Source organism: Chiloscyllium punctatum, chromosome 43 (assembly GCF_047496795.1).
Source record: "Chiloscyllium punctatum isolate Juve2018m chromosome 43, sChiPun1.3, whole genome shotgun sequence".
NCBI classification, from domain to species: domain Eukaryota; kingdom Metazoa; phylum Chordata; class Chondrichthyes; order Orectolobiformes; family Hemiscylliidae; genus Chiloscyllium; species Chiloscyllium punctatum.
The window spans coordinates 18,330,693-18,402,781 of record NC_092781.1 but is presented as its reverse complement, the minus strand read 5'-3'; positions in this window follow the sequence as shown (position 1 = coordinate 18,402,781).

The window sequence follows — 72,089 nt, the reverse complement described above, 5'->3', positions numbered from 1 at the left end:
TTTAAAGTTACTTCAACATTTCAGCGTAGTTATGTCCCTCGGCAGTTAATTCAGAATCACAGGCAAGTCAACTAAAGATCGGGTTTCAAATCCAACCACAGCTGAGTGTAGAATATAAAGTAAAATGATAAAATGCAAGCGGATTTCACGATTAACAGCCATATCGCTTGCAGCATTATGTCTGAAAACCTAACTGCTTCACTGACATCCTTTGCTGAAAAGAATCCAACATTATTACCGGGTCTGGAATAAGAGTGACTTCAGGCCCGCAAGTATGTGCTTGGCTCTGTACTGCCTTTTGGATTGGCCTCACAGACAAGGACAATTGCTACTGGTCATGAAATTTTGCACTCGGCAGCGATGAATTAACAAAATCATTGGTTAAATCAAACAAAGAAAGATGCTGGCGATATGAAATGAAAAGCAATCAAGTGTTAGGAAATCTGAACGCAGACGAGAGAAAAAAACATTTTGATACCTCTCTCCACATATCAGTCTTGACAGCAGCTAGTAAATATTCCGACTGATGCTGATGACAGGAGTAATTGTTGTGAAGGGGAGAAAGAGTGAGTTGAATAGATGGAACAAGAAAGAGAGTGAGAAAAAGAAGAAGACAAAGCGATTATTAACAACCATCTGGATGAAAGTAATGTGTGACATTAACCTCTTTTCCTTTTTCCCTTTTCCCATTTCCTTGAACATACTGTCCATGAAGATGTGTATCCTTGACTATACATGCCAAGACACTGTTTAAACTGTGTTATGTCTCCTCAGTCTCTGTACACTGAGTGTGGCCATCTTCGTTTATTTATTAATGTACTTGAATCTCAATGTGGGACTCAGTATTTATTTCCATTTCCACGTTGCCTTTGAGAAGGTAATGGTGAGCTGCAACTGTTAACCACAGCAGCACACATGCTGTAAATTGCCGGTGCCGATGTCTATCCATTTTAATTTCTTTAAACTTTTATAGCTGTTAACATCACTAAATGGCTAGTTATTTCAAAAGGCAGTTGAGAATCAACCACATTGGTGTGGGTCTGGAATTTCATGCAGGCCTTACCAGGTGAAGATAGCTGGTTTCTTTCCCGACAAGATATTAATGACTGAGACATGTTTTTTTTTTTCCCCCGACATGGTGGTTCCAATATTTCTTTAGATTCTTAATTGAAGATACTTTAACAAATTCTAAATATACCATCAGCCACAGCGAGATTCAAATGCGAGGTCTGCGTCATGACCTGGATACGTGTATCAATATCCAAGAGATAATACTGCTGAGTAATCACCTCCCCAGAATCCACTATCACCTCCACCGGCAATAGTGTTGTGGCTGTTATTGTGACTGACATACAGAAAATTGTGCAGTTAAATTGTTAACTCCTTCTGTGGAGAACGGAACTGCTAATATTTCAGGTGACTGCGGCTGTGCATAGTTGTAATGGTACATAAGCCAGCAGCAGAAATTGAGGAGAGAAAGGCACTGAGTGGGTGAACAATATTTACACAAATTTGACCTGCGTCTGTCATTGGAAATTTGGAGCAGGTGCTGTGGGTTTTCTCGGGTTTGTGTTGTCAGTTGCTGCATTCATGCAGGGAGATCTGAGGGTCTGTTGAGTCCGCTTTTGTTGATGTGTGGGAACTTCATTAACAGTATATGTTGATCTGCAACACTGCTAACAATACAGCAGTCGAGTCTCCACAGAAGGGGGTGCTCTGCAAGTTCCTGTCTTTGGTTTACTCCTGAAGGCAGTGGATGTTGAAAATTTTCTTGATGTTCGGTAGGTTAGGACGACTCCAGCAGAGTTTACCTCAGTGGTGAGGTAAAGCATTGCAGCGAGGGAGGTCGTGAGCCGTGTTGGGGCAATGATAAAGCCCTTGCCTGACACTGAAACTTAGGCGGATTGAGGCGGTGTGGGAAGACATTTACAGTCCCACAACTTCCATGTCATCGTGGGATATTTGAAGGCTGGCGACAAACTTCATGGTGTGGCCAAAGCAGAAAAGGACGCTCTGTAATGCTTCCCTGCTGACAGTGACGAAGGGCATTCTAATGGCAAAGACAGCCCTGTAGAAGGGGCGATTCTGTTATCTGCATTTCTCCTACAGCTCTCCGTTATGCCCCACCGCGGCTGGAAGCCACACTGCATTTGCTGGAGGAGTTCCTCAGCCAGAGGGAGTAGACAGCTGAGGTGGACCTTGGTGACCTTCCAACAGTCAACAGCACGGAGATACCCCTGTAGATACCACAATTTAATATATATATTTTGAAAATGCTGATGACTGTGAAAAATCGGAGCTCTCCCGTGATGGTCTCCTCCTTCCAAATAAGACAAACAAGGGCATATGGCTGCAGCAGGAGCTCAGTGCCTCCGCACTTCAATACCTCAGCCTCAATACCTCAGCCAGGACACCATCTGCTCCAGCTGTTCAAGCTGTAATAAGCAAAAGGTGTGTTCAGACGTGCAATCACAGATAGTGGACACAGCACCATTGCCAACAACTTGACAGAGGCAGGTGAGAGCATAGTTCTCACTCAGACTATCCACAATGAAAAGGCCTTCCACCGACATGATCCGGCATTGTATTGTAAATCCCCAGTGTCGTGTCAACAAAAGCCGATATTGATGAAGAAATCCGGTGCTAGCACCGCCTTCAGCCACCTGAGGGAAGGGCTGTTTGATAACAACAACGTTATATCCAGCACCAAGATCAATGGATATGGAGCTGTAGTAGTTCCCACCCTCCCAAATGTATCTAAGACGTGGACAGCCTACAACATGGACGTCAAGGTACGATAACAGTCTCACAAATGCAAGGTCCTGTGAATATGCTGGGAAAACAGATGCATCAAACCCAGTGTCCCCGATCATTTGATAGGTTGGATACATTCCCAAGAGCGACACGCATTGTCTCAACAGCTGCTCTACTCGCAGCTCCAAAATGGCAGATGAGCCCGTGGTGGAAAGAGAAAGTACTTCAGGGATGCCCTCAGGGCCTCACTGGTGAAGGGCTGCAATGCCACCGACAGCTAAGAATTACTGGGACAAGACTCTTGTTGTGACGATATATGACTCATGTAGCTTTAAGAGAGTTGAAACGCCAAGAAGGACTGAGAGAAGCACAGAGAGTTCGGAATAAGGTAACAATGCAGCATTTCATTGAAACAGGTAGCTACGAGCTATGTTGCCTGGATACAAAAACAGATTCAAATTCGGCAAATCAGTGTAAGTTATGCCTCAAGATGCTAAACTCCCATCAAGTTCCGAGTTCGTTTTTTTGATAATAGAAAAACCAATGAAAAGATCCTGCGTTTTAAGGTACAAATATCAGACAGTTTGAAGAGTTGCAAAGAGCAGCTAGCACCAACAACTGGAGAGACTGCTTGCAGACACATCTGCTCTCTTAAAGGTACGTTTATCTGTCATAGATCTGGAAACCGGAATCCCGAAGAAGAAGAAAAGAAGTCAGAGGAAAATCTGGAGAGACACACGGCAAAGGTTACTTGATTTGAAACTTCATCAACGTTTTTGTAAATTGCATACGGAATTTATTTTTAGAAGACCAATATTGTAGACGGGAGTGCAAACGATAGGTTGAAGAGAAAGGAGTTGCAAATATAGTAGTTACTTGATGTTTTCCGTTAGAATTAAAGAAATAAATTTATTAATTTGTACTTCAAATATTTACCTCTTGGAAAGTTATTTGTCTCTGGAGTTTTAACAGATTACAGCACGGGGCGATTTTTTCTGTGTTGCTCGTTTAAATTAACAGAAGGGTTTACCACGTGTCACAACAGTTTGGGGGCTCGTCGCCATGAATCAGAAAGTTTGAGTCTTGGATTCGTGAAATGTACAGATTTGGACAGGTCCAGTCCGACATTTGGACAGATTTGAACACATTTTGTGTACGAAAAATGCCCAGTGGATACAAACAAATGAAAGTCAGTGTGTTTAATCTTTAACTAAAAGAGAGGTGAGACAATTTGTTTAATCTCTGTGGCTTGTTGTTAGATAAATAGAAAGTGTGAGAAATGACTCTTAAAATTGCTGAAGAGGTTCTGCGGTTTGAAGATAATTCTCAAATTTGCCAAGAGAGGTTAGAAGGAAAGTAAAAGGTCATAATTTTAGAATTAGCAAAGAAACTAGATTGGGTTTAACAAAGGACAAAAGTAAAGCTGAACGTGTATGTGAATTACTGAAACACATAAGTGTGTTGGAGAAACAGACAAGTGCAGACGAGGCACAAAGATTTAAATTGCATTTGAGGAAAACGGAAATTCGAAGATAAAGAAAGGGAGAGAGAGAGAGGAAAGACAGAGAGAAGGGTTTTAGCTGAGTCAAGAGAGAGAAAGAGAATAAGGGAAGAGAGAGAAGAAAGGGAGAGAAAAAGAAAGGGAAAGTGAACGAAAGGAGCAAAAGAGAGGGAAGGCTTTATTTGAGCAAAACAAGGAACTGAATTTGAACTTGAGAATTTGCGACTTAGTCAGCAATGTCAAATTAACAGGATTGAGATTACACAAGAAGGTAATGACATGCGCAAACTTTGTCCAAACCTTGCCACACTTTAATGAAAAAGATGTTGAAAACTTCTGTATTTCATTTGACAAAAGCTCGGCAGATGGAGTGGTCTGATGGTTTGTAGGTAATGCTAGTTCAGACTAACCTGGTAAGAAGAGCTAGTGACATATTTGTCGCGCTGTCAGATGAGGCATCAATAAATTATAAGACCATAAGACATAGGAGTGGAAGTAAGGCCATTCGGCCCATCGAGTCCACTCCGCCATTCAATCATGGCTGATGCGCATTTCAGCTCCACTTGCCAGCGTTCTCCCCGTAGCCCTTAATTCCTCTAGACAACAAGAACCTATCAATCTCGGCCTTGAAGACATTTAGCGTCCCGGCTTCCACTGCACTCCGTGGCAATGAATTCCACAGGCCCACCACTCTCTGGCTGAAGAAATGTCTCCGCATTTCCGTTCTGAAATGACCCCCTCTAATTCTAAGGCTGTGTCCACGGGTCCTAGTCTCCTCGCCTAACAGAAACAATTTTCTAGCATCCACCTTTTCAAAGCCATGTATTATTTTGTACGTCTCTATTAGATCTCCCCTTAATCTTCTAAACTCCAACGAATACAACCCCAGTATCCACAGCCGTTCCTCATATGCTAGACCTGTCATTCCAGGGATCATCCGTGTGAATCTCCGCTGGACATGTTCCAGTGCCAGTATGTCCTTCCTGAGGTGTGGGGACCAAAACTGGACACAGTACTCCAAATGGGGCCTAACCAGAGCTTTATAAAGTCTTAGTAGTACATCTCTGCTTTTATATTCCAACCCTCTTGAGATAAGAGACAACATTGCATTCGCTTTCTTAATCACAGACTCAACCTGCCTGTTTACCTTTAGAGAATCCTCGACTAGCACTCCCAGATCCCTTTGTGCTTTGGCTTTATTAAGTTTCTCACCATTTAGAAAGTAGTCCATTCCTATATTCTTTTTGCCAAAGTGCAAGACCTCGCACTTGCTCACGTTAAATTCCATCAGCCATTTCCTGGACCACTCTCCCAACCTGTCTAGATCCTTCTGTAGCCTCCCCACTTCCTCAGTAATACCTGCCTGTCTACCTAACTTTGTATCATCGGCAAACTTCGCTAGAATGCCCCCGGTTCCCTCATCCAAATCATTAATATATAATGCGAACAGCTGTGGCCCCAGCACCGAACCCTGTGGGACACCGCTCGTCACCGGCTGCCATTCTGAAAAAGAACCTTTTATCCCAACTCTCTGCCTTCTGTGAGATAGCCAATCCTCAATCCATCCCAGCAGCTCACCTCGAACACCATGGGCCCTCACCTTGCTCAGCAGTCTCCCGTGTGGCACCTTATCAAAGGCCTTTTGAAAGTCCAGATAGACCACATCCACTGGGTTCCCCTGGTCTAACCTACTTGTTACCTCTTCAAAAAATTCCAACAGGTTTGTCAGGCATGACCTCCCTTTACTAAATCCATGTTGACTTGTTCTAATCAGACTCTGCTCTTCCAAGAATTTAGAAACCTCATCCTTAATGATGGATTCTAGAATTTTACCAACAACCGAGGTTAAGCTGATTGGCCTATAATTTTCCATCTTTTGGCTTGATCCTTTCTTGAACAAGGGGGTTACTACAGCCATCTTCCAATCGTCCGGGACCTTTCCTGACTCCAGTGACTCTTGAAAGATCTCAACCAATGCCTCTGCTATTTCCTCAGCAACCTCTCTCAGAACTCTAGGGTGTATCCCATCGGGGCCAGGAGATTTATCAATTTTAAGACTTTTTAACTTTTCTAGCACTATCTCTTTCGTAATGGCAACCATACTCAACTCAGCCCGGTGACACCCTTTAATTTTTGGGATATTACTCCTGTCTTCCACTGTGAAAACTGACGCAAAGTACTTGTTAAGTTCTCCTGCTATTTCCTTATCTCCCATCACTAGGCTCCCTGCATCAGTTTGAAGTGGCCCAATGTCTACTTTTGCCTGTCGTTTGTTTCTTATGTACTGAAAGAAACTTTTACTATTATTTCTAATATTACTGGCTAGCATACCTTCATATTTGATCCTCTCATTTCTTATTACACTCTTTGTTATCCTCTGTTTGCTTTTGTATCCTTCCCAATCTTCTGATTTCCCACTGTTCTTAGCCACTTTATAGGATCTCTCTTTTTCTTTAATACATTTCCTGACTTCCTTTGTCAGCCAAGGTTGTCTAATCCCTCCCCGGTTAATCTTTCTTTTCTTGGGAATGAACCTCTGTACAGTGTCCTCAATTATACCTACAAACTCCTGCCATTTTTGCTCTAGTGTCTTCCCGGTTAGCCTCTGCTTCCAGTCTATTTTAGTCAGTTCCTCTCTCATGCCCTCATAATTACCTTTATTCAACTGTAACACCATTACATCAGATTTCGCCTTCTCCCTTTCAAACTCCAGACTGAACTCTACCATATTATGGTCGCTACTTCCTAAGGGTTCCCTTACTTTAAGATCTTTTATAGATTGGCTATCTGGTTCATTGCAAAGCACTAGGTCCAGAATAGCCTGCTCTCTTGTGGGCTCCATGACTAGCTGTTCCAAAAAGCCATCCTGTAAGCATTCCATGAATTCCCTTTCTTTAGATCCACTAGCAACATTATTTACCCAGTCCACCTGCATATTGAAGTCACCCATGATCAATGTAACCTTGCCTTTCTGACATGCCTTCTCTATTTCCCGGTACATGTTGCATCCCTGGTCCTGACCACTGTTAGGAGGTCTGTACACAACTCCAGTTATGGTTTTTTTGCCTTTGTGGTTCCTCAATTCCACCCACACAGACTCCACATCATCCGACGCTATGTCATTCAATACCATAGATTTAATTTTGTTCTTAACTAACAAGGCAACTCCACCCCCTCTGCCCACCTCTGTCTTTTCGATAAGTCGAAAAACCATGGAGGTTTAACTGCCAGTCCTGACCCCCCTGTAACCAAGTCTCTGTGATGCCTACTACATCATAATCATTCACTATTATCTGTGCCATTAATTCATCGGCTTTGTTATGAATGCTACGAGCATTCAGGTAAAGTGCCTTAATGCTAACTTCCTTATTAGAGATGTTGTAAGTCATATGTCCTAAGTTATCCTTGCTTTTTTCTGCATTCTCAGTCTGCCTCAATTTTAAATCCGCCTGGAAACATGCTATCCTGCTGCTTATCTTTCCATTTACCTCCATACTCCCTGTTGCTTTCACTTTCCCTTCCCCCCAACTCAGAAGTTTAAAGTCCTACTGACCACCCTATTTATCCTCTTCACCAGAACATCGGTACCTGATCGGTTCAGGTGGAGACCGTCCCAACGGTACAGATCCCCCCTGTTCCAAAACTGATGCCAGTGCCCCATGAAGTGGAATCCTCTTTCCCACACCAATCCCTTAGCCACGTGTTTACTTGCCTAATTTTCTTGTCCCTATGCCAATTGGCACGTGGCTCGGGCAGTAATCCGGAGATTATGACCCTTGAGGACCTGTGCTTCAATTTCCTGCCTAGTGCTTCGTAATGCCCAAACAGGTCCTCCACCCTAGTCTTGCCTATGTTGTTGGTACCAACGTGGACCACAACAACTGGATCCTCCCCCTCCCGCTCCAATATCCTTTCAAGCCGGTCAGAGATGTCTCGCACCCTGGCACCGGGCAGGCAACACACCATGCGAGACTCCCGATCCGGCTTGCAAAGGATACTATCTGTCCCCCTAACTATAGAATCCCCTATAACCACTACCTGTCTATTAGCTCCCCCCTCTTGAATGGCCTTCTGCACCATGGTGCCTTGGTCAGTTGGCTCATCCTGTCCAGAGCCCTTTTCCTCATCCGAACAGGGAGCAAGAATCTCGTACCTGTTGGACAAGGTCAAGGGCTGAGGCTCCTCCACTCCTGAACTCTGGGTCCCCCTACCTGCCTCACTTACAGTCACACTCTTTTGTGCCTGATCACTAGCTGAGTGGGAATTAATTAATCTCCCAGGTGTGACTGCCTCCTGAAACAAAGCGTCCAGGTAACTCTCCCCCTCCCGGATATGCCGCAGTGTTTGAAGCTCAGATTCCAGATCATCAACTCTGATCCGGAGTTCTTCCAGCAACCAACACTTGCTGCAGATGTGGTCACTGCCGTTCACAATGGGATCAGCCAGCTCCCACATCATACAGCAACAGCACATCACCTGCCCAGCCATCTCTGCTTAGTTAGTTAATTACTTACTTAGTACAAGTATGAGTTAGAATACCTTCTGATACCTCTCTGCTATAGTTTTTTTTACCCTACGTAAGGACTTGATGTATACACACAAAAAAAAACACGAAGTAAATTTTTTAACTAGTCCCCAGTAAAGAAATAAAAATCCTTACCTTAAAAGAAAAAGCAGAGTAGTTAAGAAGGTTAGAGGAGGGGGGCGGGTGGGAGATACTACAGGTGCAGAATCTCGGGTTTAGCCGCCTTCCGGACTTATATACTCACTTTTCCGTCCCGGCTGCCCCTCTGCTCGCCGTCACTTCCTCTGCAGCTCCCACTCTTTCTGTGGAGAGAGGGGGAAAAAAAAAACACCGCAGCCCGCTACAGGTAAGCAATTTTAAAACAAACTGTATTACCTTTGCTGTAGTCTCCCGGGTTCTCTTTTACTTCGACGCTGCTCCCGCTCAAATGACCGTTGGTGTCCGCCTTCCGGACTTATATACTCACTTTTCCGTCCCGGCTGCCCCTCTGCTCGCCGTCACTTCCTCTGCAGCTCCCACTCTTTCTGTGGAGAGAGGGGGAAAAAAAAACACCGCTGCCCGCTACAGGTAAGCAATTTTAAAACAAACTGTATTACCTTTGCTGTAGTCTCCCGGGTTCTCTTTTACTTCGACGCTGCTCCCGCTCAAATGACCGTTGGTGTCCGCCTTCCGGACTTATATACTCACTTTTCCGTCCCGGCTGCCCCTCTGCTCGCCGTCACTTCCTCTGCAGCTCCCGCTCTTTCTGTGGAGAGAGGGGGAAAAAAAAAACACCGCTGCCCGCTACAGGTAAGCAATTTTAAAACAAACTGTATTACCTTTGCTGTAGTCTCCCGGGTTCTCTTTTAATTCGACGCTGCTCCCGCTCAAAAAAAAATCGAAGTGGTGTCGGACGGGCTATATTAACGGCTTATGGATTTGTACAAGGGCGAAGGACAAGATGTTATAATTTTGAGAGATACAGGATCTAACAGTCGCTGAAAGTAAGATACGTCGAAAGAAAGATATTAGCGAATTTCCACTCTTTCTGACCTGCGACCTGAGAGTGTGAAAATGTGTGCGATAGATGGATAGAAATTTAACGTTTCCCGATGTTAGATCAGGTTGGATTGGTCAACTCAAGTCTGGAAGGTTACTGTGGGAGAGATTTTCAGTTCCAGGAATTCATTTTGTTCTTGCGAATGATTTAGTGGGTTACATGGTGGGAGTGATACTCCTTGTTGTGGAGAACTCCAGGAACACCAAGCAACTGAGGAGTTCAAACAGAAATACCCTGGTATTTTCCCAGACTGTGTAGTAAACAGATCACATGATCATGAGTCGCAGTACGAAACAAAAACTAAGAAGAGACATTAAGGAGTTGAGGTTCAAACAGCGGACATCCTGTTTGACGTTGTGGTGCAGGGAAAACCTGAACAGGCAGAGGTTTAAACAGAAACGTTCAGTTCTGAAAGGCTAAATGATGTGCAATAGCAGGATAAGATGATGAGATATACAATGTGGATGTGTACGCTAAAACTGAGGCAGATAATCTTCCTGAGGTTTATTATCTGAAAGATAGAATCCTAAGTCGAAATTGGAGTCCTCGGCAGGTCCTTCTTGAGGAGAAATGGGCCAAAGTACACCAGATTGATTCGCCGGTAGCATCCAGGGTGGAGGTGATATCGGTAGCACATGAACTACCTGTAGGAGGTCACCTTGGGGTATGAAAGACTCAGGCTAAGGTACAAAAGCACGTTTCTTGTTCTGGAATGCACAATGACGTGGTTAACCTTTGCCATACGTGTCATAAATGTCAAATAGTATGAAGGCTGCAGGCGGCAATAAAACCAGCATTTTTGTTACCAATTCCTCCATTTGAAGAACCTTTCACGATGGTTATACTTGTTCGTGTAAGTCCCCTCCCAAGAAGTAAAAGTGGGAAGCAGTACTTGTTAAGAATTATGGTTGTGTGTCCCAAACATCTGGAGGGAATTCCATTATGGCGCATCAAGGCAAAAAAGCTGGCAGAGGAGTTAGTACCTTTCTTCAAATAATATGGGCTACATAAAAATATCATTCTGACCAAGTGCCAAAATGTACTCTTCGGTGTTTAAGGAGATTTTGGATAGCTTTGGTATACAACACATTAAAAACAGAGCGTATCATCCTGAATCCCAGAGAGTCATAGAAAGGTAACATCAGACCTTGAAGAACGTTTTTAGAGCATTTTGTCGGGATTATGCTAAATGATTGGGATAAAGGAATCTCATCGTATTGTTTGTCACGAGAAATGAACCAAACGAATCCACTCAGTTCATGGTCTTCGAATTAATATTTGCAATGAAGCGGTCCTTTGAAATTAGTTAAAGAAAATCTAACGGGAGCACAGTTGGAGGTCTCGCACTTTGATTATGCAACGGAGGAGAGGGAAAGATTAAATCGAGTAAGTGAGTGAGCGAAACAATACCGAAAGGGGACAGCACAGATGAAGCAGATGGCAGATAAATACTGTGAGCCTCGGACGTTTCCTGGGCGGGTTGATGTGTTAGTACTGTTACCAATGCTAGGAGATCTCTTAAAAACGAGGCCGAGACCAAAGAACAAAGGAAATTTACAGCCCAGGAACAGTCCCTTTGGATCTTCAAGCCTGGGCCGATCCAAATGTACGGTCTAAACATGTCAGTCAATTCCTAAGCATTTGTAATCCTCTGCTCCCCACCTACTCATGTATCTGTCCATACACAACTTAAATGAATCTACCGTGCCTGTCTCTCCCATCTCTGCTGGCAATGCGTTCCAAACGCGCACCACCCTCTGTGTGAAGGACTTGCCGCGTGTATCCCCCTTAAACTTTCAACCTATCACCTTGAAAGCATGAACTCTGGTTCCTGAATCCTTCACCTTGGGAAAAAGCTTGTCTTTATCCACCCTGTCTATACCCTTCATGATTTTGTAAACCTCAATCAGGTTCCACCCACATCTCCTTTTTTCTAGTGAAATTAAATCTAACCTACCCAACCTCTCTTCATAGCTAGCACCTTCCATATCAGACAACATCCTCGTAAACCTTCTCTGCACCATCTCCAAGGCGTCCACATCCTTTCGGTTACGTGGCGACCAGAACTGTACACAACATTCTAAATGCGACCGAACCAATGTCTTGTACAATTTTTACATGACTTGCCAGTTCCTATACTTGATTCCCCGTCCAATGAAGGCAAGCATGTTTTATGCCTTCTTGACCAATCTAATCACCTATGCAGCAACCTTCAGGGTACAATGGACCTGCACTCCCAGATCTCTCTGCCCATCAACCTTTCCCAAGAGTCTTCCGTTCATTGTATATTTCGCTCTAGAATGAGACTTGCCGAAATGCATCACCTCACATTTATCGGGATTGAAAGCCATCTGCCACTTTTTCTCTAAACTCTCCAGTCTATATATATCCTCTTGTATTGTCTGACTGTCCCTTATGCTTTCTGCTACTCCACCAGTCTTTGTGTCATCTGCAAACTTGCTGATCATACCAACAGTGCTCTCTTCTATATCAATTATGTATATTACAAACAACAGTGGCCTCAATACTGACCACTGTGGAACACCACTGGTCACCTTTCTCCATTTCTAGAAACTCCCTTCAACTACTACTCTCTGTCTCCTGTTGCTCAACCAGTTCTTAATCCACCTAGCTGGAACACACTGCACACCATGTGTCTTCACTTTCTCTTTTAGTCTACAATGGGGAACCTTATCAAACGCCTCACTGAAGTCCATGTGTATGAGATCAATAGCCCTTCCTTCATCTAACAACTTCATCACTTCCGCGAAGAAGTCTATCAAGTTGGTAAGGCACGATCTCCCCTGCACAAAACCGTCTTGCCTATCACTGATATGTTCATTCCTTTTCAAATATAAAGAGTTCATATCTCTCAGTACCCTCTCTCCCAACTTCCCCACCACCGATGTCAGGCTCACTGTTCTGTAGTATTCCGTAATATCCTTACTACCCTTCTTGTACAGGGGGAACAACATAAGCTACCCTCAAGTCCTCCGGCACCTCACCTGTATATAAGAATGCCACAAAGATATCTGTCAGGGCCCCAACTATTTCGTCTCTCACCTCCCTCAGCAAACTGGGATAGATCCCATCAGGTCCTGGAGATTTGTCCACCTTAATAACCTCTGGCATACCCAACACAACTTCGCTACTTTTGCCGATGTGATGCAGACTAATCTTACTTCTATCTCTAATCTCAGCATTCATCATGTTCCTCTCCGCAGTGAACACTGATGCAAAGTAGTCATTCAGAATCTCACCCATTCTCTCAGGTTCGGCACACAGCATTCCTTCATTATCTTTTAGTGGACCAACCCTTTCTCTAGTTACCCGCTTGCTTATTATATAAGAATAAAATGCTTTGTGATTTTCCTTAATTCTGCTCACTCAAGCTATTTCTTGACCCGTTTTAGCCCGCCTGATTCCTTGTTTAAGATTTGTCCTACTCTTCCGATATTCCTCCAAGGGCTGGTTCTTTTCTTAGTTCCCTACACCTTATGTGTGCTTCCCTTTTCCTCTTCGCTAGTCATACAATTTCTCTTGTCATCCTTGGTTCACGAATCTTGCCCTTCATATCCTTTGCCTTCAATGGGACATGCCTATCCAGCACTACCATTAACTTATCTTTGGAAGTCTCCCACATCTCAAATGTGGACTTCCCTTCAAATAGCTGTGTCCAATCCACATTTCCCAGCTCCTGAATAATTTTGATATAATAGGCTTTGGCCCATTTTAGTACCCTTCACTGAGGACCACTCTCCTCTTTATCAATGAGTATTCTAAAATTTACAGAATTGTTGTCACTGTTCCCAAAGAAATCTTCCACCGCACCTTCTACGACTTGCCCTGGCTCGTTCCCCAGTACCAGGTGGAATATGGCCCACCCCTACTCGGACGATTGAATACTGCTCTCGAAAACTCTCCTGGACGCTTCGTACAAATTCTACTCCATCCAGACCACTGACGCTAAGTGTATCGCAGTCAATATTAGGAAATTGAAATCTCCCATCCCCACTAACCCATTGCCTTTACATCTATTCAGAACCTGTTTACCTATTTGTTCTTTTACCTCACGCCTTGGGAGGTCTGTAATACCGTCTCAACAATGTAACTGCACCCTTCTTATTTCTCAGCTCCACCCATATTGCCTCACTACCCAAGACTGCCATCGTGTCCTCCTTTAGCACAGCCATGACCAGCAATGGAACTCCACACCCACTTTTACTTCCCTCCTTGCCCTGTCTTAAGTGTCCATATCCTGGAACATTTAGTTGCCAAACATCAGGCCCTTCCTTCAACCAAGTCTCTGTGGTGGCAATAATGTCATACTCCCAGGCACCAATTCAATCCTTAAGTTCATCTGCCTTACACACTGTAATCCTTGTATGAAAGTAGATGCATTTCAGACCACCAGTTCTTTTGCGCTCACCTGCTCCCTGCCTATTCTTCCCTTCATTAATTTTTTTTTCATAATTCTTACAATCTAAAGTCAATACATTGCTGCCTACTTGTTTTCTCTTCTGTTTCCCAGTCCGCTGGCACATTAGTTTAAAACCTCACCAACAGCAGTTGCAAAACCTCCCCCAAGAACAGTGGGTCCATTCTGGTTCAGATGTAGTCCGCCTTTTGGTAATAGTCCTAACTTCCCCAGAACCAGTCCAAATGTCCGACAAATATTGAACCCCTCACTCCTATAGCATCTCTCAAGCCACGTGTTCATCCTGCCTTTTTTTTTCACTTCTTCGCTGGCTCGCATATGGCACTGATAGTAACCCGAGATCACTACCTTTGTGATCCTCCCCTTTAACTTCTCTTCTAGCTCCCTGAATTCTTCTTTCAGAGCGTCGTCTCGATTTCTACTTAAATCCTTGGTGCCTATATGCACCAAGACAACTGGGTGTTCACTGTCTCCCTTTAGAATGCTCTGCAGCCGATCAGTGACATCGCTGAGTCGAGCACCTGGGAGGTAACATACAAGCATTGTGGTCCCTATCATTTTGAGAAACGGTTTAACCAGGTGAACTATTTTATAAAGATGCCAGATAGGAATGAATGGTATTGGGTATGTCAGGTGGCCATGTTGAACTCGTATTATACGAGAGAGAAAGAACTGGAGAAACATGTATTCATTACTGCCCTGCAGAGTGAGGAATCAAATCTAGATGGCTTGGATTTTGATGTGCCTCACGGTAGATTTAAACATGAAGAAGGCATTGAAGAGTGTGATAGATAGTAAGCTGTCTCATGAGCATAAAGCGTTGTGGAAACGTTTGTTACTTCAGGATAAGGACATATGCAGAAATCCGATGGGGAGGGTTAACGCTCTTGGAAATGAAACAGACGCAGGGACTACCACACCGATAAAACAGCACCACTATCAGCTTAAACCTTTCAAAGCCAGGGAGGTCCAGAAGGAGTTGGAGACCATGCTCAAAGAGGACATTATCGAACCATGCCAGAGCAAGTGGAGTTCGCCAATTGTCTTAGTTCCCAAATTGGCTGAGAATCAGTGATTTTTGGATTAGATTAGATTACATTACAGTGTGGAAACAGGCCCTTCGGCCCAACAAGTCCACACCGCCCCGCCGAAGCGTAACCCACCCATACCCCTACATCTATCCCTTACCTAACACTACGGGCGATTTAGCATGGCCAATTCACCTGACCTGCACATCTTTGGACTGTGGGAGGAAACCGGAGCAACCGGAGGAAACCCACGCAGTCACGGTTAGGATGCGCAAACTTATGGGATGGTCAACACCGTTACAAAAATCAGACTGATATCCAATTCCAAGATTGGAGAACTGTATCGAGAAATTGGGAAAATGCAGTTCCATCACCAAGTTAGACTTAATGCGTGGTTACAGGCAGGTACCTTTATCAGAGATGGCGAAATAAATTTCTGCATTTGTTCCCCTAAATGGGCTACATCGATTCAAAGTTAAGCCGTTTGGAATGACGATCGCGCCCATTATCTTCCAAAGAGCTGTGGCTGGTTTACCAGACTGTGCAGTCTATTTGGACGACGACGTATCTTCAATAAGTCCTGGAAAGATCACATGGTACAGTTTGCAGAGCTCTTTGAACGACTACGAGAAACACATCTGGTGGTAAACATAAAGAAAACAGAATTAACGAAAGCAGAGGCGACGTTCTTGGGACACAACACCGGTCATGGAAGGTTGACCACATGGAACGGAAAGACATTGAAGAATTGCCACGCCCAACCTCGAAGAAAGAGGCGCTTTGATTCTTAGGACTCGGTGGATTGTATTGCAATTTTATTGCAAACTTCAGCAGTGTAGTTGCACCATTAATCGAATTCCTCAAGAAGAACACAAAGTTTCAGTAAAAAGAACAATGCCAGGATGCATTCAACAATTTGAAAGCAAATTTAACCACCACACTAGTTTTAGCTAGACCAGACTTTTCAAAACATTTTAAAGTTGTCATCGATGCGAGTGCCAAAGGAGTTCGACAAATGGATGATGACGTCAGATTGTATGGAGGTGTCATAGCTGCAAATTGCGCGGTGATAGATTAAAGACAGATATCAGAGGCAGGTTCTTAACTCAGAGAGTGATACGGGCGTGGAATGAACTGCCGGTCAATGTAGTTATTTTAGCCACATTAGGGATATTTAAACAATCCTTGGATAAGCAAATGGCGGATGATTGGATTGTGCAGTGGGATGGGCGTTGCTTAGTTCATAGTCCAGCAAAACATCGAGTGCTGAGGGGCCTGTTCGCGCTGTATTGTTCAATATTCTATGTTTACAACGTGACCAACAAATGGAGTAAAGGGAAATTCTGTTAAAAGGAGGACACGTTTCACATCAGCACCCACTTTTTACCCCAATTGCATTTTCTAATCCACATCAAATCGTGTGTGACAGTCTTGAAGTAACGAATGGTCTTGTCTGTTTCTGTTCACCCTGTGTCTGGTGCAATTGCCCTCCGGTCCTCCTTTCTAACAGATTTGTGGGACCGAATGAAAAGTAGCAACAGAGGACTCAGCAAGAGCAGTCGGTTCATTGACACTTTGATGTTGCTTCAAAACGCAGTAAGATGGTGGCTTACCGAGTTGTGATCTGAGCCACACTTCCCTGTCTGTAGTTCATTATCCTGGACTCATTTTTCTGTCAAATATCTAACTAACACAGCTTTGAATAATTTGCATATGCACAGGTACCGCAGATTGTTGGGGAAGAGTATTCCTACTCAAACGACTCTTTGAAACTTTATTCTTGTATTTGTTCAGAGAGAGGTTGGAGGATTGTTCTTTGCTTTTCTCGTCTTCCTACCCTATTGGGCATGATAAATTTTAAACAGAACCAGGTCTTACAAATACCACTGATATTGGTCTCAAAGCACATTAGGTTCAATGTTCGGAGCAAGTCAGGTAAATAGCTTGAATTTCCAAAATTACTTTAACTATAACCAAAGCCATGATGCTCAAGCTGTAATAAAAAGATAAACGATTAATAGCTTGGACATGGAAAGATAAATATTGATTATTATATTTTTCAATACACACCGACGTACATAAATGCACAAACAGAGAGAAGCACACAGATAATCCCGCATGCAGGCACACACAGGCACGTACAGAGCCACACACACAGGCACATGCAATCAACACACATACAGAGCTATGCACACAACGACACAGAATGAAACACAGAAACAAACACAGATTCACTCACCCAGGCACACTCATTCATTGCTGATCAATCCGGTCGGTGTGCTGGAGAGATATCTAGTTCTGGTTTAAAGATCAATGAACTGCTGTAATCTGCACAGTTTTCTGCACTCAGCAGATTGCTGAGTTCTCCTGCTGAACAGATATTTCTTCCGGTTTCATGGTGTCTGGACTGGTTCTGTGAGGTGGATTAAGAATTTCATGCAATTAAACATTTCAGATGATGTGACAATGCCTTTTTTTGATCTCATTCTCGTAGTTGGGGCATCGGTTTATCACTCCATTGATGTTGCAGTGTGCCCATGCACAACACAGCATGTTGGTAAATATGCACTATCCTAGCCGTGACCACAGCCTCTTCATTCAGAAGCAGGTAGCCATTCCCATCGTCTTCAGTCTCCATGTAGAAAGAAATGATGGCCTCTCGGTCATGGCCACCCCATTGATAACCCTCTCCTTGTTTTTGGAAGTACCCTCTCCTTTATCATCTCAAACCGCTAACCAACGGTCCAATGTGCACTGAGAGCAACAGGCTCCCTGGGAACAACAGAGAGCAGACCATCATGGAGATGGAGTAATGCTTCAGATGTGTGAATGGGTGAGAGTGTAGCCCTCAGTATGCACTGCATCACTAAGTCCTATAATCTCTTTCCAGTTATGTCATGCACAATCATTCAGATTTCCTGAAAATTCATAGCTTCACAGTTCTCATGTGATTTTCCATCTGCCAAATTGATGTCCATTGCTTATTCATTTACATACTCTCTACCTTTTCCTGATAACTTCGTTTCCTCACTATGTTATAGTTGGTGACACTTTTGCTCAGCATACTATTGTTACATTTATCTAAATCATTGCTATTGGTTGCAAATATAGTTTGTGTCTCCTCATTGGTCTCTATGTCACTGCATTCGATAATTTCTATTAAACTGATACAGACTGATTCATCCCTAATTTATCCTTGCTAACGGCTCAATAACCAGTCGTCCCCGAATTCCAGTGTTTCAGGTTTGAAAAGCTGCATGTTTTCTTCTAGTTCTTGTGTAAGGGGCTTGAGATTTTAAAAGTCCTGCTCTAACTGATGAACAACAACCACGAACAAATGAATGGCGTAGGTGTGACCCTGTTTAAAACTCTTGATGGGCTAAATAACCTGCTTCAGGATAGGTGTGGTTACAAATGGTGCAAAACATCTTGTAACCATCAGACAAGAGCCGAATTCTGACTTTTTGATAATGGGAAGGCCACTGATACGCAGCTGCTGATCGCCCACTGTGCCTCGTGAATGCCCTGGTTCCATTTGCAATGTCCTTATTAAGCATGTCCTACTTCGCAGTAGGTAGTGCGACAGAACACAGTGGGCAGTATTTTCACTATGAGTTTGAGACATCCCCTCCAAAAATACTGTGTGCTGGGTGCTGCTACAGGTTCTATTAGTGATAGATCCATCCGTGACAATGAGTTTGCTGACAATGTTTCCCACTTGTTGGATGTCCCATCACGTCCCACTGTTGTGTATTCTGAGCCTCGCCCTGTTCCGTCAGTGGTATGCCTATGGGGACACTCTCAGAGATGGACATTGAACGTCCATACCCAGAGAATGTTCTATGTCCTTGTAAAAGGGAGCATAGCTGAAAAGTGATTTGAGACAGATGTCAGATTCTGGTTCATTTTTCCGTGTGTGGTAAGGGCGTGGAATGCCCTGCTTGCCAAAGTCGTTTTATCAGCGACACGAGAGGTGTTTAAACACCCCTTTGTGATGCATTTGGATGATGATGAGATAATGCAGGGGGATGGGCTTAGATTAATTCACAGGTTGGCGCAACATCAAGGGTTGAAAGTCTTGTTCTGCACTGTATTGTTCTATTTTCTAATGCACCAAACCTACACATCTCTGAAAACTATGAACAATTTAACATGGCCAATGCATCTGAATTGGACATCTGTGGAATAGGAGAGGAAATCAGAGCAACCGAAGGAAACCCACGCAGAAATGGGGAGAACGGGCAAACTCCACATAGACAGTTGCCAAAAGCTGGAATCGACACTGGTTGCCTCGCGCTGTGATGAAGCAGTGTTAACCACTGAGCCATGGTGCTGCCCAAATTCCTAAGTTGTAATGGTTCATGAAGCCCCATCACGATACCAAGATATATCAACTTCGACCGACAAGACAGACATCCTCGATCCCTCTACCAATACAACCTAACACTCCGTATGCCTTCTTGATAACACTATCAACCTGTGTGGCAACTTTCAGGGCTCGATGTATATGGGCACCAAGATCTCTCTGCACATTCCAAGAACCTTTCCATTGAACCAATTTCCTGTCTTTCTATTATCCTTACCAAAGTGAATCACCTCACATTCATCGACATTGAATTCCATTTGCCGATTCTCAGCCCAACTCTGCAATTCGTCCAAATCCCCCTGCAACCTGAGGAATTCTGTGCATACGTTGAAGGAAATGAATACGATTTAATGGCCTTAGAGAGACAGGGCGACAGGGTGACTCATACTGGAAACTCAATACCCATAACATTTTACAGCTGGGAGTGTTAGATAAAACTGAGAAGGGAGTGAGTGTGATTTCTGAAGAAGGAAAAGTAGCTGTACAAATTGAAATGGTGATCTGAATCAAATGATCAAGGCGTTGTCTTAATCTCATTGTTCTTGCCCACAAAGTGCCCAGTTGAATTGGGCTTGCGGAGAGATTACCACCGTGAGGCTGAGTAGATCTCAAGAAACTTAATGTGCAGAAGTGCCTTTGCCTATGGGTCTTTCCGACACTCGCACATTCTATGCGGCCTTTCCCGGAACATTTTGTGACTGACAGTCCCAGGAACATTCTGCACCCAAACATCCATGGAACGTACTATCCTCGACATTCCCTGGCACATTCTGCACCTGGCATTCCTCGTAAAGTTCTGTAACTGACATTTCCTGCGACATTCTCTCTCCGATATTACCAGTAACAGTCGATTGCCAATGTTCCCTGGAACTTCCTGCACCCGCCAAACGACGGAACATTCTAAATATGTCATTCCCCAGAACATTCTATATTCAACATTCTTCAGAACGTTGCCTACTCCAGGACACTGTCTACCCGAAATTCTCAAGAAATTTGACACCCAACACTTCTTGGAAAATTCTATCCACGTGACCTTCCCCAGAACGCCCTACAACTGATATTCCCCAGAAAATTCGAAAACTGATATTCTTTGGAACATTCTGAATAAGTCATTCCGGGGACATTCTATTCCTGGCATTCATCGGAACGTTTTACGTCAGCATTCTTCAAAATATTCTATACCTGACACTTTCCAGAATATCCTGGACCAGATACTCGCTGGAACGTTCATACCCGGTATTCCTCGCAACATTCTCAAACCAACATTGCTTGGAATAGTCGATACATGACGTTTCCCAGAACATTCCATATCCGAAATTATTTGTGAATGTTTGGATGTGAATGAATTGAACCCAAGGGAAGAGATTCTCTCCAGGGATAAGGAGACACAATTCTGAAGGCCCCCTCAGGTAGTTAAATGCGAAAATACGTTTGCCTTGCATTTACATTTCTTCATCGACCACAATTTTACTAAAAGACAGATATTTCCAGGCTCCACATGTCTTCAAGGAGCTAGGAGAGAATCCTTCAGGACGGCAATATTTTCACCTTTCGTCTTTGGAATTGTGAAGAAGTGACGTGTCTGCTCTCGAGTGATCAAGTGGGTGGGAATATTTTCGAACTATCTGTTCTAATGGGTGTGTGCCTGTGTGTTTGGAGAGGGATGATTTGTTGTGGTTTCCATCACATTTTTGTCAGTATTCAGACTTTCTCATTTGTTATTTCAGCTCCAAGTACGTCAATAAATCTCTGAAGACAGTGACACATTTGGTAATTTCATTGGCTTCTCAAATAACCTCTCAACTTTGCCTCCAGGCTGATGTATAATTTGTTTTCTTTCCTCTCAGTGAACGTACTGACGATCTACGTCCTGCTTTATAAAGATTGCGCATTGTCTCCATGTGTCAGACTTTACCTGGTGGCCATGGCAGTGACGGACCTACTGGTCATTATCATCGACCTGATATTGAGACACATCCCCATTGTCTTTCTGGAACAGTTTTATTTCCTGAGGAAAATCCCAGTGTGTAATATCCACGCCGTCCTGCTTTATGCAGCTACTGACTGCTCTGTCTGGTTCACCGTCGCTTTCACCTTTGATCGATTTGTTGCTATTTGTTGCCAAAAGCTGAAATGTAAATATTGCAGTGAGAAAACGGCAGCTGTGGTTTTGGGAACACTGACTGTGCTGAACGTATTAATGAACATTTTCTGGTATTTTATGCTCACAGCTCGGTATCGGCTGTGGCATGGACCCTGGTTTTGTGTGGCTACATTGTCGATTTACTTCTCTCGTGCCTGGATCATAACTGAGTCCCTCCACCACATTCTAACCCCGGCTCTCGCAATTCTTCAGATTCTGGTGCTCAATGCTTTCACGGTCAGACACATTTTAGTGACCAGCACAGCTCGCAGGAGACTAAAGGATCTTAATGGGGCCGTTCAGTGTGACAAAGAAATGAGAAATCGAAAAAAAACCATCATTTCACTGTTTGTGATCTCGGTCAATTTCATTCTGTTATGGTCACCGTTTACAATGTATTCGATATGGAATCGGATAAGGTATATTATGTTTTCCCCTTTGCGTCCAGAATGGTTTATACAGGAATTGAGCTTCATGCTGCAGCTCCTCAGTTGCTGCACAAACACCGCAATTTATGCCGTGACCCAGACTAAATTTAGACAACAGCTGAAGAATGTGCTGAAATATCCCTTCACCCACATTCATGAATCAATCAAATTCACTCAATCATCAACTCATCCGGGATGATCTCATTTCAATTCTATACTTCAGCAATGAAACAGCCTGTCGCTAACCTAATAGACCGGGGGTAGTGTTGGTTTATACAACCTAGCCCCACGGGTGTTACATTGGCACGTTTCAATATTGCTCTCAACTCACGGGGCAGTGAAAAATGTTGCTATTTCATTGAATATATCTATCACTTCAATTTGTAAATAATAAAAATGCTCATGAAAATGTGCCAAGCAACAGACCCAAATACATTGTTGTTTTCCTTTGTGTTGAAGAAGCTGAGCTGGAGAGAGATAGTCTCAGGGTCCTCAGGCAAAGCATAGGGGAACCAGTGCACGATCTCAGGAGATGGGTTTAAGTCTCGCCGCCCTTGCCTTCATCTTTGGGTCCCCCAATCCGATCTAGCCTTTGGCAGAATTCATCTCCCTCCCTTTGCCCTCCCCCACCATCTCTCCCTCCCACACTCACACTGCCCAACTCTCTCTCCCCATTTACACATTCCATTTCTCTGTCCCCCCTCCCCATTCTCCTTCATTCTCACTCCGTCTCCTACTCTCCACCTCCCCGTCTCCCTCTCTGCAAATCTTTCTCCCTCGCCTTCTCTCGCTGGGGGCATAGAAGAGTAGTGTGGAGCTCCAGGTTATTTGTAAGGGAATAGAAGGGGATTGGAGATACAGACCGTAGCTAGACGAACAACAGGGTGTAAGGAAATTCAGGCTGACGCTAAGGGAATGAGGAGTGCGGAATTACAGCCCATTCCCAGGGGAACAAAGAGGATTGTCGAATTTCAGGCCGTTGCCATTGGAAGATAGGAGGGGGTGGAGCTTCGGTACCTTGCGAAGTGAACAGCGAGGAGTTTGAAACTTCAAGCCGTTGCTGAGGCAACAGAGGTGGTTCTTCAGGCTGTTGCAAGGGGAAGAGAGCTGGCGGTGGAGCACCAGGTCGTTGCTAGGGGAACAGACGGGTGTGGATCTACCAGCCATTGCGAGGGGATCAGAGGAGAGAATGGAAATTAAGCCTGTTGCTTGTGAAACAGAGGGGAGTGTGGAGCTTCAGGATGTTTCAAAGGGAGTAGAGGGAGGTGTAGAGATTTAGTGCATTCCTAGGGCAACAAAGGGGGTGTTGATATCCAGGTTTTGCTTGGGTAAAAGTATGGGCCTTGGGTCAAATGACGTTACTAAGTGACACACTGGGTGAGAGGACAAAGACTGTGAGTAGGAGGTACTTGTGGGGGTAGCACTTTCGGCTGTGACCCAGGCAAAGGAGTTGGGGTCGGACAACAGGTTGTGCATGGACCAGTTTGTGGAGGCCCCACTGTGTGTTAGTCAGGGAACAGATTGGGATGCGTCAAAGGACATTTTGCAGGAAATCATTGGGGAGGGGGTCACTAGGCATTGCTTAGGGTAGAGAGCGTGTACGGGAAGAAGGTTGAGGTTAAGGAAATGTGGGATAGAGTGACCGTGAGGGTGAGGGGGTATGGTGGGCAGTAAGTGTGACGGTGGTGGATTGTGCAGGGCAATGAGGGTGATGTTGGGCGATTAAGCATGATGATGGTGTCCAGGGGAATGAGCGCGACAGTGATGGTGTGTGGAGAAATGACGGTGATGATGATGGAATGTGTAGGGGAGTAAGCATGACTGTGGCATTGTGCGGGGGAGTGAGCGAGATGATGTGGCTGTGTGCAGAGGGTCTGTGCTTGACAGTGTGTTTATGTGCGTGGCACTGTGCATGAAGGTCGGTGAATGTGAGTCATGTAATGGGCAAGTATGTGCATGTGGGAGTGAGATGGTGGGGAAGAGTGAACGTGATGGCGGGGCCGTGCATGGGGGGTAAATGGGATGGTTGTGTAGTGTGTGATGGAGAGAGCATGACGTTGAGGGAGAGTGAGGAAGAGTGCTTGTGAAGATGGAGGAATGTGTGTTGGAGAGAACTTGCAAGTGGGAGCTTTGTGGAGGAGTGAGAGGGGCAGTGAGTGTGACGGTGGAGGAATGTGTGGGGTAGTGAGCATGATGGTGGGGGAGTGCACGGGGGAGTGAGTGTGATTGTGGAGGAGTGTGTGGGGGTGCGACCAGGCCGGTGGGGGAGTGTTCGGTGAACTGAGCTGTGGAGTCAGAATGACGGGGTAGTGCAAGGAAGAACGAGCCGGGCGGTGTTTGAGGATGTGGAGGAGTGAGCATGATGATGGGAGAGTGTGCGGGGGCATGAGCGTGACAATGTGAGTCTGAGTGGGGCCTCAGCCTGATGGTGGGGGAATGTGTGGGAGAGTGTGTGTGATGTGAGGAGAGTGTGGGGGGCTGAGTGATCACGGGGGTGGGAGAGTGTGTGATGGAACTGGCATCATGGTGGGGGAGTATGAGGAGGACTGCGTGTGAAGATGATCGAGTGTGCTGAGGGTGCAGTTGAATGAGCATGACAGTGGAGGAGTGTGTATGAGAGTGAGACTGACAGTGTGGTAGTGTGCAGAAGCGTGAGGCAATCAGTGGAATTGTATACCATGGAGTGAATATAATGGGAGTGGAGTGTGTGAGAGTGAGGGTCATGACAGAGTCGTGCACAGGCGAGTGTGTGTGAGCAGGGGAAGTGTGCAGCAGAGTGAGTGCACCAGTGAGGGAATGTGCGCAGGAGCGAAGATGTTAGTGGAAGACTGAGGGTGAATTGGGAACTGAACGGGGAGATAGCGTGAGTTGAGGGAGTGTGCTGGGGAGTGAGGTGACGGCAGGGGAGACTGCACAGAAGTGAGCACGCGGTGGTGGAGCTTGTGTTGAGTGAATGTGATGGTGTTGGGTAGTGGGCGGGGGAGTGAATGTGATGGTGGGGATTGCATGGCAAAGTGAGTGTGACATTGGGACAGTGTGCAGTGGAGTGAGCATGATGGTGAGACAGTGTGCGGAGGTGTTAGCGTGTCGGTGGGTAAGGATGCAGCAGGGTCAGCCTGTTGGTGGAGGAGTATACACAGAAGGCAACATGGATGGTTGAGTGTGTGGGAGAGTGAATGTGATGTTAGGGAAGTGTGTGGGGGAGTAACGATGCTGGTGGGGGAGTGTAGGTGTGAATGACTGTGAGGTGGGGGAGTATGTGAGCGAGTGAGCTTGAGTTGACGGAGTGCTCAGCTCAGTGAGGTGAAAGGTGAAGAGTATGTATAGGAGAGAGCATGTGGTGGGGGTAGTGTGCAGAGGGTGTGAATGTGATGATGGCGTTTGTGCGGGGATGTGAGCGAAGCAGTGATAGTGGGGGAATGTGCAGAGGAGTGAAGTTGAGTGTGTGGGAGAGAGAGACTGAAGATGGAGAGCATGTTTGAGAGTGAGCATGATGGTGGGAGAGGGGTGAGGGAGAGTGCATGACGTTTGGGGAGTGTGAGGAGGAGTGTGTGTGAAGAATGGCGAATTTTCTGGGAGTGAACTTGAAAGTGGGGTGTGCACGGTTAGTGAGCATAGTGCTGAATGTGATACTGTAGGAGTGTGTGGGGTAGTGAATGTGACGGTGTTGCATTGTGTGGGGGAATGAGTGCGATGGTGATGAATATGTAACTGTGTGAGAATGACCGTGGGTAAGTAAGCCTGGGAGTGAGTAATGGACTAAACAGGACAGTAGAGTGGGAGAGGGAATGAGCAGGATGGTGTGGGAGTGTGCGGGGGATTGGGCATAATCGTGAGGGAGTGTGCGTGGGTATGAGCAGGGGAGTCAGCATGATGCAGGAGTGTCGGATACAATGATCAAGACAGAGGCGGAGTGTGCAGGGTAGTGAGCAGAACTGGCGTAGTGTGCGGGGGAATGAGTGTGATGGTGGATGAGTGAATGGGGAAGTGCGATTAAACGATTGGGGAGAAAGCAGGGATTGAGAGGGATGATAGGGGTGTGTGTGGGGGAGTGAGCATGACAGTGAGGTCTGGGTAAGTGAGCGGGTTACTGAGCGTAACAGTGGGGAAGTCTGTGGGTAGTTAGCATGACAATGGGGTAGTGTGTGGGGGAGTGTGCATGAAGGTGAGAGTGTGTGCAGAGGAGTGAGCATAGTGGTGTTGGAGAGTGCACAGTTGTGAATGTGATGATGGGACTGTGCAGGGGAGAGGGGAACATGATGTGGGTGAGGGCAAAATTGTTAATGTGATGATGTAGGTGTGTGCAGGGAAGTGAGCACGATGGTGCAGGAGTGTGCGTGGGTTTGAGGTGAGAAGGGAGAATGTGTCGAGCAGTGAGCATGACGGTTGGGGAGAGATGGGGATGAGCGTTATGGTGATGTATTGTGAGGCAGAGTGAGTGTGACGGTAGAGGATTGAGCAGTGCAGCTTGCATGACAGTGTGGGATGTGGGCAGTGGAGTGAGCATGACTTTGACGACAGTGTGGTGGAGTGATCTTGACAATGACAGTGTGCAGGGGCGTGAAGGGCAGGGTTGGAGAATGTGCAGAGACGTGATCATGGTGGTGAGGTAGATTGCGGGTGAGTGAGCATCGCGGTGTTAGAGAGCCCAGGGGCGTGAGTGGAGAGTTACCATGATGCAGGGTATTCCGTGGGGGAGGGAGCATGATGGCGCAGCACTGTACAGAAAGCCAGCATGATGGTGAGGGAGTGTGGAGGGGAGTCAAGGTGATGGTGTGGAAGTCTGGTGAAAAGTCTGTGTGATGTTGGGGCAAATGTCGGTCAAGGAGCTTGAGGTGGGGTGGTGTGCGGGTGAGTGAATGTGATGGTAGGGGAGTGTGGGTGGGACTGAGAGTGATGGTGGGGAGTGCACAGGGAAGAGACCAGAGGAGTGACCTAGATACTGGGTTAGTGTGTCTGGGAGTGAGCGAGGGACAAAGAATGATGGGATTTTACTGTGCAGGGAATGAGTTTGATGGTGGAGCAGTGTTTGGTGGAGTGAGCATGATGGTAAGGGGAGCTTGAATTTGGGGGTGTATGCAGGAGAGTCGGTGTAACAGTGAGTGAGCGTGCTGGGCAGTGAGCATGATATTGGCGGATCTTAATGGGAGTGACTCTGATGGTGGCAGAGTCTGTAGAGGAGTGACTGTCACGGTGGGGGAAAGCGCAGCAGAATGGGCTTGATGGCGTGGGACTATGCAGAACAGTCAGTGCACAGGATGCAATGTGTCTGGCGAGTGACTGTGAAGGTAGGGGAAAATGTGAAGGATTGATTTTGAGTGTGTGGACATGTCAGTGTGGCAGAAGGGGATTGTGCGGAGTGACTGAGTGGAAGAGTGAGGGTGATGGTAGTGGACTGGGCATGGGATTGAACATGATGGTTCAAGAGTATGGGAGTCAGTGGGGAAGTGACCCTGTTGGAGGGTGAGTGGTCCTGAGAGTGTGATGATAGGGGACTGAGCATTACGGTCAGGAGGGTATAAGAGATTGAGTAGATGGTGTGGGACCATGCAGAGGAGTGATTAAGGGTTGGGGAACGTGCGGTGGAGTGAATGTGATGTTGTGGTTGGTTGCAGGGGAGTCAGCATGACAGTGGGGCTGTGTGCGGGGGAGTGAACCTGATTGTGATGGAGTTTGTGGTTGAGTGACCCTGATGGTGTGGGAGTGTTTGGGGGAGGGAGCAGTGAAATGAGGGCGATCATGGGGCAGTGTGTGGGGCAGCGAGCACGACTGTGTGGGAGTGCAGAAGGATAATGCATGACGGGGCGTGTGTGCAGCAGAGTGAGCGCGATGGTGGGGAAGTGTGTGAGGGAGTGAGCGAGAGTTTAGAGAAGTGTGCCAGCGAGTGGACGTGACAGTGTGGAAGCATGCAAAGGAGTGAGGGTAACAGTGGAGTAGTGCGTGGAGCAGTGAGTGTATTAGTGCGAGAGTGTGTGGGTGGGTGAGTGTGACAGTGTGTGAGTGACTGGGGGAGTGAGTGGGGAAATGACTGTGATGACGGATTGTCTAGCAAGTGAGTGTGATGCTGAGAAACTGTGCGGGGTAGTGAATGTAACAGCGGGGCAATGTGCGGTGGTGTAAATGTCATAGTGGGTGAGTGTGAGGGGGATTGAGTGTGACTTTGGGGGAGTGTGCGGGGACTGAATGTGACGGTGGGGTGTGTGCAGGAAAGTGACCATGAAGTTGCAGGCATATGTGTCAGAGTAAATTGATGGTAGGGGAGTATGCGCGGTAGTGAGCATGAAATAGCAGCATGAACTCGGGAGTGAGGGTGATATGGGGGATTGTGCAGGGGAGTGAGTATGACGGCTGACGAGCCTACAGGGGAGTGAGTATGACCATGGGAGGGTATGCATTGGAGCTACTGTAATGTTCAGAGTATATGTGGGAGAATGATCGATTGACTGAGCAAGACACTGGGTTTGTGTGTGGGGTTGTGGCGATAGGGGAGAGTGTAACAGAGTCAGTGTGAGGGTGGGCGAGTGGGCAGGCGAGTGAGTGTGATGGTAGGGGAGACTGTGCAGGATAGAGCATGATGTTGGATGTGTGTGCGGGGGATGGATCATGATAGTGGGGGAGTGTGTGTGGGAGTGACCGTGAAGATGCAGGAATGTGCAGGGAGTGAGTGTGAATGTGGTGGAGTGTGCCGGAGAGTATGTGTAACATTTTGGAAGTGTGTGGGGCAGAGACCGTGACTCTGGGGGAACGAGCAGGGGATTGAACATGATGGTGTGTGTATGCGCGGAGAAGTGAGCATGACAGTGGTGGAGTGTGTGGGGTTTGAGCGCTGTAGTGAACGTGATGGTTGGGTATTGTGCAGAGGAATATGCGGGGGAGTGAATAGCCAGTTGGGGGAGTGTGCATGGGACAGAGTATTACGGTGGGGGTGTGTATGGGGTAGTGATTGTGACATTGTGGGTCTGTGAGGGGGAGTAAGCGAGAGAGTGACTTTGACGGTGGTTTAGCGTGCAGGGGAGTGAGTATAATGATGGGACAGCATATGGGGAGTGAGGATAACGGTAGAGTGTGTGGGGGAGAGTCAGCATGACCATCAAGAAGTATCCTGGATTCAGAGTGATGGTGGGTGAGTGTGCGTGGCAGTGAACATGATGGTGTGGGGTTGTAGGCGAACGGGTGAGACAGTGGAGTATGTACAGGGGGGTGAGCGTGACGGTGGGGGAGTGTGTGGGGGATTGAGTGTGACGGTGGAGGTGCATGCATTTGAGTGAGTATAATGATGTGGGAGTTGCGGCGGAGTGAGTGTAATGATGGTGGAATGTGCATAGCTGTGTGAGTGACAAAGGATGAATGTGTGGGGCAATGAGCGTGATGGTGCGTAAGTGAGCAGGGGATTGAAAATTACAGTGGTATAGTGTACGGCCGAGTGAGTGGGACGGTGGGAAAGTTTGTGTGGGAGTGTGCAAAAAAGTGAGTGTGATGATGAGAGAATTTGTGGTGAGTCAGCGTTACACTGTGGTTGTGTCCGGGGGAGTGAAAGGGGTAGTTGTCTGACAGTGGGGATCTGCATGGGGGAGTGAGTGTGATGGCGGGACTGTGTGCTGGGGAGTGAGCATGATGGGGAGGGAGTGTGCCGGGAGTTGCCATGATGGTGGGGAAGTGGAAAAGAGAATCTGCCAGATGGCTGGGGAGTGTGTGGGGCAGGGAGTGTGAGGTGCGGGAGTGTGCGGGGGTGTGAGTGTGACTGTGGTTTAATCTGTGTGTAACTGAGGATGACATTGGTGGAGTGTTCGGGGAGTGAGCATGATTCTGTGGAGTATGCAGGTTATTGAGGTGACATTGGAGCAATGTGTGGAGGAGTGTGAAGTGTGGAGTGAGCAGGGGAGTTGAACGTGATGGTGTGGGAGTGTACAGCGGAATGAACAGGGGAGTGACAAGTGATGCCAGGTGAGTGGGCAGGAATGTGAGTGTGATGGCGTGCCAATGTACAGGGGAGTGGACATGACGGTGGGTGAGTGTGCATGGGACTGGTGATGACAATGGGGATTGTATGGGAGAGTTTGCGTGAGGCTGGGGAATTTGCCGGGTTTTAAGGTAATGATGGGGAATGTGGGGAGGAGTGAGTGTGATGTATGGAATGTGAGGGGGAGTGAATATGACGTGTGGGAGTGTGTGGAGTCAGTGTGATGGTGGGGGAGTGTGTGTGGGAATGCGTGGGAAGTGAGCATGATAGTGGGTAAGTGTCGAGGATACAGGATGATAGTGGGCTAGTGCATGGGAGAGTATACATGCCTAAGTGGGAGTATGCAGGAACATCAGCGTGAAAGGGGGTGAGTGTGCAGGGGAGTAAGCATGACAGTGCAGGATTGTGCAGGTTAGTGAGCGGGTGAGTGACCATGATGCTGGATGACTGTGGGCGAGTATGTTTGATGGTGGGGCAGTATACTGCAGAGTGAGCATGACGGTCGGGAGTGATTAGGGGAGTCAGTGTGAATTTGAGTGGATACTTGAGAGTCAGCGTGATGGTGAGTGAGTGTGCTAGGCAGTGAGCATTATGATCGCTGATGTTTAGGGGAGCGAGTGTATCGGTGGGGAGTGTTGATGTCGTATATATGGTTGACGGTGAAGGTTGATGTTGTGTATGTGGATTTCAGTGAGTCGTTTGATAATGTTCCCCACTGTAGACGATTGCACAAATTAAGGAGGCACCGAATTAAGGGTGATTTAGCGTTTTGGGTTTGAAATTGAATAGCTGAAAAAAGACAGAGAGTGGTTTGATGGAAAATATTATTCCAGAAGTTCAGTTACTCATAGAGTATGGCAAGGATCTCTTTTGGGTCCACTGCTGTTGTCATTTTTATAAATGACCCGGAGGAGGGCATAGAAGATTTGGTTAGTAAACATGCAGATGACACGAAAGTTGGTACAGTTGTGGATAGTGACGACCAATGTTGTAGGTTACAGAAGGTCGTAAGTAAGCTGCACTGCTGGGCTGGAATGTGGCAAATAGAGATTAATGCGGAAACGTGTGAAGTATTCACATTGGACAAAGTATCAGGAATGCAGAGAACTGGGCTCATGCCAAGATTCTTGGTAGTGTCAATGAGCAGAGAGATCTCGGTGTCCAGATAGATTGGGGGTCTGTGCAGAAGAGTGAACATGATTGTGGGGGAAGTATTCTGGGGAGTGAGTCTGACAGTGTAGAGGGAAGTGAGCATGATGTTTGGGGAGTCTTTAAGGATAGTGTGAAAACAGTGGAGGAGTGTGCAGAGGAGTGAGCGTGACTGTGAGGGAGTGTGCAGAGGAGTGAGCGTGACTGTGAGGGAGTGTGCAGGGGAGTGAGGGTGACTGTGAGGGAGTGTGCAGAGGAGTTAGCGTGACTGTGAGGGAGTAGCAGGGGAGGGAGGGTGACTGTGAGGGAGTGTGTAGAGGAGTTAGCATGACTGTGAGCGACTGTGTGTTTTAGTGTGCACGATGATAGGGTGTGTGCAGATTAGTGAGTGTGATGGTGGCGGAGTGTGCGGGGGAGTGAGGGTGACGATGAGGTAGTGTGTGCAGGAGTGAGAGTAAGTATTGGGAAATATATAGAGAGTGAGTGCGATGGTGGGAGAATGTGTGGGGAGTGATTGGGACGGTGGGGCAGTGTGTGAGGGAGTCAGGTTGATGGTGGGGAAAGGTGTGGGGGATTGAGGGTGATTGTGGGAGAGACTGCGGGGAATTGAGCATGAAGTTGGGGTAATATGTGGTGGAGTAAACCATGGCAGCGTGTGTGTGTGGGGGGGAGTGTGCATGATGGTGCTGGAATGTGCGAGAGAGTGATCACAATGCTGGGATGTGTGCAGGTTAATAAGCGTGACGGTGGGGAAGCATGAGAGATAATGAGCGTGACGGTGGGGAGTGTAGTGAGAGTGTGTGGTGTAGTAAGCGTGATGGTGTTGGAGTGTGTAGGGGAGTCAGCACGACGATGTGAGAGCATGTGGGAGAGTGGCATGGCGGTATGGGAGTACGGAGGCAGTGAGCGGGGAAGTGAGTTTGATAGTGTGGAGAGTGTAGGGGAGTCAGTATGATAGTTGAGGAGTGTGCAGGGAAAGTGCACGTGGCAATGGCGGAGTGTGCAGGGCAGTGAGTGTGGGAGTGACCATGACAGAGGTGGAGTGTTTGCGCAATTGAGCGTGATTTTTGTTGAAGGTGCAGTGGAGTCAGTCTAACTGTTGGGGAGGATGCGGGAGAATTTGCATAACAATGGGTGAGTGTGTTGGGCAGTGAGTGTGATGCTGGGAGTGTGTGCGGTGGAATGAGCATGAGTGTGGGGGAACGTGTCGGGGAGTGACTGAGCGATTGACTAGGGGAGTAAGTTGGTGAGTGGGCGTGATGGTGTTGGAGTGCACAGGGAAGTGAACATGAATGTGTGCAAGTGTGCTCGGCAATGAATTTGCCAATAGAGGATGTGCAGGAGAGTGAGTGTGATGGTGGGGGAATGTGCAGGAGAGTGAGCAGAGGAGAGAGCATGACGTTGGGAAAGTGTGCAGGGGAGTGAACATGATGGTGGGGAACGTGAAGGGGAGTGAGGGGGATGGTGGTGGACTGCACGGAATAGTGAGCGAGACGGTGGGGTGTGTGTGCAGGGAAATGAGCATAATGGTGAGGGAGTGTGCGGGAGAGTCAGTGTGAAAATGGGGAGTGTGACGGGGTGTGAGTGTGATGGTAGGGGAGAGTATGAGGATTGAGCCTTATGGTGGGAGCATTGTGGGGAAATGAGTGTGACAGTGGGGGTGTGTGCAATAGAATGAGTGATTGAGCATGACATTAAAGTAGTGTGCGAATGAGCGAGTGCACTGGTATGGGAGAATTTGCAATAGTGAATGTCGCAATGGTGAATGATTGACATGATAGGTGCACAGGGAGTCATTGTGGTGGTGGGGAGTGTGTGGAGGTTCAGCGTGGTAATGGGGAAGTGTTCAGGAGAGTGAGTGTGATGATATGAGAGTGTACGGCGAGTAGGTGGAGGAGTTACCATGATGGTGCGCGAGTGTGCAGGGGAGTGGGCATGATCGTGGGAGAGCTTACATGGGTGTGAGCGTAACATTGAGCGAGTTGGTGTGGGGGAGTGAGCTTGACTATGGTGGAGGGCCTAGGGAAGTGAGTGTGAAGGTACACAAGTAAGCAGTGGAGTCAGTGTGATGGTGGTGGTGTCCAAAGGGAGTAGTGGTGTCAATGAGGGAGTGTGTGGATCAGTGAGCATGACATTGTTTGAGTTTACTTGGAGTGAGCATGATGGTTGATATTGTGTGTACCAGTGTGAGAGTGGTGGGGGGGATTATTTGCACTTCGCAATTATATATTCTCTCACACACAAACATACAAGCACACACTCCATGATATAATTCAACATAAATTTAGTATAAGGTTCAATTTTAATTCAAAAATAATTGATGTCTGTACAAGTGCAATATCACTGTCAAAAAGAGACAATTCTAGTATTTCTGGTAGTTGGACTTTGCTGAAGGCATGTCAATGGGCTCATGTTGGGTTATATAGATAAGCTGCAGAGCTGGTCTGAGAGGTGGCAAATGGAGTTTAATCCGGACAAATGTGAGGTGATTCACCGTGGTCGGAGTAACCAGAATGCGATGTATTGGGCCAATGGTAAGATTCTTGGTCGTGTAGATGAGCAGAGACATCTCGGTGTCCAGGTACACAGCTCCTTGAAAGTTGCCATCCAGGTTGACAGTGTTGTTAAGAAGGCAGACAGTTTTTTTAGCTTTTATTAATAGAGGGATCAAGTTCCAGAACCATGAGGTTATGCTGCAGCTATACAAAACTCTGATGTGGCTGTACTTGGAGTATTGTGTGCAGTTCTCGTCACTGCATTATAAGAAGGATGTGGAAGCTTTGGAAAAGGGTGCAGAGGAGATTTACTCGGATGTTGCCTGGGATGGAGGGAAGGTCTTACGAGGAAAGGCTGAGGGACTTAAGGCTGTTTTCGTTCGAGAGAAGGAGGTTGAGAGGTGACTTAATAGAGATATATAAGATAATCAGAGAGTTAGATCGGGTGGACAGGGAGAGCCTTTTTCCAAGTATGGTGATGGTGAGCACAAGGCGGCATAGCTTTAAATGGAGGGGTGACAGATATAGGACAGATGTCAGAGGTCGTTTCTTTACCCAGAGTAGGTAGGATATGGAGTGCGTTGCCTCCAACGGCAGTAGATTCGCCAGCTTTAAGTGCATTTAAGTCGTCATTGGGCAAGCATATGAACGTACATGGAATAGTATAGGTTAGATGGGTTTCAGATTGGTATGACAGGTCGGCGCAAGATCGAGGACAGAAGGGCCTGTACTGCGCTGTAATGTTCTATGTTTCATGTCCAGCTTATTTTGAAATAGCGGGAAAATAAGCACACTGAAGGCAAGAACAGTGTGTTGAAGAGTTTAAAGGCCTAGTCAAGCATTTCAGTGGAGTTATCCTCCTGCCAATGATTACAAAATCGTCAGGTTTCATACAATCCCCAAATTCTGGAAACAGACCATTCACCCCATCAAGTTGGCTTATCACTCTAACAATGAGCCCACGCACCGCAACTCGCAAACCTTGTATTCCCCATGATTAACCCGCTTAGCATGCACATTATGGTCAATTTGGCATGATCATCACATCGACCAGGCACATCGCTGCACTGTGGGATGAAAGCCACAAAAATGCGTGCAGAATTCGTAAACTTCACACGGGCAGTAATCCAATTCTGGGACCGAACCAGGTATGTAGAGCTGTGAGGCAACAGTGCTCGCCACTGTTAACACACAACCATGGAAGAATCCAGGTAAATTCAATTGCAATTCGTCAACAAGATTGATACATAAAGGTTTATGTTTCTTACAAACAATGAAAACAAGTTTTTGACTTTATCGAAGACTGGTGGCAGTGTTTAGTTCTCTAGCCTTCCAGCAAAAATCAGGTAGTGTGCAAAATGTTTTCAAAGCAAAGATATGCACTGCACTGAAAATTCCAAAGTTAATGTGATCCAAACTAGAACATAAACCATCACAACACAGTGCAGGCCCTTGATGTTGTCCCGACGTGTGGAACGAATCTGAAACCCAACTAACCCACGCTATTTTGCTCCGTTCCGTATGCCATTCTAATGACCATTTCAATACCCGTAAAGTTGGTGAGTCTACTACAATTGCAGACCGTGCTTTCTACGCCCCTACCACTATGTGAGTAAAGAAACTACCTCTGACATCTGACCTATATCTTTCACCCCTCAAGTTAAAGCTATGCCCTGTCGTGCTTGCCATCGCCATCTGAGAAAAAAAGTCTCTCACTGTCCACACTATCTAACACTTTGAATATCTCGTATTTCTGAACGACGTCAACTCTCAACATTGTTCTCTCGAACGAAAACAGCTTCAAGACTTTCAACCGTTCCTCGAAAGAACTTCCCTCCATACCAGACAACATCCTGGTAAATCTCCTCTGAACCCTTTCCAAAGCTTCCGCTTCCTTCTATAACGTGGTGACCAGAACTGTACGCAATCCTCTAATTGTTGCTGCACCAGAATTTTAGACAGCTGCAACATGACCTCATAGTTCCGAAACTCAATCCCTCTGCAATCTCTCTGCTCACCTACACTACCAAGTAACTTACCATTAGCCGAGTACTCTTTATTCTTGTTACTCTTTCCGTAGTGAACTACCTCATATTTGTCCGCAAAGAAATCCATTTGCCAACTCTCATCCCAGCTCTGCAGCTTCTGTATGCCCCTTTGTAACCTACAACGTCATTCATCATTATCCACAATTCTACCAAACTAAGTGTCATCCTCAAATTTACTAACCCATACCTCTACACCCTCATCCAGGTCATATGTAAAAATGACAAACATCAATGGACACTAAACAGACCTTTCTGGTACATCAGGATTAACTGAGCTACAGGATGATTATTGCCCATCAACCATCACCCTCTGTCTTCTTTCAGATAGCCAATTTCTGATCCAAACCGCTAACTCACCCTAAATCCCATTACTTGGTATTTTGTGTTTAACGTCATTGCTGTTATCCAAATTGCCTAATAATTTAAAGTGGAATAACATCGAGGTAATTTATTCAAATATTGCAGGGTTTTCGATACTGAGCGGTACTTTTAAATCCAACAAAAACACACTCGTTACAGCTGAAACTTGCAAAGAAAGTGGCGATCTTCTTTTGGAGAATCCGGGTATTATTCATATTAGATGGGCTGTACTCGTACGGGTCTTTCAGAGTGAAGTCGCGTTCATTTCTTTTTCTTGTTTATTCCATAACCAAAGTTAGCATCATCTAGAAGTATCAGCACAGCAAAAACAGAGGAAAATACTTATGTATTCACGCGTGTTTTCATTACACAATCGGATACAGGCCACAGCCATGAAAGCTAGCGCTTGCAAATAAACCAGTTCGAATATAACCTCGTGTCGTGTGACTTTTGACTTTTCCCACCCAGTCCATCTCCGGCTCCTTCACTTCAAAATTGCAGAAAACAGCTTAGTTGCGTGAACGGGAAGTGATGCATGATTTCTTCATAGTTGTTCTCTTGTGAAATCGTTGAATTGTGGCTCCTTCTACTAGTACTAAAGATCACCCCTGAGAAATTATTCTCCGGTTTTTCTTTACTGGTTGTTAAGCCAACATCAACATGGCATAACCAACAATTCTCAATATGGTTTAATTAAGCACAAAAACATTGTGGACCTTTCACTTGATTATTTAAACTGGCGCTTCCATTATAAGTTTGTCAGATACACCCTCGGGGATTTCAGTTTCCACTCAGTATTTGAACACACTTGCATCGATATTTATCCAACCACTTCACTGCACGACACATAAAGCTCGTGAATCCATATACATTGCTTGAAGATAAAATTCATATCTGGGACATTGTGGGTGACAGTGAAAGGGTCAATCCGTGTATTATGCAGGTCAGAATGTGTGCGTTGCAACATTAGTGACAGATGGAAAGAGATAGAGCGCGACAGGAACAGGAAGGCACACGTAGAAATAGAATCCAGGAAACTAGAAGTAACATCATCCAGTCGTAGAATTATAGATATGTACAGCAAGGAACAGACCCTTCCGGACAGCTCATCCATGCTGACCTAATATCCCAACTTAACCTAGTCTCGCTCGCCAGCACCCGGCCCAGAGCCCGACAAACCCCTCTTATTCATATACCAATCAAGCTGCTTTTTAAATGCAGCAATTGTACCAGCCTCTGGCAGCTCAATCCATGTGTGCACTACTATCTGCGCGAAAAAGGTGTCCCTTTGGTCCTTTTACATCTTTCCGCTCTCGGCATAAACCTATGCGCTCCCGTTCTACACTACCCCGTACCAGTATAAAGACTTTGCCTATTTATCCTATGAATGCTGCGCATGATTTTATAAACCTCTATACGGTCATGCTTCAGTCTCCAACGCTCCAAGGAAAACAGCGCAGCCTTCTCAACCTGTCCCTATAGCTCAAAGTCTCCAACCCTGGTCACATCCTTATCAATATTTTCTGAATCCTTGCAATTTTCACAACATTCTTCCGATAGGAAGGAGATCGGAATTGCAAGCAATATTCCAAAAATAGCTGAATCAACGTCCTGTACAACCGCAACATGACCGTTCTATATATTTACTCGATACTCTGACCAAGAAAGGAAAGCATACCGATCACCTTCTTCGCTGTCCGATCTAACTGCGACTCTGCGAACCTCTGTTCACAGGTTCAAGGAGCTGTGAGCCTGCTCTCCAAGGTTTCCTTCCTCTCCAAAACTCCGTAGGACCTTACTGTTAAGTGTATAAGTTCTGCCATGATTTGCTTGTTCAAAATGCAGCAACTCACATTGATCTTCATCTACCACTCGTCAGCCCATTTGTCCCTCTGAGCAAGATCCCGTTGCAACCTAAAATAGCATTCTTCACTGTCCAATACATTCCCAATATTGGTGTCATCTTCGAAGTTAATAACTGTACCTCTTATGTTCATATCAAAATAACTTATGTAAATGATGAATAATAGAGGACTCAACAGCGAGCGTTGTCGCACTCTACTGGTCACTTGCCTCCAGTCTGAAAGGTAACCCTCCACCACCACCATCTGTCTTCTACTTTTGAGCCAGTTCTATATCCAAATAGCTAGTTCTCCCTATATTGCATGAATCACTCCAATGCAGCTCTTAGTTTTTGATTAACACAGAAACAGTCACAAAACATAAAAGGAGGATTCGAATATTGAGAGATGGTACTTTTGAACAAAAAACCCACTCCAAAACACCGGAATATAATCTTATAATGGTTTATCAATTTTTGCGCAAAAAATTGCTGAAACGTCCATGAAACAAGTCCTGGACATAGTATACAAATGCCAAGGATGACATAACTCCAGCAGACAACATAGAACATAAAACAAATACAGTGCAGTAGGTAATCTTTGGCCCTCGATGTTTCACTGATCGGTGAAACCAATCTGAAGCTCATCTAAGCTGCACTATTGATTCACGCCCATGTGTCTATCAAAGAACATTTAAATTCCTAAAATCCGGTTAGTCTACTGCTGTTGCATACAGTGGGTTACACACCCCTACTACTCCCTGAGTAAAGAAAGTTCCTCTGACATCTGTCCTATCTCTATCACCCTACTGTTGAAAGCTGTGTCCCCTCGTATGAGCCATCACCGTCCGAAGGTAAAAGCGCTCGCTTTCCAATCTACCTAACCTTCTGATTATCTTCTATATCTCAATCAAGTCATCTCTCAACATTATTTTCTCGAACGAGAAAGGCCTCAAGTACCTCAACCTTTCCTCGTAAGATCTTCTCTCCACAGCATACAGCATCCTAGTAAATCTCTTCTGAAACTTTTCCAAAGATTCCACATCCTTCATATAATGAGGTGACCAGAACTGCACGTAACACTCCAAGTGTGGCCGCAAAGGAGTACACACTAGTCAACAGCTGAAGGTCAAGTGCAGCACAAATGCAAAGTATGCAGTTAAGAGGTCGATGTGCAGGGAACTGTATTACCTTGCTGCAATCGCTGAATAAACATCGAGATAATATACACCAAAGTGCTCTTTTTTCTGTGGGCTGTGCACTTCTAGCTTCTGCAGATATGCACATGCACTAAAATGTACCATGTAATAATTTACATTGCACTTAGTAATTGAATATAATGTATTTTTGTGAGTAGTGTTTAAAAAAAAGCAGCCCTTCCTTTGTATCCTTGTAAGATTGATATAAAATATTTAAGCAAAACAATGCAAATATGTAATTCTGAAAAGAGAAGTCAGTACTCGCTCCACGAGCGAGTAATATTTTTCCTGGAATCAGATGCTTCAGGCACCATCCCAAGGATTCAAATTTGTTGGGAATGGCAGTTGTATTGCCTTCGTTCTGAAAGGAAGCATGGGAGAATTGTTAGATTTGGGGCAGCCATTTTGTCACATATTAAAAGCCTGAAAACTGTTTTGAATCTCATTTAGTGCCTTCTTGCTAAAAAAAAGTGTTTCGCAGGGTCGGCGAAGATGATTGGCTTTGCAGCTGTACTGATACCTGATAAACGAATTCTTTACTTGCATGGGGCATCTTTTCTCTTTGCAAGGACCTATTTTGGACTAACACGTGCCTATCAGCCATGAACCAACGCTGTCCCAACACTACGTGACTGAAGCTCGTGACTGCTCATTATTATGCAATGAACAATTTGCTTATTTTTAAACGATTGCAACTTCTTTAATCACGTAGTTCAAAATCTCATTGGAGTGGCTTTTCACCATTTGATCGACTTGCCTCTGCCCGTCACCTCAATAACTCAAGGTTTGTGTCGTGTGATTACTTATCTAAATTGGACCGCTATGAGCAAGTCACCCGCAGCATAGTTGATTTCCATCGCGAAGAGTTGGTGTAGCCAGCTGGACCTCGATTTCATGAAGTTCCCGGATCATTTTCAATTTTGTCCCCGAGCGTGTTTAATACCTCCCTGAATCAGCAGATTTTGCGACAAGACTGGAGTGGAGAAGTGACTGCTGCAGGTGCTGTTACCTTGAGATTCGAACTGGAGTGAGTGGGGTTAGACAGTGGGGGACAGAAGCTCATGTAGTTAGCGTTCCTGAGGCACGAATGTAACTGTGGTAATAAAGGCGAGTAGTTTTAGTTATTGATCCTTAGTGATCAGGTACTGGTGGAGCTTTACTTTGGCGTACGTTGAGCCAAGAGGTAAGGGCTGTGGCAAAAGAATTTGAGTTTTGGATTCAATCCAAAGTGCCCCCTTGCGGTTTGGGGCCATCCCTCCTCTGACACAAATAGCGTGAGTCCGGAGCTGGATTACCTTGTTGTTATGGGCTGTTATGAGACGCTGAGGGATGATTGGTTTGAAGGAGAGAATACCGAATTTTGTAACTAATTGTTGACCAGGATCACGATTTTGTTTTCTGTTTCAGTTTGTCTATAACCATTGTCTGTTTGTCCTGGTTTGCCAATGGCTTTTTCTGTTTGTTTTGGTGTATGTTCTTTGTTTCTTGCTTGCTTTTCTTCCAGGATAATGGGATCCATGAACTCTAAATGCAAGAGAATAGTTGCCCCTGGGGGCAAGTAAATCTTATCTCTCTGATCAGGCCGGCCTTCATCTGGTTGGTATATCGAGGAAAAGACAGAAGTGTCATGAAAGACATGTTCGTATCCAAAGTAATGTAGGAGATACCCTGGTCCTTCCACGTTACTGGCCGGTATTGCTTGGGATATGAAATAAAGGTGTTCGAAATGCCGATGCAATTCTCGATATTCGGTCACAAGTGAGCAGTGTGAGTACTCAACAGGGTCCTCGTGCCCTCACTGAAGATGTGAGATAAAGCATCTTACACTTAACAAAATTAGTAATAAACAATTTGCTTGCTCCAGGGTTCTTACTGGTAAGCTCCCTTGTGAAAGGCCCTGGACCCACGATGAGGTCCGCTGTATGCTTCAAGGTTAGATTACTTACAGTGTGCAAACAGGCCCTTCGGCCCAACAAGTCCACACCGACGCTCCGAAGAGCAACCCACCCAGACGCATTCCCCTACATCTAACACTACGGGCAATTTAGCATATCCAATTCACCTCACCTACACATTTTTGGACTGTTGGAATAAGCCCACGTAGGCACGGGAGAATATGCAAACTCCACACAGACAGTTGCCTGAGGCGGGAAATGAACGTGGGTCTCTGATGCTGGGAGGCAGCAGTGCTAACCACTGTGCCACCATGCCGCCCGATTCGCTCAAGTTCCCAACATTCCTTTTAATTGGCCAATACAAATCTGCAGTACTTACAGTTGCTTGCTTCAGGATGTTCAGACTCAAAGGAATTTGGTATTCGGGAGACTTTGGGCCACTATTAAAGTCTCAGTTGTGTTTCCCCTGTGTTGTGGATTAATGCAGAGGCACGAACAACTTCCCTTGAAAATATTGTTCGAATTGCAAATGAAATGACTTAGAGGAATTCAGATTTTGCATCGTTTTTTAAGCAGCTATGTGTCACAACCAGTATTAATGAATCTGACCTCCCTAACTTTGACTGTTCTGGGATGTGATTGCCTCATTCCCCTTACAAGTAAGGGAACAAGACCAAAGCAACTTGCAGAAAGGTTAACCCTTTGTAATATGGTTTGAATGCACATTTGCTTGTTGGTGATTGAATGTTTGTGTTTTCTTCCCTGGAGCTCGACATCCGGGACTGTTTGGAATTTGATTTACATTTTTGGAATTTATGATGATTTATTTTAAGGTTAAGGATCCATTAATGATTGTGAATTGAAATTTTAACTTTGCCGTTCTTTGTACTGGCTGCCCTGGTGTCAATTTCGAATCGATCAGTTTTAATGTTTACATGAAAGCTAATCTTATTTAAATTCTAATCAGTTTAATTTGGAGAAGATGACATTACAATATTTTTTTAAAAGTATCCCTATGATTCTGCCCCATTTGACATCAGTATAAACTTGTTCTCAAACTCCCCGTAATTTCATGCTACTGCAAAGATCAATTTCGCCCCTTTCACCTCGACGTGTTGGACTAATGTAAGAATTGACGAAAGAAAGTAAACACAGTAGCACTAAATGCGGGCCTCACGTGCAAAATCAGTTTGCTACAGGATGAGAGTACGTCTCTGCTCAATTTCTAATTAGAATGCAAACAGTTATGGGTGGCACGCTGGCACAGTGGTTAGTACAGCTGCCTCAGAGCGCCAGAAGACCCAGGTCCAATTCCCGCCTCACACAACTGCTGTATTGAGTTTTCACATTCTCTATGTGTCTGCGTGGGTTTCCTCCCACAGTCCAAAAATGTGCAGGTTAGGGAATTTGCCATTGTAAATTGTCCGTAGTGTTTGGTGACGGGGTAAATATCGGGGAATGGGTCTGGGCGGGTCGGTGTGGCTTGTTGGGCCGAAGGGCCTGTTTCCACACGGCAAGTAAGCTCATAACATTGCAAAAATCACTTCCACCCTCAATATTTGCTCATTAAGTGGAGGAATTGCATGAACTTTATATAATTTAAAGATACACCCAAAATATCCCAAACTAACATTATTGTTTTCTGGACAAAGGTGCCAGCACGTTTCTTTTGGTTTTGTTTTGCAATCTTTTGTTTCTGCGAAATTTTAAAGTAGCTGAATCTCATCGGTGATTATGGAATGATGGTCGTAGCTGTATTCTGCATCAGTTTCCCTCCTTCATTGAGACTTGAAGCTTCAGTTCAACATTATGTTGCGAAAGAAAATAATGTAAAAATTAATATCCTATTATTAACAGCTGCGTCTATGGTTTCGGCCATTGTTTGTGAATGAGAAGTGTGTGTTTTGTTACCATGTGAGTAGACAAGAACTTTTCTTGCAGCTGGAGTCCTCTTATGGCCTACAGCATTGTAAATGACTGGTCAGACCACTGAATGAAGTTAATCTGGGATTTAAAGTCAGACGAGAACCAGGTAATCATAATGGATTTCAGAGTTGGAAACTGTGTACATTTTTTTTTTAAATTACGTATTGTATTTGAATAAATTAATTTCCAGGTTATGTTGATGCCATTCAAAACGTCTTACTCACTTATTCAGATTCCACGTCTGAATTAGATATGATGATTATTTTAGTTATTATTTTTAATGACCAAATGTATTAGTCCTGACTCACAAAATCAGAATTAGTTAGCAGGATCGTTTGGTTTTATTCCTTTACACATTGTCAGTGACCTGTCTCATTTCCACAAGTTTAAGTTGAAGCATGGCTATATTAATTCATTGTTCATTAAAGAATGGAAAAATGCCTTACTGGCCCTATGAAGGAATTCTGCAGAGGATTGGGGGACAGAGGTATGTACAGCAGATGGAACTCCCAAAACCTGGGAGATATTCATAGCTGCTGTGAATGGGTAGATGAAAATAAAGGAAGATGAGAAGCAGTGTAAGACCACTAAGGCCGAGCAATATATAAAAAGGTTAAAACAACAATCCTGTCAAATAAAGAACGAACATTCTACTGCGAATCTCGAATCTATGTACAGCATGCCGACCTATTTTAGGATGGGGAGGACGCTGATAGGGATACGGATCGGGATTTTACTTCTGGATAACTACTGAGCCCCTCACATCTCTTGATTGTCCCCAGCACACACCCCTTTATGACAAGCCTTTCCTTCTTTTGAAAATGTAATGTCCAGATTTTACAGCCAAACACATGGGGATGAACGTTCTGAGCCATCCGAAACCAGGGGCCATCCTAGGTATCAGAGTAATGTTAATTAAGCATGCTTCTGATTGCGAGATTAATCCGGACAATTTGCTCAACATCTCCATTGGATCATCCAGACATAAACGCAGCAAAATTCTGGGAGTAGCCTGAATAGGAATGACTTATGTTACAAGATTGAAATAAGTGGCCAGCTGCCTGACAGAAGTTATATACAGACCACAACTGAAAAAAAAAATGAAAGGCTGTTTCCCCTTTGTTTAACGCTATGCTTTTGCAATGTTTTCCTCGTGGTGTCGCTGACATGATTCGGACAAACAAAATCAATTCGCCCAGGAACTTCCAGTTGCCAATGAGGTGAGCGGTGATTTTCTATTGGGATGGCCCGAACAAGAAGGAGCCACAATGCAAGTTACAGGTCAAAGCGATTATGTCCAGCGCTCCCACATGCGGCGTGCCATCCCTGACAGGGTTGACTGGGAACAGGATACCAACTGGGGGTGGATACTAGCTCAGATGCCCCAGCCAGCGACCACGCTGAGCAAGACATGCCGGATGGGATCCTGGAGATGGAGAGAGGCAGGCACCAGGATTGCAACCTTGGGACTGGGAACAAGACAGCGAACTCCCGGGGGGAAAAATGGCTGGTCTTTGCTTTAATATTGGAAATGTGGTCATTAGTGACTGATGTGTCCTAATGTTACCTTACAGCTAACACAGGGAATGACATGCTTATAGCTGAGCCAAAGGAACTCTGTCAATATGCACTGACACTTCGTTTTGCTTTTGGTGTGATTACTGAGCCTTGTGGGAACACAGAGGGTTTCAAACCTCAAGGGGGCAGCCTACTAGTAATGCTGTATTATCCAATCAGTACACTCTCCAAAGGAAGAGCCAACAGATACTGCTTCCAAACAGGCAGCCATACAACCCAAACTTCTGATCCCATTGGGTCACCAGCAAAACCCTAATAGAGACAATATGGGGCCAGGTATTCCAGACCTGGGTTACATTCAGAAATCACAGGGGAAGACCCCTGCTGAACAGCACAAACTCTGGCCTCAAATAGGGTTATCCATCGATATTCAAACCTAAATGTGGGTGACCCCTGCTGGACAATTTTGTGTTCCTTCTTTCCTGCTGCCTAACTTAGTTGATTATGTGCATATATTTTACATATTTGTGAAAGGAGATAATGATGAATACTATATGACAAACTTGGTGCCACCCAGATATACAGAAAACAGCTAGGAAAAGTGCTGAAGCATGTTTCACTTGCATATAAAAAGGACACCAGCTATAAGAGGGATTCCACGATGTTTTGAATCATTCCTTGCATGTTGGGCCTCTTTTGTTTGAATATCGACAACTTGCTTTTACAGAACCACCTTGCTCACATTGTAATGAATATTTTTTAATAATAGTAGATGTATTTAATAGATGATTCAAAACAATCCCAATGAGTGATACAGCTGCCGCTATAGTGTTTGACAAGTGGGAAACTTTTTCAATAGTTAACCAAAACTCTTCAATGTTCACACTCTCAGGTACGCCAAGCCTAAGAATTAGCAGTGGGGCATATTGGAGCCTAGATCGAAAGGTGCGTTCCTAGTCTTGCAGGTCACACGCACAGAAGTCAAGGTCAAGGACACACGGGACACAATAGAAAAGAGCGCTACCCTGGAGAAACACCAGTACACCCCAGCAGAGATACAGCTTTAACATTAATCTTTCCATTGCTCAGCCTGATTATTCTGCTTTTCACAACGCTCTTCCTTATCTTTTTTTTCACTAACTATTTTTGACTGGGGCCCTCTGCACAGCCTACTGGCCTCGAACAAAAGTGAATTACATTTCAACACTTACTTTCCAATTCATACCTTTCTGCTCAAAACGTCAACCACACTAGCTGCTGGCTTCCCACACATATTCCCAATGGAGGGTTCCCCCTGAGATCCATACCTTTTAATGAAACTGATCCTGCTGAATGGTGATTGCATCGTAGTCATTTTGCTGCAGTTACAACTTTTCGTATCCTCTTAGTTTCCTTAGGTTGGTGTGTGCCTCAAACTCCTACAGGTCATAACACCTGCCTCCATTGCAATCAGCGTAATCGCTCACGCAGACACCCCCCACACCCTGTTTCTCACCAATTACACGGCCATGATTACACCCTGAGGAAGTACTTGCATTAAAAGGAAACATCCTTCAGCATGGGAAGCTGCTTTCAGTAATTGCTGTCACTGTATCCTTCTTTCTTTGTCTGCTTATCGGTCCACTGTGCATGGAAGCAAACTTAACCTCAGAGTTCCCAATAAGACTGCCATTAATTTCTCTTTTACCACCTTTGAGACTGGGATTCAATGCAATCATTTGTTTGCCTTCAACGGCACTTATTCCAGTCTTGACCGAAAGGCCGACCCCTGATTGGTGACCTCCTGGACTGCCGCACTTATTTAGGTTATGTTGTCCCCTTTCCTTTTCCACTCCCACACTTCATCTTAGGTGACTTCGAAACTTTGTATCAAGAAGGTCCTCCCTTCCTTTCAGCACCATTTAATTATCTTTCCCCCGTCCACCATGCTACTCTCCAGTTTGTGGTTGAGGTTTTCCGTATTCTAACCACTCTGGAAGAGATTGCCATGCCGCTCTTTCAGACTTCGGCCTGCTCAGTGCAGAGATGGTCGCTGTCTGGATCGTTCGTCTCCAAAGTCGCATGGCCCTTAACTACCTTTGGCCGAGAAAGAAGACACTTGTGTCCTTATCGGCTCTGACTGCTGTACCTACATCCCTGACTCCAGTGATCTTGTCCTTGAGACCTCCCTTGACTTTCCTTAATATTGATCACACTGAACTATTCATTAAATTTTCAACCACTGATGTTGTGCACGCTTCTCTCTTTTCACGGTCTGTACAAAATGCCACGTTGGGACATCAAGAATTGCATTGCAGAAAAAAATCCCAGTATTGTGGAATCATCCTTCATCCAAAACGTTAACTTTGACTGCTCTCACAGATGCTACGAGACTTGCTGAAGTTTGCCAACAGCTTCTCTCTTTGTTTCAGATTTGCAGGCTCCGCAATTCTTCCACTTTTAATTTACTGGAAGTTTCAAACTTGGGTTGAGTAACCGTCACTCTGTATTTATAAATCCTCCCAGTCCACACCAACTCGATCTCTCTCCCTGTCTCTGCTGTCTCTCTCGCTGCCTTCACACTCACTGAGTCCCCCTTCACAGTGACACTGTGCCTGCAATACTCGATTCCGTATGGTCCAGCTGGCCTCGGCATTCATTCACCTCAATTAGCTGGAGGACCACAGCGACCTTCACCTTATTGTCCTGGAGATGTCATCCATCAGCCGGGCTCCATTGTGACTCGACTGATGGTGTCCTCCCTCTCTCCACTCTGTCATGAGCTTATCATTCACAGTGCATGGGGCAGTATCAGAGAGCACAGGGGCTGGTGTCTAATCAACCCATTGGGGCTGTAATCTCTCCTACTGGAGATAGAACATCATAGTACAGGCATAATAACGACATTTTATCTTTTGTTAATATCAAACTAAGTACACACTCTTCATTATACTGTCATCTATGTGTCAATCCAAGAGTTACTTAAATATTGCTAATGTATCAGACCCCACTACCACCGCTGGCAGTGTGTTCCATTCACTCATCACTCTCTGTGTAAAGAACCTAATTCTGATATCTTCACTATATCGCCCTTCAACACCTTAAAATTATGTCCCCTTGATAACCATTTCTCCTCCGGGAAAATAGGACTCTGACTGTTATCCCTAATTATGCCTTTCGTCATATCTCTATCAATGCACCTCTCAATCTTCTTCACGCCAGTGAGAAAAGCCTTAGATTCCTGAAACTTTTCAGACTACATCTCCTGCCTAGGCCGCATTGTGAGAAATCTCCTCTGCGCTCTCTCTAAAGCTTCTACATCCTTCCACTAATGAGGGAATGAGGCGACCAAAACTGAACACAAGATTACAAGTGGGTTCTTACCAGGGCACTATAGAGCTGCAGCGTACCTTCGTAGCTTTTGACCTCAATCAACCTGCTAATGAAACGCATTTAAACAACTCAATCAACTTGGGTGACAAATTTGTGGGATCTATGGAAGTGTACACAAAGATCTCTCTGTTCGTCCCCACTGCCTAACACTATATTCTGTGTTCACATTCTAAGATCCAAATTTAGTCACTTCATATTTTTCCAAGGCTGAATTTCATCTTCCCCTTCTCAGTCTGGTCTGCATCCTGTCAATGTCCCATTGCAACCTACAACAACCCTGCAAATTCACCATTTCTCCCCCACCATCGTGTCATTGGCAAATGTACTAAGCCATACTTCTACTTCCTCAGCCAAGTCATTTACAGAAGTCACAAGAAGCAGAGTCACTGGAACAGAAGCCTGCGAAATATCACTGGTCAAGGAGCTCCAGGCTGAATACTTTCTATGAGCCAGCCAATTCTGTATACAGACAGCCTGATAGCCCATGCCTCTTTTCTTTCTGAATAAGCCTACCATAGGGAATCTTAACAAACGCCTTGCTAGAATTCATGTACATCACAGCAACTGCTCTGTCTTCATCAATATGCTTTGTCACAATCTCAAATACTTCAATTAGGCTTGTGAGGTTAGACCTGCCCCTCGCAAAGCCACGCTGACTATTTCAAATCAAGCGATGATTTTCCAATTAATCATAAATCATGTCTCACAGAGAACTCTCCAGAATTTTCAAACGACAGTTGCAAAACGGACTTCTCTGTAATTCCCTCACTTGCTGTGGAAACCTGCCTACATTAAGTCTGGCCCAGTGGACATGTCTACACTTCCTTTTTTTCCAATATTATATGGACATTGTCCTTCTTAACATCAAACACTTCGAGCATATCAGCCTGGTTCACGCTGACATCGCGAACCAAAAGTCCCTCTCACTAGTGAATATTAATGCAACGTACTTATTAAGATCTTGCACTCTCTCCCTCGACTCCAGGCACAAGTCCCCTCCATTATCTCTAATCCGTCCTCCCCTCATTCTCGCAATCTTGTTGTTCCTCACAGCAGTGTGAAATGCTTATTTTTTTCATTTATCCTAATCTCTAAAGCTCTTTTATACTTCTTTGAGCTCTCCAAATTCTATTCTTCAGATCCTTCCTGGTTACATTGTTACTCAGTATAATCCTGTCATATCCTTGTGTTCTCAAACTTTGGGAAGCTTCCTCCTTCCTCCTGACTCGATGTTCTAGACCCCTTGTCACCCAAAGTTCCTTCACCCGAATATCCCTTCCTTCCCTCTGTTGCACAGACCTCTTCAGCACGATCAACGAGTGCTTCTGAAACAACTTCCAAATTTCTGTTGTGTATTTTCCTGTTCCTTGTTGAGGCGCCCCAGATCCTGCCTACTAGCATTGTAATTCAACAATTAAATACTTTCCCACACCATCTGTCCCTATCCCTCTCCATAATTATCATACAGATGCTGCAAATCTATTCTAACTCTTTGCTGATACCCCACCAAATATTTACTTTCAAAGTTAAGTTCCAAAACTCTTTTGAGAATAACTGTTGAATCTGTGTCCAGCTGCCATTGACTGTTTCAGATGGTCAGGACCTACTAAGTAAAAATATCTTCACAATTTCACCCTGCATTATTTATCAATTACCAGAAAATAGTTTTTAAAAATGGTGACAAAGTTAGTTTCTCAAATTAAATCCTCTGGAAACAAATCTGTACCGGGACGAGATCACTGCTTGACATTTTCAGCTCCAAGGACAATTATCTGACCTTCTGCTACCTCTCCAGAAAAGACGAACTCATCATAGTTTTAATTTCTTGGGGTTATAAAAAATATACAGCATATGAACAGACGCTTTTGTTCAACTCGTCCATGCCAATACAATATCCTTAATTAATGCAGCCCTATTTGCCTTCATTTGGTGCATACCCCGTAAAACCATTCCTAGTCATGAAATCAACCAGATGCCTTACTATACACCTTCGCCATTTCCTCTGGGAGCTCATTCCATATACATACCATCCTCAGTTTTAAAACATTGCCAATTACATCATTTTAAAATCTATTCCCACTTCAACATATGCACTGTCGTTTTGAAATTCAACATCCCGGGAAATAGACACTGGCCCTTCAGCCGATCCACACCCGTCATGGTTTTATACATTTTAAGACGGTCACCCCTCAGTCTCCGATGCCCCAGGGAAAAAAACAGACCCAGCCTAATCAGCCTCTCGCTGTAGCTCCAATCCTTCAAATTTGGCAAGATCTTGGCAAAACGTTTTTGACCTCTTCCAAATTTTACAACATCTTTCCTATAGCACAGAGACCAGACCAGAAAGCAGAATTCAGGAAGTCGTGAAACAATGCCCTGTACAGCTGCAACTTGATATCACAATTCCGATACTCAGAGCACTGACCAGTGATAGCAAGCGTACTAAATGCCTTCGTATGTACCTTTAACTCCAGTTTCTAGGAACAGTGAACCTGCATCTCAACTTCTCTTTGTTCCGCAAAACTCTCGAGGACATTGCCATAAAATATATAAGACCTGCCTTAATATGCCTTTGCAAGCCTCACACTTATCTGAATTAGACGCCATCTGACACACCTTAGCACATTGGCTCATTTGATCAAAGTCCCTTTGAACTCTGAGGTAATCATTGCTGTCCACTGCACCTACGGTTTTAGTGTCACCTGGAAATAAAAACTCCTATGATCACATCCTAATCAGTTATGTTAATGGCAAAAAATAAATGTGCATTCAGCTTCCATCTTTGCAGCACACTGCTCCTCACAGTCTGCCAGTCCAAAAACCAAACGTTCACCACTACCATATGTTTCCTGCTTTCAAACCAATTTTGTATGCAAATGTTTTCCTGTATTTCATGTTGTTCAACCTTATTAACAGGTCTGGTATGTGGAACCCAATTGAACGTCTTTCTGAAGTCCACATTGATAATGTCCGCAACTCTGCCTTTACAAATATTCTTTCTCACATCTTCAAGAAACTCAATCAAGTTGGGAAGACATAAATTCCACGCACAGCGCCACGTTGACTATTCCTAATCATTCCTTGCCTTTCTAAATAGGTGTAAATCCTGTTTATCAGAATCCCTTCCAACAAATCACTCATACTCACTTTAGTCTCACTGGTCCATTATTCCCTCACCTTCCTGACCACATTTCTAAAATAATGGCAGCAGGCTTCTGGCACCTCACCTCTGGCTATTGATAATACAAATATCTCATCCAGAAGCCCAGCAATCACTTTCCATAAAGTTCCCAGTGATTTAATCAGTCCTCAGGATACTCTTGAGCAGCTCCGAGGGACATATCTAACTTTCTGTGTTTAAAGCATCCAGCACATCCTTCTTTGTAAAAGGAACACTTTACAAGGTATCTTTACTTATTTCCACAAATCCTCTAGCTTTCAATTCCTCCTCCAGCAGAAACCGACACGAAATACTCATATATTGTCTCTCACACCTTCTGCGATTCCGCTGACGGTTTTGTTGATCTTTAAGGGCACCTATTCTGTGCCTCATTACTCTATTGTCCTTAAAGTATTTGGAGAAAGTCTTATGATTCTTCTTAATTCTCTTTTCCAAAGTTATTTCATGTTCCTATTGCCTAAAATTTTAGACTAAAATTGTACACAATACTCCAATATAGTCTGAACAAAGCCCTATACAGCCAATGAAATACATCCCTGCTTCGACATTCAATACTCTCAAAATTAGAGGCATCATTGCATTTGCCTTCGGAACTATTGACTCAAACTGTACCTCGAGAGACTTCTGATCTAGAACTCCCAATACTCTTTGCACTTCAGAATGTGAATTTTCTCCCCATTTAGAAAATATTCAATGCTTCTACTCTTCCTACCAAAGTGAATGACCTCAGACTTAACTACCTTGTGGTCCACCGACCACATCTTTGCACGACTGTCCTAACCTTCCAAATCCTTCTGCAGCCTCCCCGTCTCCTCAATGCTATCTGTCCCTTTACGCATCTTTATATTATCTGTAAACCTAGCCAGAATGCAACAAGATCCTTCATCCTTTAAGTATAAAGTCAAAAATTGTGACCCCCAAAAATTGTGTTTCTCACTGCCTCTTATTCTGAGAAAGATCATTTCATCCAAACTGACTGTTTTCTGTCAGATAGCCAATCTTATTTCCGTGCTCGCACCTAGCATCGAACAACATGGACCTTTGTCTTACTCAGCAGCTTTGGGCGTGGTACTTGTTGAAGGCTTTCTTGAAATCCAGGTGGATAACATCGATTGCCTCCCCTTGGTATAAGCTGAAAATGTGTTGCTGGAAAAGCGCAGCAGGTCAGGCAGCATCCAAGGAGCAGGAGAATCAACGTTTCGGGCATGTGCCCTTCTTCAGGAAGGGCACCTGAAGAAGGGCTCTTGAAGAAGGGCTCATGACCGAAACGTCGATTCTCCTGCTCCTTGGATGCTGCCTGACCTGCTGCGCTTTTCCAGCAACACATTTTCAGCTCTGATCTCCAGCACCTGCAGTCCTTACTTTCTCCGTGGTATAACCTGGCTACCATGCTCAGCTCTGTCCTCGGCTGTCTTGCTGTTTTGGGGCATTACTTTCACTGTGAAGACTAGCGTGAGGTGAATGTTCAATTCCTCAGCCATTTCCTTATTTCCCACTATTATCTCTTCTTAGCATGATATTTAAATGGCCTAATGTCCACTTTTGAATCTCTTTTACCCTATGTATGTCTCCATAAACTCTGACAGTCTTCATTTATAATACTGTTTAGCTATTCCTCATATTTAATTCTTACCTTCATTTATTATTTTCTTGTTGCTCTTTGTTCCTTCATTTAAGCTTCCCAGTCCTTCGCTTGCCCACTGCAAGTCGTCAAATTATATGCAGTCTCTTTTTTTCCGTCTCATCGTCCCTGCACCGTGAGTCTTGTTCCTCGTGATGAAACGATGCTGTGTCTCCTCAGTTACTCCCAGAAACCACTGCCATTGTTGTTCCACTGTCATTGATATTAGGCCCCTCTCCCAGTCATTTCCACCCAGCTCCTGCCTCATACCTCTGTCATTGCATTTATTCAGTTGTAAAACCGTCACGTCTGATTCGGTGCTCCCTGTCTCAAATTGCACTATAAATTCAATCATATTATTTACTCTGTATTCTAAGGGTTCCTTCACCTTAACCTCCCTTATCAAGTCTGTCTCGTTGCACGACACTAAATCCAATAGTGCCTGTTCCGTAGTCGACTCCACCATACGCTGCTCCAAAACGCCATCTTGTGGACATTCCACAAACTGGTTTTCTTGCTAGCCACGACCAACCTGATTTTCCGAGTCCACCTGCATACTGCAATCGCCAATAGTTACTGTAACTTTGACTTTCTTGCACTTCTTTGATTTTTTTTCTGTTGTACCTTGCGCCACACCTCCTGACTACTGTTCACATAACTCGGGCATTAACATTCCAGCTGTTAATACCAAGACTTAAGCATTTTTCTTGACCACTGCCTCAATTTCTCAAGTCATCCAGCATTTCTTTCACTTTTACAGGAACATACTGTCTCTGTACTTTTGTTGTGTCATTTTTTTAAGGCCTGTGGAAGCAATGGCAGGTGAGGACTTCGAAACAATCGTGTTGGACAAGCTCAAGGTAGCCTAGTTTCCTGACCTGATTGAATGCATCCAAAGGATCTAAAATGGATGGTGGGGGGAGATAACAGATACTCTGATGGATGTTTACCAAATTCAGGGGAGCTGCGGTGTTTGTAGCAGATTGGAAATCATCTACTGTGACATCACTATTTTAAAAATGGTGATTGACAAACGGCGTGTAACGATAGGCCCTCTGTGGTGGGAAAAACCATAACTGTCTTGAGCAAGAATAGCAAGAAGCCTGAATAGAAACAGTTGCATCGTGCAGATGCCGAATGGATTCATGATAGACAGTATACCTAATGTATTGAAATGATTTGCATACATTAAATGCGCGATAGAGAACTCGGGAACCGATAGAGTTGGTAGATCTGGTTTTCAACAGTGAATGGATAAGGCTATAATTCACTCAACATTTTGTTATAGTCCAGTAGATTTATTTGGAAACACTAGCTTTCAGAACACTGCTTCTTGATCAAGCGGTGTGGAGCATAATATCGAAGACACAGAATAATGCCTGGAGATTAAAGTGTCAGACAGAGATATTGAACAAACCTGGATTTTTGAATCTTTCGTCTTTTCGAACGAGTCGCATTTTTTTGTTCATTAATATTTAAATCCCAGACCTTCTTTTAAGTCAACCTTTCGAGATCGCTTAAGGTTTTATAATAAAATAAAGCATTTTTGCTCAGACAATGCATTAAATGTGTGAGCTCTAGTCTGCATCCAAATCTTGAATCAGACTAGTTCGATTACCAAAGTGGAATTTACAAAGTATTACATGCATTGACTGCCTGTTGATTGTACATTTTTACACAAAATAGAACGCATCTGCAAATATAATTCTGCAAGTACAAATTCACCCCATAAACGTCTGCGTGAGTGTTCTTGTATTTGTGTTTGAAAGAGAGAAAGAGGGCATGTGCGTATGAGAGCACGTGACAGAGTGTGTGCTTGCATGTGTGAAAGTTTAGTAAAGTATCTGTGGGGTTTTGATGGAGTATAACGCTGTAGGCGGATGTGCGTTTGTGTGCTTGAGTGTGAGGGCGTGTATGTGTGTTCGTATAAGATGGAGGGTCTGCGTGCTTATATGTAAGATTGTGTGTATGTGTTCTTGTATGCGTTTAGTGAGCTTACTTGGCGTGTGACATGAACCCAAGATCTAATTTAAGGTAGACAATGTTGTCTGAGTCACATGTGTTCCTGCTGCGTACACGGTGGGTATGCGTGGGGACTCTACAGATTACCCCATTCCACTGTACGTCCTCTCTCTTGCGCACTCACACAAATACACACACAAGAACACATGCACACATAATCTTACATACTCACACAATCTCGCAGACCCTCTCTCTCTGGAACAGACGCACATACATGTACCCCACACACTCATACCCATAGACACACCATCTCACATCTTATACTCCATCACAATCACACAATTTACCAATTTTTCACACACTCAAGCACACACTCTCTCATGTACTCTCACAGTCATGGTCACGCACTCACATGCTCGCTCATGTGCGAGCACACACACTCACACACACACATGTCTACGGGGTAAATTTGTATTTGCAAAATCATGTTTGCATACACATTCTACTTTGCAGGAAAAATAGACAGTGTCCAGGCTGTCAATGCAGGCAATCTTTTTTTTTTAATTCCACTTTGGATGTTGTATCATTCTTACACAGATGATGACACAGACAGACTATGAACTGACACCTTCAATGCATTGTCTGTGCTGAGATCTTACATATATTTACAAAATCTTATGTTACCTCGAGAAGCTGACTTGAAGGAAGTTCTGTGATTTGCATACTAATATCACAAAACATGCATCCCATTCTAAAGGATTAAACATTTAAAAATTCAGGTTTGTTAAATATGTCGTATTGTGACATTGTCATTATCTCCTTAAAATTCTGTGTCTTCTAATCTTATAGTCCACACACACCTGATGAAAGAACAGCGCTCTGAAAGCTAATGGTTACAAATAAACCTGTTGGACTCTCAGCTGAAGTTGGGTGATTTTTAACTTTGTTTATCCCAGTCTGCCTCATCCACATCATTGAAAACGTGACATTGCTGCATAAGTGAAAGGTACATGGTGGTACAGGCAATGGATGAGCATAGAGGATTGGTTCACTAACAGAAATTAAAGAATGGGAATAAATGCTTATTGCTGGATGGTGATCAGTGTTTAGTGATGGGCCTCAGGGATCAGTGTTGGGTGTACAATTATTTACAACTTACAGAAATGATTTGCATTTAGTGACCGAGTGTAGAGTATCTGGAGTGTGAGATGGAACTAAAATGTATAATAGTGTGAAGTGTGCAGAGAACACTTGAAGTCTGCAGAGGGATATAGATAGGTTAAATGAGCAGGAATGGTGCTGTGCAATGTTGGTCAATGTGGGTCATCTATTTTGATAGGAATAACAGCAAAATGGACTATTATTGAAAGGTGAAAAATTCACCATGTTGCTATTCAGGGTCACTTGTCTGTCCTTGTTCATGAATCACAAGACTTTTGTTTGCAAGTGCAACAGGGAGGTCAGCCAGCAAATGGAATGTTGTCCTTTATTGCTATAGAAATGCAGCATAAAAACACAGAGGTTATGCTTCACCTGTATAGGGTGTTGGTGAGCCCATACCTTGAGTACTCTGTTCAGTTTGTCTCCTTGTTGAGAAAGGATCTACTGTCACTGGTGGGGATGCAGAGGTGGCTCACTTCATTGATCCTGCAATTGAGAGATTTAACCTATGAGTAGTCTGGGACTGTATTCATTGGAATTTCGAAGAAGGCAAGGCGATCTTCCAAAAAACATAGAAACAGGGAGGCCGTTCGCACTCGCAGGTGATCGAGAGAGCACAGCGTCAAAATCAAGGGTGCAGATATTGTACTGATTTGAGGAGAAATTTCATCACTCAAAGGGCTGTGAATCTGTGGAATTTCCTGCCCAGTGAATCGGTTGAGGTTACTTTTTTGAGACATATTTTTCCCAGTGTAGGAATTAGAACTTATAGCTGAGGGCGTGAAATGATATTATGAACGGTGAAGCAGGCTTGAGATGCCTGATGGTTCACTCCTGATCCTATTCTTATGACCCACGTTCTAACTTTGCAGCCGTCCCCTTATCTGTGCATATCCGCCCCAATCAATATTGATAGCTCATGCTTCGTACCTAAAAAATTGGCCCTTGTCCAAATTTAGAGCTTTAGCTTTTAGATCCGGTCTATTCTTTTCTATGACTACATTAAACGAAGAGAATTATGATCTCTGGTCCCAAAGTGCTCCTTCACTGATATCGAGGTCAATTGCTCTGCCTTATTTACAAACAGAAAGTCATAATTTATTCCTTGTTGAGTCGGTGCATCCGCATCGAATTAGGATCCCTACAGCATAGAAGCACGCCCTGCGGCACAACAAATCTACCCCGACAAAATCCCCTACCTTATTTTTGAACCTGACTACCGCACCTATCCTACACATCCCTGAAGACCGTCGGCAATTTAGCATGGCTAATTTACAAAAATAAATTATGGGTGGCACGGTGACAATGGGTAGCACTGCAGCCTCACACCGGTAGAGACCCGGGTTCAATTCCCGCATCAGGCGACTCTATGTGGAGTTTGCACATTCTCCCCGTGTCTGTGTGGGATTCCTCCGGGTGCTCCGGTTTCCTCCCACAAGCCAAAAATGTGCAGGTTCGGTGAATTGACCATGCTAATTTGCACATAGTGTGAGGTAAATGGGTCTGGGTGGGTTGTGCTACGGTTGGACGGTGTGGACTTGTTGGGCCAAAGGGCCTGTTTCTACACTGTAATCTAATCTAAGTATGTTTGGATTGTGGGAGGAAACTGGAGCACCCAGAAGGAGTCCACACAGAAACAGGGAGAACGTGCCAACTCTGCAGTCTCCCGAATCTGGATCGAAGGCAGGGAACACAGCGGAGTAAGTGACGAGGAGCAGAGGAGCAGAGGAGCAGCCGGGAAGGAAAGCAGTGACTGTATATATCAGTGCTAAGCACTGAGCCGCCATGCCATCCTTTGGACAAGAATCCGAAAGAAAAGTCACGTACACACTTAACAGATTTCTTTTCATCCAAGCTCTTACCAATATGTTCGTTGCAATCTATCATTGAAAATTTAAAAATTCCTGTCATTGCAAACTTATGATTACAGGTAACTGGAAATTCCCAATAAATGTGTTTCTCAATTTCCCACTGATTATTGACGAGGGTCAGAGGGGCAGACGGAAAGGAAAGCAGTGACCATATATATCAGCAAGGTGGCCAAACCGAGACTCTACAACGGTAGTGTCTCTCACCCGCCCTCCTCCTCTAACCGAGTTAATAAGGTAAGGTCCATTCTAAACTTGCTGTATTGAATATAGGTTTGTTATTAATTTTATAGCAACTTGAACGAAGCTTTCTAATTTAGTACTGAGTGGGTGTTCAGATAAGTCGGGTATGGATGCTAGGGCAGTTGCTTGCTTCTCCTGCGCAATGTGGCAGGTGGGAGACATGGCACACGTCTCCGCTGGCTACATCTGCGGGAAATGCAACCAACTCCAGCTAATTGAAAACCGTGTTAGGGAACTGGAGCTGGAGCTGGATGAACTACGGATCATTTGGGAGGCTGAGGGTGTACTTAAGAGGAGTTACCGGGAGTTGGTCACTCCTAAGGCTTAGGACAAGGATAGATGGGTTACAGTTACGGGAGGAAAGGGGACAGACAGACAGTGCAGAGATCCCCTGTGGATATTACCCTCAGCAATAATTATACCATTTTGGATAATGCTGGGGGGATGACCTACCAGAGGAAAGCCATAGTAGTCAGTTCTCTGGCACTGAGCCTGACACTGTGGCAAAGAAGCAAAGGTGGGCAGAATAGAAAAGTACTCGTGGTAGGGGACTCGATAGTTACGGGAATCGACAGGAGATTTTGTGGTCAGGATCAGGATTCGCGGAAGGTATGTTGCCTCCCTGGTGCCAGGGTCCGGGTCGTCTCTGATCTTGTGTATAATGTTCTAAAAGGGAGGGCCAATAGCCAGAAATCGTGTTACATATTGGGACTAATCATATAGCCAGAAAAGTGATTGAGGATATTAAAAAGTTATTTCACGGAGATATATTCTCGGATGCTTTGGGTAACCAGAAATGCAATTGCTTCGCCACTTGCGAAGATCTTTGCATCCTCGCTCTCCACTGGAGCCGTACCTGAGGACTGGAGAGAGGCAAACGTAATTCCTCTCTTCAAGAAAGGAAATAGTCAAATCCCCGGTAATTACAGACCTGTAAGTCTCACGTCTGCCGCCTGCAAGGTGTTAGAAAGGATTCTGAGGGATATGATTTATGACCATCTGGAAGAGCATGGCTTGATTAAATGCAGTCAACTCGGCTTTGTGAGGGACATGTCATACCTCACAAACCTAATCGAGTTCTTTGAGGATGTGACTAGAAAGGTTGATGAGGGTCGAGCTGTGGACGTATATGGACTTCAGCAAGGCATTTGATAACATTCCACATGGCAGGCTCATTCAGAAGGTCAGTAGGAATGGGATACAGGGGAACTTAGCTGTCTGAATACAGAATTGGCTGGCCAACGGATGACAGCGAATGGCAGTAGAAGGAAAATATTCTTCCTGGAAGTCTGTGGTGAGTGGTGTTCCACAGGGCTCTGTCCTTGGGCCTCTACTGTTTGTAATTTTTATTAATGACTTGGATGAGGGCATTGAAGGATGGGTCAGCAACTTTGCAGACGACACAAATGTTGGAGGTGTCGTTGACAGGGTACAGGGTTGTTGGAGGCTGCGGCGGGACATTGACAAGTTGCAGAGATGGGCTGAGAGGTGGCAGATGGAGTTCAACCTGGAAAACTGCGAGGTGATGCATTTTGGATGGTCGAATTTGAAAGCTGGGTACAGGATTAAGGATAGGATTCTTGGCAGTGTGGAGGAACAGAGGGATCTTGGGGTGCAGGTCCATAGATCCCTTAAAATGGCCACCCACGTGGACAGGGTTTTTAAGAAAACATACGGTGTTTTGGCTTTCATTAACAGGGGAATTGAGTTTAAGAGTCGTGAGATGTTGTTGCAGCTCTACAAAACTTTGGTTAGACCGCACCTGGAATACTGCGTCCAGTTCTGGTTGCCCTATTATAGGAAAGATGTGGATGCCTTGGAGAGGGTTCAGAGGAAGTTTACCAGGATGCTGCCTGGACTGGAGGGCTTATCTTATGAAGAGAGGTTGACTGAGCTTGGATTTCTTTTCATTGGAGAAAAGGAGGAGGAGAGGGGACCTAATTGAGGTATACAAGATAATGAGAGGCATAGATAGAGTCGATCACCGGAGACTATTTCCCAGGGCAGAAATGGCTAACACGAGGGGTCATTGTTTTAAACTGCTTGGAGTAAAGGAAAGAGGGGATGTCAGAGGCGGGTTCTTTTTGCAGAGTTGTGAGAGCATAGAATGCGTTGCCAGCAGCAGTTGTGGAGGCAGAGTCATTGGGGACATTAAAGAGACTACTCGACATCCATATGGTCACAGAAATCTGAGGGAGCATACATGAGGATCAGTGATTCGGCACAACATCGTCGGCTGAAGGGCCTGTTCTGTGCTGTACTGTTCTGTGTTCTATGTCATATGCTCTCTACAGGCAGGCCGACACACTCTCACACATGCGCTACACAGTCGCTCACACACTGTCTCACACATTGTGTCACAAATTCACTCTCACACTTTCACACACTCAAACAATCACGCAATCTCACATACAGTCTATCACACACACTCACCCACACACTCTCATATACATACTCTCTCACATGCAGACATTTGCATGTACATACACACGCACACACTCACACATTCTCACACACTCACACTCACAATCTCTATCACAACACATTCTCTTGTACAGAAACTGTCTCTCACACACACCCGCTCAGACTTGCTCTCTCACACACACCGTCTCTGTATCTCTCTCTCACTCACACATGCACACACACTCTCTCTTGCACACGCACACATTCGCCGACACGAACATGTCACTTCCTTCTCGACCATGATGCAAGCATTCTCAACAGCAAAAGAACTATTTCACAAAAACAACACTAAGTCTTCGGTTTGATTCTCTTTGGTCTGTTCTGATTCCCGATTAGATTACTGTTTCTGAAAATCCGCATGCAAAATCAACCTCATTCCATGTGCCACGTCCTGCTACCAAAAACACCATCTGATTCCTATCCGAAGTGTGAGACAGGAGCCTTTCAGCGTCTTCAACCTAACCCATTTGTTTAAATATCCTGTTTTAAAATGACACCTAGGGATCGTTTAATGGAACTTTACTTTTAAAATCCCAATATCAGTTTGCCGTTCCATGTCCCTGTTTCACTGTGAGCCAGTGTGCATCTCTGTGTGTGAGCGATTGTGCATGTGTGCGTGCTATCAAGGACCTGCATTACTGTGTTAAGTCCTCCTTTACTTCAGTACTTATTCAGTATTCAACACTATTATCCTATCCTTTTTACACAAATCACAGAAAGCTGGTGTGATTCTGTCATCAAACTTCAAGACCGCTTTTGACACATTTGCCCCATCTTTTTTATACACAATATCACTATCTCTCTCATGCACAATCTCACACTGTCTCATGCTTAATCACTGTCTCTCATTCACAATCCAACTCTCTCCCTCATGCACAATCATTCTCTCGTACACAATCCCACTCTCTTAATCATACACAATCTTGCTCTCTCAGACAGAATCTCACATTCTCTCATATACAATCTCACTACGTCTGTCCCTCTCCTGCACAATCTCAATATCTCTCTCATATACATTCCCACGATCTCTCTGAAATATACAAATCTCTCTCATACACATTCTTACACTCTCTCATGTACATTCTCACTATCTCTCTCATACGGAATGTCTCTCTCTCTCTCACGCACAATCTCAGGTCTTTCTCTCATACAAACTTTAGATTTCATCTAGATTTTCAAAAACAAAGGATGTGAGGGGGAGGACAAGTGTCACATTGACATTTTTCACCAGGCCATTGTGTTTTGAATGGGAGTATAACAAACCGGGTGTGACTTATGGAATGTCATCTTATCGAAGGGTTCTGTGGTTTTCTATACAGCATAACACACACTGTTGAGTGGGTCACAATGTACAATGTAATCGAGGGGATCTATAGTTTTATGATTATTGGATAACACACACCAGGGAGTGGGTTATAGTGTGTAATATAATTGAGGTGATCTTGGGCTTTATATAAATGGTAACACATAGCGGAAAGTGATTAGAGCCTTTAATCTGATCGAGGGGATCGTGAGTTTTTAATACATGGTAAAACATAAACGGAGTAGTGATGCACAGTGTGCAATCTAATTGAAGTGATCTGGGGTTTTATACACGGGATTACATATATTGGGGAGTGAGGTACAATATGTGATCTAATCGAGGTCACCTGGTGTATAGATGGAGAATAACAAGTACCGGGGGTGATTTAGAGTGTGCAATGGAATCGAGTGGATCTGGTGCTTTAAACATAGGCAATATATACCGGTGAGTGAGTGACTGTGCACAATCTAACTGCGGGGATCTGGGGTTTTATATATCGGATACGTGTATGAGTCTACATAAATCCACAAACATCCAGAATAAAATGGGTGAATGTGCAGCATGTGTTGGTACCTGTGACTTCGATATTGTGGCCATTTCAGAAAAAAATGGATAGAGCAGGAACAAGAATGGTTGTTGCAGGTTCCGGTATTTAGATGTTTCAGTAGAACAGAGAAGATGGCAAAAGAGGGGGAGGCGTCACATTGTTAGTCAAGGATAGTACTACAATGACAGAAGGAACGTTTGAGAACTCGTCTATTGAGGTAATATGGACTGAGTTTAGAAGCAGGAAATGAGAAGGTAACCGATTGTCTGTTTTCTATTGGATTCCAAATAATTCGGAGAGGAAAAGAGAGCAAAGATAATTCTAGATAAGAGTAAAGTAGAAGGGTAGTTGTTATGCGGGAGTTCAACTTTCGAAATATAGATTGAAAATAACATAGGTGGATCAGTCTTTATCCAGTGTGTTCAGGGTGGTTCCCTAATACAGTATGTAGAAAAGCTAACAAGGGCAGAGGCTGCATTGGATTTGGTATGAGGTAACGAACCACGCCAGGTGCCAGATTTTCAGGTAAGTGAGTACTTTGAGGATAATGATGACAATGTGGTTGCGTTTACTTTAGCGATGGAAAGAGGTAAGAATATAAAGCCGGCAAGATTTATTGTTGGGGGAAAGACAATTATGATGCGATTAGGCTAGATTTAGAATGCAGAGGATGGGGAAGGAAGCTGCAGGGGATTGGCGCAGTTGAAATGTGGAGTTTATTCAAGGAATAGCTATTGCGTGACCTTGATAAATGTGCACCTGTCAAGTAGGGCAGTGGTCGAACCAGGGAGCCGTGATTTACTAAAGATGTTGAATCTCTTCACAAGAGGAAGATGTAAGTTTATAATAGGATCAGGCGTGAAGGCTCAATAAGGGCATTTGTGAATTACAAGTTAGCCAGGAAAGGTCTCAGTGACAGAGCTACGAAGAGCCAGAAGGGGGCGTAACAGGTCGTTGGCAGATAAGGTCAAGGAAAACCCGAAATCTTTCTATACGTATATCAGGAATAAAGGTATGACGAGAGAAAGATTAGGGACAATCATGGATAGTTGTAGGAGGTTGTGAGTGGAGTCACAGGAACGCGCCAAATGAATAATTTCCGTTAGCATGCTCACTCGGAAAAGGCAATGTTGTCGAAGAGAATACTCAGATACACGATATTAGACTAGACGAGATTGAGATTCACAAGGAGGAGGTGTTAGCAATTGTGGAAAGTGCGAAGATAGAACACTGTCCTGGGCTGGATGGGATTTATCATAGGATTCTCTGGAAAGTTAGGGAGGAGATTGCAGCGCCTTTTGCTTTGGTCTTAATGTCGCTGTTATCTACAGGACTAGTGCAAGAAGGCTGGAGGATAGCAAATACGGTCCCCTTATTCAAGAAGGAGAGTAGAGACAACCATGGTAATCATACACCAGTGAGCCTTACTTTGGATAAAATAGTTAAAACATTGGAAAGTTTATGAGAGACAGGATATCTAACCATCAAGAGATAATAAAGCTCATTAATGATAGTCAAAATGGTTTTGTGAAGGGTAGTTCGTGCCTCACAAACCTTATTGAGCTACTTCAAGTGGGGAACAAACAGGTGGATGACGGTAAAACGGTTGCTGTGGTGTATATGGATTTCAGTAAGTCGTTTGATAAGTTTCCCAGTGGTAAGGTATTATACAAAATACGGAGGCATGGGTTTAAAGTTAATTTAATGTTTATGAAACAGAAATTAGCTAGCTCAAAGAGGGCACAGGGTGGTGGTTGACAGAGAATTTGCATTCTGGACTACAGTTGCTCTGCGGGTTCCACAATAATCTATTTTGGGGACATTGTGCCTTGTCATTTTTATAAATGACCGAGGTGAGTGTGTAGAAGCAAGGGTTTTTAAATTTGCCGATGACACTAAGATCAGTGGTGGACTGTGCCGAATTATGTTGCAGGTTACAGAGGGACATAGATAATCTCCAGAGCTGAGCTGAGACGTGGCAAATGTGGAAAAGTGTGAGATAATTCACTTTTGAAGGAGCAATGGTAATAAAGAGAACTGGGCGCATGGTAAGATTCTTGGTGAACATAAGTGAACATAGAGATCTTTTTGCCCACGTACTAGATCCCTGAAAGTTGCCACCCAGGATGATAGGGTTGTTAAGAAGGCATTCAGTGTGTTAGCCTTTATTGGTACAGGGACTGAGTTTCGGTGCCCCGTGGCATGCTGCACCTGTACAAATCTCTGGCGCATCCACATTTGGAGTAGTGCGTACAGTTCCGGGCACCACATTATTGGAAGAATATGGAAGCTTTGGAAAGGTTTAAGATGAGATTTACGAGGATGCTGCCTGGTATGGAGGCAACGTCTAATCATGAAAGGTTGAGGGAATTGAAGCTGTCTTAGTTAGAGAGAAGACGTTTGAGAGGTGACTTAATTGAGACATATAAGATAATCATATTGAGACATATAAGGTTTAGATATGGTGGACAGTGAGAGCATTTTTCCTCAGATGTTGATGGCTCGCACGAGGGGACATAACTTTAAACTGAGGGACGATAGGTATAAAACAGGTGACAGATGTAGTTTCTTTACTCAGAGAATAGTTGGTGCGTGGAACACACTGTCGGAAATAGGTGTAGACTCGCCATCTTTAAATGCTCATACAGATGAAAATGAAATAGTTGAGGATGGAAAGGCTTTAGATTGGTTCCACAGGTCGGCACAACATCGAGGGCCGAATGCCCTGCACTGCACTCTCTATTCTACTGTTCCATGCTCTGCCCTTGAATGACCCAGATCTTAATAAGTCAGTTTTTTGCTCCTGGCATTCTTTAAAATGCTTTCAGGTTTCCTTGATCTTACCTGCCAAAGACTTCTTATGTCCCCTCCTGGATCTTCTCAGCTGTCTCTTTATGTCCTTCCTGGCTGCCTTGTTTCTCTCAAGCACCCTAGCTGAGCCTTCATGTCTCATCTTTACATAAGCTGGTTTGTGTGGCATTTGAGTAAGACTTAGGATGGCGCCAGGCTCTACAGAATTCAAACTTTGCGACAGATACAGAACAAGTCTGAATTAGTGGTGCTGGAAAAGCACAGCAGGGCAGGCAGCATCCGTGGAGCAGGAAAATCGACGTTTCGGGCAAAAGCCCATCATCAGGAGCTGAACAAGTCTGTACACGTGCAATTCAATGGGTGAACTATTTCAGTTTTGGCATATTTGTGTCGCACAGATATTTGGTGCTTGGAAAGTAAGGCAAAAACTGGGGAAATGTGACATTGTCTCAGGGATTCACTGCAAGCAGTCTCTAGAATTTGCATTGTAAACACCTTCAAAAACCTCTTCCATTTACTACCTCTGTAACTAAAATTCATATTGTGATGATACATTAATATGTGACAGAAATCAGCTTTTGATTCGTTGCACATTGTGACAGTAGTTTTGGCCCAGACTGAAATTTGGAGATAAGTAACAGAACAGAAGCTTCCTGTATTTCTGCGACTAAATTAATATATGGTCGTTCATTTTATCTTGTGTAACATCCACAAAGCATCAATTCACATGTCACATTGTTTCAGTTCTTCTAACAATTCATCAGACTCGCCATATTTAAACAAGTGCAAGTAGAGAATGGGATTACATAGAGAATAGAGTTCTCTCTACTCTGCAGCTTTTGAAATCCTCAGGCCACTTTTAGCGTGGGTTAGATATTGATTAAATCACCGACTTCACGAATCCTGATCCCATCAAATACACTCAGGGCAGCAACATCAAAGGGTTAAATCAGTGTATGTGCCCCTCTCACATTTTCAATCTAGACCTCATCCAAACATGTGGAGAATGAAGTCAGATGCAAAGACAAGAACCCTCTGTACTACCCCTATTGAGCACTCCCTGGACAGGTGCAGCAGAGTATTCAATGCAGAGTAAAGCGCTTTCTACACTGTTTCGATAATACTAGACAGCGGACCTGGATGGGATTACAGTTAAGTAGCATTGCAAACAGTGCAGATGCTCCCTCCAAATTACACAGAGATATTGATAGATCGGGAGAACGGGAATAAACTGTTAGAAGCAAGAATGATCCTGGACTTGAGTGGATAAATTCTGAGGAGAGATTGTACAAATGTTTCCGCTCAAATTGAAAGGACTCAGGGGAGATTCTAATCAAAGCCTTCAAGATATCAACGGGATGAGACATGTTCCACCAAGATAAAGAATTCCTACTGGTTGGAGATTGTAGAACGAGATGGAACAGAGCCTGAGACTGAATGCCCAGAGACCTCAGGAGAGATTTAAGAAGTGCTTTGAGACACAAGGCGTGAGAGAGATTTGGAGTCCTCTGCCATAAACAGCAAAGATGCCGGGTCTGTTGTTCAGTTTAAATCTTGGACAGATATGTTTTTAGTCAGTGAACGTTTTGCGGGTTGTGGGACAAAAAAGGAAAGAACATGAAGTGAGGGGACACATCAGCCATGACCACATGGAAAGAAAGATCAGGCTTAAGGGAGGAATGGCTAAGCATAGTTCTTATGTTCCAAAGTTAATATCCCTCTACACTGTCCCCATCAGACACTTTCTGGTTAGGGACAGGATAGAGTTGGATATACTCTAAGGCTATCTTTAATGTATCCCCAACAACCCCCACGGTATGGCTAGCACATGGTTATATGCAGAGCATACACCACTCCACGCTGTAGCAATTAAGAAATCCCCAGACAGGTAAAGCATGGAGTTTTATACAGCTGAAATCCCAATACAAGTTTTTAAAGGCATGTATACTCTGACAAGAGGTGCTGAGTTAAATTCACTCTCTTCTCTCATTATCTTATATTCAGATGCACAGACACAGACAAACACAATGGCAGGCCGCTCACACATGTACACACACATAGCAAGACCTGAACTACTCTGCAAATACAACACCAAGTTCTTTATTTGCTTCTCACTGTTCTGCTCTGATTCCCTGTTAGATTGCTGTTCTGAAGATACACATGGTCGTCGTCCTCATCCCTTGTTGCATGTCCTGCTGCCGAGCACAGCATCTGATTTCAGGTCAGTATGCAGTACAGAAGACAGTCATTGCCGGGAGGAGGTTTGTCTTGAGCCTGACCCAGGTGTGTGGATGTCCGGCGTTAATCTGACATTCAGGGTTTGTATAACAGAGATATAATGTGTGTGTGCGTGTCTGTGTGTGTGTGCGTGTCTGTGTGTATATATGTGTGTGTGTGCGTGTCAATGTGTGCCTGTGTGAGTGAGAAATCGAGTAAGAGACCCGAGCCCAGCGTTGTTGGAGCTAGTGCCCCTTTACTAAACAACTTATTAAGACTTAAATATTATTTTCCATTTTGTTGTACACAAATCAGTGTGACCTCATGGGATAGTGACATCAAATTTTAAAATGTTTTGCCGATGTCATCGAGCCGTGGGACGAGGGAAGTGAGGATGTTTTGTTTTGTCTGCAGAGGCAGTGAGTGGTGAGGAACACAAAGGGAATGTTTTTCATTCGGTAATGGGATGTCGGCATCATTGGTTGGGGTCATTATTTATTTCCCCATTCTCATCACCTCTTGGGAAGATGGGAGTGTTCTGCCTCACAGAACAGAAACACTCCAAAATTAATGTTGACTGAGGAACAGAATGTGACCGAAAATAAAATTCAGCTTTCTCTATTCCAACTCACAATGTAATATCCACATGTTTAATTAATACGGTGTTAGAGACTGGAATCTCAACGATTTTATGTATTCAAGACACACCTCCCCCCGGCCCTGAGTGGCTTCTGTACTGCATACTGACCTGGAATCAGATGCTGTGCTCGATAGCAGGACATGCCCCAAGGGATGAGGACGACGACCATGTGTATTCTATAACACAACGGGAATTGTGTTACTGTTTGAAATCAAATTGAGGACGAAGATGTTGTTGGTAAGGGTCAAAGGAAGGAATGAGGGATTAGATCGCAGATCAGCCATGCTCTTATTGGTGTCTCATAGTGTTGTCCAACATGGAAACAGACACTCTTTTCGAACTCATCCATACCGACCAGATATCCCAGGTCCATTTAGTCCCATTTCCCTCTAAACTCCTACTGGTTATATACCCATCCAGACGTTCAATAAATGTTCGAAATGTGCTAGCCTTCGCCACTTCCTCCGGCAGCTCATTCCATACACATCATGTTCTGCATATAAAAACATTACCACTTAACTCCCTAGGAATTACTCCCCCTCACCCTAAACCCATTGCCTCTATTTCTGGATTTCCCCTGCCCATGGAAAAAACAACCTTAATTACCCTCTCCAAGGGCCTCATCATTTTATCAATAAAAATCAAATGTTCCCTTCCCTGTGACAATCGTTACAGGGGAAACAGTCCCAGGCAGTTCAGTGACTCACTATATGTCAAACCCTCAAATGTCGACATTATTGTGAATCTTTTCTGAACGCTTTCAAGTTTCATTACATCCTTTTTAAAGGAGAGCGACCAGAATTCCACTTAATATTCATAAATTGGCCAAACCAGTATCCTGTACAGCCGCAACGGGACCTCACAACTCTTATTCTCAATGCACTGAAAAGTAATGGCAAGCAAAGGAAACGCCTCCTTTTCTAGCCTATCTACATGAAAATACACTGTCAAGGAACTATGAACCTACGGTACAAGGTCTTGTTGTTCAGCAACACACCCCCATGAACATACCATTACCTGCACAAATCCTGTACTGATTTGCCTTTCCAAAATGCAGCACATCATATTTATTCAAATTAAACTAAATCTGCCACTCCTCCGCCCACTGGTCCAAGTGATCAAGTTCCCATTGTACTCTGAAATAACGTTCTTCGTTGTCCATTGCATCTCCAGATTTGGTGACAGCTGTAAACTTCCTAACAATAACTCCTATGCTCATTTCCAAATCATTAAAAATAATAGCGAAAAGCAGTGGACTCATCGCCGATTCCTTGTGGCAAAATATTGGCCAGAGGCTTCCAGCCTGGAAAACAAACAACCAACACCACCGCCTCTTTTTTTTTACCTTAGAGCCAGTTCGGGATCGAAATAGCCAGTTATCCCTATATTCCATGTGATCTAACCATGCTAACAGCTCTACCATATGAAATCTTTCAAATGCATTACGAAAGACCCCAAAGATCACGTCCACCATTCTGCCCTCATCATTCACCTTCTGTTACTTCTTCAAAAAATTAAATCAAGCAAGTGAGACATGACTTCTCAAGCATTAAGCAATGTTGGCTATCCCTAATCAATCTTTGCCATTCCAAATACTTGCATATCTTCTCCCTCAGCATTCGTTTGATAAACTAGCCCATCACTGATGTTATCTTTTTTTTTGGTCTGCAGTACCTTCCTACCTTACTCAAATAGTGACACCACTTCGGTGAACAGCCAGTCATGAGGCACGTCACCTCTGACTATTAATGAAGCAAAGATTTCATCAAAGTGCATAGCAATCATTTCTCCAGCTTCCCGCAGAGATCGAGAGTATACCTGATAAAGTCCTGGGATTTATCCACCTTTATTCATTTTATGACATCCAGCACCTGCTCCCTTCTAATATGGACATTTTTCAAGATATCACCATCGATTTCCCCACCTTCAATTTTCTTCTTCATTATAAACACTAATGCAAAATACTCGTTTAGAATATCCCCGCCTCCTGCTGCTCCATTCATCGGCTGCATTGCTGACGTTTAAGGGATCCTACTCTCTCCCGAGTTAGCCTTTTGTCCTTCTTTTATTTATAACATGCATTTGGATTCTCATTAACCCTATTTGCCAAAGTTATCTCATGTCCCCTTTTCACACTCCTGATTCCCCTCTCAAGTACATTCCGACTACCTTTATAATCTGCTAATGATTCGCTCGATCTCTGCTGTCGGTAGCTGACATATGCTTCCTTCTTTTTCTTAACTACAGCCTCAATTTCTCTAGTGATCCAGTATTCCCTTTTCAGACTAGCAATGTCCTTCACCCGAACAGGAACATACTGTCTCAGGATTCTCATTATCGCATGCTTGAAGGCTTCTCATTTTCCAACTGTTGCTTTACTGGCGAATATTCGCCGCCAGTCAGCTTCGGAAAATTCTTTCCTCATACCTTCGAAATTGGCGTTCGTTTTTCTTAGAACATTAAGATTTGGAACTGGTCTATTTTTTCCCATCACTGTTTTAAAGCAATAGAGCTATGGCCTCTGGCCCAACATGCTCCCCCACTGACACCTCAGTGACCTGCTCTGCATAGTTTCCCAAGAGTAAGTTATGTTATTCACTGTCTCTAGTCGGGACATCCACATAATTTATTAGAACGTATTCTTACACACACTTGACAAATTCCTTTCCGTCTAAACCCTTAAAACTATTGCAATTTTAGTATATGTTTGCACGGTTAAAATCCCCTACCATTACCATTGTATTGTTCTTACAGATAACTGCGCTCCCCTTGCAAGATTGTTTATCAATTTCCAGTTGATTATTGGAGGGTGTACAGTACAATCCCGATAAGGTAATCATTCCTTTCTAAGTTCCCGCTCCACATCCCTGGACATGTTTCCAAGTGCATCCTCCTTAAGTACATTGAACATCAAACGTTTCGTTCTCTTTGTCCCTCGATGTTGCGCCAACTTGTGGAATCACCCTGAAGCCCATCTCACCTACAGTATTCCATTCTCGTGCATATGCCTATTCCAATGACAATTTAAATGCCCTTGCAATTGGCGAGTTTACCACTGTTGCAGGCAGTGCGTTCCACACCGCCACTACTCTCTGAGTAAAGAAACTACCTCTGATGTTCCTCCTATATCGAAAACCCCTCAAATTAAACCTACTTCCCCTCGTGCTAGCCATTACTATCAGAGGAAATAGGATCTCACTTTCCAACATATCCAAATGTCTGATTACCTTATATGTATCAATTTGTTCCCCTCTCAATCTTTTTCTCTGCAATAAAAACACCCTCAGATCTCTCAATCATTTCACGTAATACCTTCCCTCCACAGCTGGCAACATCCTGGCAAATCCACTCTGAAACATTCCCAAAGCATCCATATCCTTCCTATAATGCGGTGACCAGAACTGTACGCAAAAATCCAAATGTGGTTGTACCATTGTTGTTTTTGATCTTGTGGAGCCTAAACTCAATCCCTCGATCAATAACAGCTAACAAACTTTATGCCTTCTTACTCCCCTATCAACCTTGGCAGTAATTTTCAAGGATCTTAAGTACCTTTCACCAAGATCTCTCTTCTCATCTACACTACCAAGAATCTTACCATTAGCCCAGTACTCCGTATTCCTGTTACTTCTTCCAAAGTCAATCACCTTACACTTCTCAACACCACACTTCATTTGTCAACTGTCTTCCCAGCTATGCAGCTTATCTATATCTCTCTGTAAAATACAACATTCCTCACCACTATCCACAACTCGACCAGCCTTAGTGTCAGCCGCCAATTTACGAACCCACACTTCGATGCTCTCATTCACGTCTTTTATAAAAATGAAAATCAGTGGCCCGAAAACAGATCCTTGCAGAACGCCACTAATAACCATACTCCAGGATGAATATTTCTTATCAACCGTCACCTTCTGTCTGCTTAGCTAATTTCTCATCCAAACTGCTACATCACACTTAATCCCATATCTCTGTATTTGTGCAATAGCATACAGAGGGAAACTTATCAAACACTTTACTGAAATTCATACCTACGATATAAACCGCTTTACCACCATCCACCTGCTTGGTCACCTTCTCAAAGAACT